Source organism: Delphinapterus leucas, chromosome 19 (genome assembly GCF_059928025.1).
Source record: "Delphinapterus leucas isolate spDelLeu-1000000601 "Yukka" chromosome 19, BTC_Dleu_Yukka2, whole genome shotgun sequence".
Classification (NCBI taxonomy): domain Eukaryota; kingdom Metazoa; phylum Chordata; class Mammalia; order Artiodactyla; family Monodontidae; genus Delphinapterus; species Delphinapterus leucas.
In genome coordinates this window covers 46,023,066-46,091,342 of record NC_143147.1, presented here as the reverse complement: position 1 = coordinate 46,091,342, position 68,277 = coordinate 46,023,066, and the positions used below count along the sequence as shown (strand labels likewise).

Below are 68,277 nucleotides of genomic sequence, written 5' to 3'. Positions count from 1 at the left end.
TGTTTACCTTATTTTTTTTAAATCAGCCACCCCAATAAAAAGCCATGATCCCTTGTCCAGCTCCCAACTTAAGCTAAGACCTAGAAGCTGTTGAACAAAGAAGGACCCTCATCTCCTGGCAAATGTGCAGAGTGAGGTTCCCCTAGCCCCTCCCCAGGAAGACCTTGGGTGATTACTTTAGTGATCATGCACTGGGGAAAGAGGACGACCTGGACCTTTTTTCAGAACTGTTGGACACAAAGTCCAAGTTGACATTGACACCCAGGGATCTGAAGCATCATCATGGCCCCTTGTTGGAGTGGAGACATATGGGGTCAGGTAATAAGTGTGGTCCTCACCCATGGCCAGCTTTACAGTGGGTCCTCCAGGTCCATAGACCCACCTGTAGTCATTTTCCTGGTCTCTTAATCTATAATTGAGACAGGCACAGCTGAGAGTTGGCAGAATCCTCGAATTGGTTCCTTGCCCTGTGGGTTAAGGGCCATGATAATGAGGCAGAAGAAAGAGAAACCTCTCAAACTGCCTCCACCCAGCCACCAGCTGATGGAGGAAGAAAAAGACCAAGTTTGGTTCGTGGATGAGTTGGCTTGTTATGTGGGTGAATGGGCCACTGCTGCCCTATAGCGGCAGGCAGGAGTGGCCCTGGAAGAGCAAGGGGGAGAAATCTCAGCTTCAGGGGTAAATCTAGTCGTCCACTTTGTGTACAAACAGAGTGACCTGAAGTAAGAATGTACATGGACTCAAGGGTAGTGGCAAGTGGTCAAGGGCCTAGAAGGAGAAACATTGTAAAATTAGAAAAAAAGGAAGTCTAGGGGAAAGACCTGTGGATGGACCCACGGAGGGGACACAAAGTGTGAAAATTTTGTATCACGTGTTAATGTGATCAGTGAGACCCCACCCCACCCCCGCCCCAGGGGTGGGATGCAGCCAATCCTGCCCAGGCCAGAGGGAGCTCAACAGCAGATGTCCACTAGAGTGACAAAGTTATTTTTGGAAACCAGTAGCCCAGAAAAATTTCCCTAGATTTGTACTTCTAAGACAGAGATGAGAGATCGTTTTGTTCAGGTTCTCACCAAAAAGGTAATTAACCAGCCTTCACTGAACACTTTCAAACAGGTTGCTCATTAACTCTCCGGGTGACCTGCCTCCCTTTAGGACAACGCAGTGCTCAGCAGTTTCTTCTTCTGTGACAGGTTGGGATTTTCTCCTCCTACCCTCCAAGGAAGGGCATCGTGCCTCCCCATCTTTGGCTCCATGCCAAGCTAGGATCTAAAAGAAAGTATTTTGGTAAAAGAGAAGTGACATACGCTTTGTTAGCAGAATAACCCAGGGAACTTATGCTGCAAGAAATGACCCATTTTAGGACTTCCCTGGTGGCGCAGTGGTTAAGAATCCTCGTGCCAATGCAGGGGACACGGGTTCGAGCCCTGGTCAGGGAAGATCTCACATGCCGCGGAGCAACTAAGCCCATGCGCCACAGCTAGTGAGCCTGCACTCTAGAGCCCGCAAGCCACAACTACCGAGCCCGCCTGCCACAACTACTGAAGCCCGCACGCCTAGAGTCTGTACTCTGCAACAAGAGAAGCCACCACAATGAGAAGCCTGCGCACCGCAACGACGAGTAGCCCCCGCTGTCCGCAACTAGAGAAAGCCTGCGCGCAGCAACGAAGACCCAACACAGCCAAAAATAAGTAGATAAATAAAAAATTTTTTAAAAAAGAAATGATCCATTTTAACAAGAGAAAGAATTGTTTGACTGGTCAATGTTTCCCTTGGAGGGAAGTAAAGCCCTCTCCCTTACACACAAAATACCTCCACTACCATTGAGAGAATAATCGGAAGCAAATGGATGAAATGACCCAGAGGCTGGCTGGAGACAGACTGTGGAGGGAGAGGAAGAAAACAAGGAGAAACCAGAGAGGGCGAGATTTCGGATGCCCACAGGGTTGGCTTCAATGAAAAAAGGAGTAAATTTTTCTATAACATTCTGGAGGTTCTGACCGTAGAGTTGATTGTCTAATGACAGTTTTACCTTCCCACCCTTTCAAATTTGAAGGGTTATACTTACCTTTAGCTTAAACCAGAATTAATTATTTCTGAGTATAACCCAAACATCTCTTGGTAGAGCCAGATTTAGAGGAAGGCCAGCACGGCAGTTGCCTGGGGTAAACCCTTGGCATTAATGAGAAAAGTGATACCAGTTAACTCAGTTTTCTGTAAGTGATGCCCTACATAAGAGGCAAGAGGTAAATTATCCCCACTCCTGCCGGAGTGGGCAATGCCCTTGGGTGCAAATTTTAAAATACTTTTCATCAGTCCCAAACAGTTTCTATTTGTCTCTTTTTTTTTGAATTTTATTTAATTTATTTTTTCATACAGCAGGTTCTTATTAGTAATCCATTTTATACATATTAGTGTATATATGTCAGTCTCAGTCTCCCAATTCATCCCACCACAACCACCACCCCTCCGCTGCTTTCCCCCCTTGGTGTCCATACGTTTGCTCTCTACATCTGTGTCTCTATTTCTTCCCTGCAAGCCGGTTCATCTGTACCATTTTTCCAGGTTCCACATCTATGCGTTAATATACGATATTTGTTTTTCTCTTTCTGACTTACTTCACTCTGTATGACAGTCTCTAGATCCATCCACGTCTCTACAAATGACCCAATTTCGTTCCTCTTTATGGCTAATATTCCACTGTATATATGTACCACATCTTCTTTATCCATTCATCTGTTGATGGGCATTTAGGTTGCTTCCATGACCCGGCTATTGTAAATACTCCTGCAGTGAACATTGGGATGCATGTGTCTTTTTGAATTATGGTTTTCTCTGGGTATATGCCCAGTAGTGGGAGTGCAGGGTCATGTGGTAATTCTACTTTTAGTTTTTTAAGGAACCTCCATACTGCTCTCCATAGTGGCTGTACCAATTTACATTCCCACCAACAGTGCAGCAGGGTTCCCCTTTTCTCCACACCCTCTCCCGCATTTGTGGTTTGTAGACCTTCTGATGATGCCCATTCTAACTGGTGTGAGGTGATACCTCATTGTAGTTTTGATTTGCATTTCTCTAATAATTAGTGATGTTGAGCAGATTTTCATGTGCTTCTTGGCCATCTGTATGTCTTCTTTGGAGAAATGTCTATTTAGGTCTTCTGCCTGTTTTTGGATTGGGTTGTTTGTTTTTTTAATATTGAGCTTCATGAGCTGTTTATATATTTTGGAGATTAATCCTTTGTCCGTTGATTTGTTTGCAAATATTTTCTCCCATTCTGAGGGTTGTTTTTTCATCTTGTTTGTAGTTTCCTTTGCTTTGCAAAAGCTTTTTAACTTTCATTAGGTCCCATTTGTTTATTTTTGTTTTTATTTCCATTACTCTAGGAGATGGATCAAAAAAGATCTTGCGGGCTTCCCTGGTGACGCAGTGGTTGAGAGTCTGCCTGCCGATGCAGGGGGCACAGGTTCATGCCCCGGTCCGGGAGGATCCCACATGCCATGGAGCGGCTAGGCCCGTGGACCATGGCCGCTGGAACTGCACGTCCGGAGCCTGTGCTCCGCAACGGGAGAGGCCGTGGCAGTGAGAGGCCCGCGTACTGCAAAAAAAAAAAAAAAAAGATCTTGCTTTTATTTATGTCAAAGAGTGTTCTTCCTGTGTTTTCCTCTAAGAGTTTTATAGTGTCCAGTCTTACATTTAGGTCTCTAATCCATTTTTAGTTTATTTTTGTGTATGGTGTTAGGGAGTGTTCTAATTTCATTCTTTTACATATAGCTGTCCAGTTTTCCCAGCACCACTTATTGAAGAGACGGTATTTTCTCCACTGTATATCCTTGCCTCCTTTGTCATAGATTAGTTGACCATAGGTGCGTGGGTTTATCCCTGGGCTTTCTATCCTGTTCCATTGATCTATATTTCTGTTTTTGTGCCAGTACCATATTGTCTTGATTACTGTAGCTTTGTAGTATAGTCTGAAGTCAGGGAGTCTGACTCCTCCAGCTCAGATTTTTCCCTCAAGGCTGCTTTGGCTCTTTGGGGTCTTTTGTGTCTCCATACAAATTTTAAGATTTTTTTGTTCTAGTTCTGTAAAAAATGCCATTGGTAATTTGATAGGGATTGCATTGAATCTGTAGATTGCTTTGGGTAGTATAGTCATTTTCACAATATTGATTCTTCCAATCCAAGAACATGGATTGGAAGAATCCAATCTCTCCGTCTATTTGTATCATCTTTAATTTCTTTCATCAGTGTCTTATAGTTTTCTGCATACAGGTCTTTTGTCTCCCTAGGTAGGTTTATTCCTAGGTATTTTGTTCTTTCTGTTGCAATGGTAAATGGGAGCGTTTCCTTAATTTCTCTTTCAGATTTTTCATCATTAGTGTATAGGCATGCAAGAGATTTCTGTGCATTAATTTTGTATCCTGCAACTTTACCAAATTCATTGATTAGCTCTAGTAGTTTTCTGGTGGCATCTTTAGGATTCTCTATGTATAGTATCATGTCATCTGCAAACAGTGACAATTTTACTTCTTTTCCAATTTGTATTCCTTTTATTTCTTTTTCTTCTCTGATTGCCATGGCTAGGACTTCCAAAACTATGTTGAATGATAGTGGTGAGAGTGGACATCCTTATTTTGTTCCTGATCTTAGAGGGAATGCTTTCAGTTTTTCACCATTGAGAATGATGTTTGCTGTGGGTTTGTAGTATATGGCTTTTATTATGTTGAGGTAGGTTCCCTCTATGCTCACTTTCTGGAGACTTTTTATCATAAATGGGTGTTGCATTTTGTCAAAAGCGTTTTCTGCATCTATTGAGATGATCATGTGGTTTTTCTTCTTCAATTTGTTAATATGGTATATCACATTGATTGATTTGCATATACTGAAGAATCCTTGCATCCCTGGGATTAATCCCACTTGATCATTGTGTATGATCCTTTTAATGTGTTGTTGGATTCTGTTTGCTAGTATTTTGTTGAGGATTTTTGCATCTATATTCGTCAGTGATATTGGTCTGTAATTTTCATTTTTTGTAGTATCCTTGTCTGGTTTTGGTATCAGGGTGATGGTGGCCTCATAGAATGAGTTTGGGAGTGTTCTCTCCTCTGCAATTTTTTGGAAGAGTTTGAGAAGGATGGGTGTTAGCTCTTCTCTAAATGTTTGACGGAATTCACTTGTGGAGCCATCTGGTCCTGGACTTTTGTTTGTGGGAAGCTTTTTAATCACAGTTTCAATTTCATTACTTGTGATTGGTCTGTTCATATTTTCTATTTCTTCCTGGTTCAGTCTTGGAAGGTTATACCTTTCTAAGAATTTGTCCATTTCTTCTAGGTTGTACATTTTATGGGCACAGAGTTGCTTGTAGTAGTCTCTTAGGATGCTTTGTATTTCTGTGGTGTCTGTTGTAACTTCTCCTTTTTCATATCTAATTTTATTGATCTGAGTCCTCTCCTTCTTTTTCTTGATGAGTCTGGTTAATGGTTTATCAATTTGGTTTATCTTCTCAAAGAATCAGCTTTTAGTTTTATTGATTTTTGCTATTGCTTTCTTTGTTTCTATTTCATTTATTTCTGCTCTGATCTTTATGATTTCTTTCCTTCTACTAACCTTGGGTTTTGTTTGTTCTTCTTCCTCTAGTTCCTTTAGGTGTAAGGTTAGATTGTTTGAGATTTTCCTTGTTTCTTGAGGTAGGCTTGTATTGCTATAAACTTCCCTCTTAGAACTGCTTTTGGTGCATCCAATAAGTTTTGGATTATTGTGTTTTCATTGTCATTTGTCTCTAGGTATTTTTTGATTTCCTCTTTGATTTCTTCAGTGATCTCTTGATTTAGTAACATATTGTTTAGCCTCCATGTGTTTGTGTTTTTTACATTTCTTTCCCTGTAATTGATTTCTAATCTCATAGGGTTGTGGTCAGAAAAGATGCTTGATATGATTTCAATTTTCTTAAATTTACTGAGGCTTGATTTGTGACCCAATATATGATCTATCCTGGAGAATGTTCCATGTGTACTTATGAAGAAAGTGTAATCTGCTGTTTTTGGATGGAATGTCCTATAAATATCAATTAAATCTATATGGTCTATTGTGTCATTGAAAGCTTGTGTTTCCTTATTAATTTTCTGTTTGGATGATCTGTCCATTGGTGTAAGTGAGGTGTTAAAGTCCCCTGCTATTATTGTGCTCCTATCGATTTCCTCTTTTATAGCTGTTAGCAGTTGCCTTATGTATTGAGGTGCTCCTATGTTGGGTGCATATGTATTTATAATCGTTATATGTTCTTCTTGGATTGATCCCTTGATCATTATGTAGTGTCCTTCCTTGTCTCTTGTAGCATTCTTTATTTTAAGGTCTATTTTATCTGATATAAATATTGCTACTCCAGCTTTCTTTTGATTTCCATTTACATAGAATATCTTTTTCCATCCCCTCACTTTCAGTCTGTATGTGTCCCTAGGTCTGAAGTGGGTCTCTTGTAGACAGCATATATATGGGTCTTGTTTTTGTATCCATTCAGTGAGCCTGTGTCTTTTGGTTGGAGCATTTAATCCATTCATGTTTAAGGTAATTATCATATGTATGTTCCTATTACCATTTTCTTAATTGTTATGGGTTTGTTTTTGTAGGTCCTTTTCTTCTCTTGTGTTTTCCACTTAGAGAAGTTCCTTTAGCTTTTGTTGTAGAGCTGGTTTGGTGGTGCTGAATTCTCTTAGCTTTTGCTTGTCTGTAAAGCTTTTGATTTCTCCATTGAATCTGTATGAGATCCTTGCTGGGTAGAGTAATCTTGGTTGTAGGTTCTTCCCTTTCATCACTTTAACTATATCATGCCACTCCCTTCTGGCTTGTAGAGTTTCTCCTGAGAAACCAGCTGTTAACCTTATGGGTTCCCTTGTATGTTATTTGTTGTTTTTCCCTTGTTGCATTCAATAATTTTTCCTTGTCTTTAATTTTTGTCAATTTGATTACTATGTGTCTCGGTGTGTTTCTCCTTGGGTTTATCCTGCCTGGGACTCTCTGAGCTTCCTGGACTTGGGTGGCTATTTCCTTTCCCATGTTAGGGAAGTTTTCGACTATAATCTCTTCAAATATTTTCTTGGGTCCTTTCTCTCTCTCTTCTCCTTCTGGGACCCCTATAATGCGAATGTTGTTGCATTTAATGTTGTCCCAGAGGTCTCTTAGGCTGTCTTAATTTCTTTTCATTCTTTTTTCTTTTCTGTTCTGTGACAGTGAATTCCACCATTCTGTCTTCCAGATCACTTATCCATTCTTCTGCCTCAGTTATTCTGCTATTGATTCCTTCTAGTGTATTTTTCATTTCACTTATTGTATTGTTCATCTCTGTTTGTTTGTTCTTTAATTCTTCTAAGTGTTTGTTCTTTAATGCTTCTAGGTCTTTGTTAAACATTTCTTGCATCTTCTGGATCTTTGCCTCCTTTCTTTTTCTGAGGTCCTGGATCATCTTCACTATCATTATTCTGAATTCTTTTTCTGGAAGGTTGCCTATCTCCACTTCATTTAGTTGTTTTTCTGGGGTTTTATCTTGTTCCTTCATCTGGTACAAAGTCCTCTGCCTTTTCATTTTGTCTATCTTTCTGTGAATCCAAACAGTTTCTATGGAGTATTTCTGCAAACATGTAAATCACAAGATGCAGCCACAGGCATGACACCAACTCAAAACCAGCTGGTAACTCTGATATGCTTCCCTGAAGTCAGCAGCTGCAGTCAGCTGAAATTGTGAAGCCACATCACAGCAGGGGAAGACTGCTTACCCAGAAGGAGAGATTTATTTTATTGTCTAATATTTAAACAGTTTAATATGCTTCCCAATAAATTGTTTGAATGCTTCAGAAAAGAGCATGTAACAAATACATGCAATAAATCCCTCATTTTAACATAAAGGAATATGTATAACAGAGCATCTGTTTCTCTCCATCTATAATTAGCAGGTGTTTAGAGGATCCTGGTTTGAAGGGGCATCCACATCTCTCAGTCCCCAGACACCTGGCCTCAATAGCCTGTGGGTACAAATGAGGCCACATTATCATTAATGCCCAAACCACAAAAGCTCTTTGCTCTTGCCAGCAGCACCTCAGAGGCTTGGCCACCCCTTCCCCAGAGTCTCTGAATGAGGGGCCTCTCTGTGCCCAAGGACAAGCCTCCCTCTCGGCCTCCTCCACAGCCAGCCACTGTCCACATGTCTCCTCATTGGGGGCCCAGAACTGCGCTACTTCTGGGCTCTGTGGTGACTGAGGCCTTTCCTGATGCCCTCAGCCAGGTGGTCTTTGCTGGGGGCCCCAGAGCCCTCAGGCGATGGCAGCTGGAAACCAGGGGATGGAGGAGTGGAGGGAGAATGCCCCCCTCCAGCTCCACACCATGTCCTGTCACCTGGACTTCAGAGGGGCAGAGAGGTGTCCAGAGTCTCCCCACATCCTTGAGCTTCTGGCCCTGCACCTATCTCCACCAAGATCCCAGACCAGTTCCTCCTGCTGGGCTGGGACACATGGCCACTCCATTCCTTCTCCTCTCCTCCTCTCTCACTTCCTCCCTCTCCTGAATTTTCGTGTGTGTGTGTGTGTGTGTGTGTGTGTGTGTGTGTGTTCCACAAGGGCAGGGATTTTTTTGCCTGTTTCATCCACCATTGTATCTTTATTGCCCAGAAGAGTACCCAGCAAATAATAGACGCTTAAGAAACTTTGTAGACTGAATGGGAAAAAAGTGAATCCAAGAAACCCTCCTCATGCCTAACACTGGCAGGGCAGCTGCGCTCAGGTGCATGGCCTGACCCTGGCCACCACTCCTGCCTCATTTCCTCTCTTTGCTCATCAACCTGTAGTCCCTTGAGCCTTCATTCTGTTCCAACAATGAATCAGGCTCATTCCCGCCGCAGAATTTTGCTCATCCTGGGACACTCAGGATCTTTGCTGCCTGGCTGGCTTCTTCTGATCTTTACTGCCTTTCCTAATGCTGCTCCAGGAGACCTTCTCTAAGCACACCATCTACAGGAGGCCCCAGCTCCTCACTGGCACCTCAGCCTGTTTTATGGTCCTTATAAGACCTATCACTATCTGAATTGCTCTTGTTCATTTAGTTTTGCTTGTGTATCATGTATCTCCTTCAGTAGACTGTAAGCCCCATGAGAACAAGGGCTTTGTTCCATTCACCACTGTATCCCAACTTTTAGAAATCTGGTGCTCAATTAAAATCCACTGGATGTTAAATGTTGAATATCCTCCCTACCTGGAGTCCAGGTACGACAACCACCAACCCCAGACAGGAGAGGTTTCCCTCCTCCCAGCTTTAGGCCTAACTCTGAGGCTCTGGTATTCTATGATGGGGTCTGGCTCTTCCCAGCCTGCCTGATGGTAGAACTGTTGACCTCCTCAGGGGAGACCCCCACAGGGGTATGGTCTGGCCCTTAGCCCCAGCCAACCCAGACAGAATTCTCCAACTTTAGGACATTTCCTAGTGATGGTCATTAGGGTTGAAGACTGCTCTGTGAGGGCATTAGCAGTCTGGTTAAAGTCAAGCCCTTCCAAATTCAGGCCAGTTTCTTTTCAGTCAGTCAGAGTGAAGACAGGGCCAGGCCTGTGAGCTTCCTCAGAGTGTCGGTGCCCTGATCTGTGGGCGTGTGAACCACACGCACGCATGCACACACACATACACACACATGCACAAGACACAGACCATCAAAATCCATTCTGAGAAACTGAGGTTCAGCTCTACGCAAACGTGCACCTCATTAACATTTGGAAGCAGACCACCTGCTTCACTCTGGGCATGGATTGGTCAGTGACTCACGGGGCCTCCCCTGGAAGGACAAGTGGAAATTTGCTGGTCATCCATGGTCATCCATGTAACTCAGGTCTCCTCTTGGTGTTTTGCCCAGAATATCAATCAGCCTTAGCACAAAAGTGAATTCAAGTGTCCAACTCAACTGCTTCTACTTTTCAAAAGGTGACGTTTTCAGGTCTGGCCATCAAGGTTTCACAAGGCCTCCAGGCCTCCACGACACCCCGTTACAGCCCTGCCCTGGGCCTTCCTGTTGTGAAATGCTGCATCATCTCCTCTGGTGCACAAACCCCGGGGACACTTGATGACCTGGGAATAATGCCTTTAGCTCTTTTAGCCTATCTATGATAATTATTAAAATGTTATCAATAAAAGCACAGAAGATGACTCTTTAAGTGTTTTCATAGTCAGAAATCAAAGGGGAGAAGGAAACCTTTTAAAATCAGAGCAGACCAAGAGTGGATCATGTGCCGACAAATGAGTGAGGAATGCAGGCTGGGTGCGGGGGGGCCGGCAGGTGGAGGGAGGACATACAATCACTTCTGCCTGCAGAGGGGAGGGCACGGGTAGTGTTCACCAGTTACCCAGGCCTGTGTCTCTTCCATCTGACACTATTTTCAGTGTCTTTAATCAACAGGAAATTGTATCACAGTCATTGGGGAAAAAGGGATCCAAAAAGCCTGGAATGTAGAATGAGTAGGAAAGAAATGAGTTTCCTTGTTTTCAAGTATTAAGGTAGACACAAGAACTGTGAATAAATGAGCAGAACTTAGCTGGAAATTCCTGCAGGAGGGTAACATACACAGTGCTATCTGGATAACATTCTTGGCCTCCCCTCCCTCCTGTGAACAGAACATCCCTGAAATGGCCATCAGCAAAGGCGAAAACTCGCCCCAGACATTAGCTGTCCACACCAAGGGAACTTGAGGACTTTCTGCCAGACTGTGCTCTGAGGGGCCAAACAGAAGGCGTCATTGAGAAAAGGCAGCCTGCTACCCCATCCATTAGGGACCATGGGTTTGGGACAAAGTAAGAGATGCTGGCTGCCCCGGGATTCCCCCCCCGCCCCCCGTTCAGCAGGCAAGGGCTGGAGGCCAGGGTGACCCAAGGGGATGATGGAGTGAGAGTGCTTCCCTGCAGTTTTCACACCACCCCAAGTGCACGCTGGGTACCTGGCTGGTCACACCTGGCTCGGCCACCCAGAAGCCCTGAGAAGCAGTTGGTGGTTCCATGAAGCAGAAAAGTATGCCAGCACCCTGCCAGGAATTCCCTAAAGCCTTTTATTAACTTATTTGCAGTGGTTATGTCTTCTTGAGAATTTAAAAGCAGTAAGACTCCATTTTTCCCCCTTTCTAAAAATCCATCAATGTAGGAGGCACTCAGTCTCCAGGAGTGGTAGCTCAGCTCCCGCTTTCTCCCACTCCTCCAGAGCTTCTGATGTCTGAAATGATCATTCCCACTGTATGCCCTGTCAATTTTCCTTCATTCCTTTGATCTGAGCCTGAATGACCCTCTGGGAAAGATTCAGGCAGGAACTCTTCCACATAACGTGATTCATTGTTGGACAGGCAAAAAACATGATATCCATTTCTTCCCCTCCTGAGTACAAGGTCATTTGAGGAAAAGGTCACAGGAATTAAGCAAGTGGATATGAAACGGTCATGTTTCTCAGTGACAAAGAGGACCGGAGAATGTGGCATTAGCTCCTTAGGCAAACGGGCTCCCCAGTCATTCACATCCAAGCTAGACTTTGCCATCAGGCCCTGACACACTGCTCCCTGCAGGGCCAAACCAATTATTGCCAGGCAAAGAGCAGCCCAGAAAACACGCTGAGAAGGAGCCGAGCCACATTCACCCATCAGATTCCTCTGAGAATGAGTGGCAGACACTGCCCCCGCCACCTCCTAATATCATCCCACATGGAAAAATGAAACAAAGGAAATCAAGATTCCACCTTCACAGCCACACTGGGCAAACAGACTTTCCTCTGTAAGGATGAGGCAAAGAAACCTCGTAGGATCTGGGAAGATTCTGCAGCTCAAAAGCTAAATATTCCCCGAAGGTTCTGAGGAAGCTGCCTCCCCTGGGGGAAAAAAAATAAGATTTACTGCAGAGCAAGGTTTTTTTTTTTTTTTTTTTTTGCGGTACGTGGGTCTCACTGCTGTGGCCTCTCCCGTTGCGGAGCACAGACTCCGGACCGGACCGGGGCATGAACCCGTGTCCCCTGCCTCGGCAGGCGGACTCTCAACCACTGCGCCACCAGGGAAGCCCCAGAGCAAGTTTTTTAAAAAACATCTGAATATCTGTTTCAACTTCTCAATAAGATTCCAGAGAACTCTGGAAAAGATCTAGAAAGTAGAAAATATCAGAATAAAGAGGCATAAATCTGAGAACAGGAAGTACAGCAGGGAGACAGAAACCACAATAGCTGGGTTAAAACCCACGATGAAGGCTGTAAGTAGCAGACAAGACACTGGAGAAAATAAAATTAACATGGTCAAGGGTAAAATGGTAAAGAGATGAAAAGGAAAGAGGAAGGCAGTCAGACACAGGAGATATAACCTGGGGGTAATAGGAATTCTGGAGAGAAAAGAATAGATATAGCAAAAACAGTAATCAAAGACATGGGAAGAGGAAACTTTTCTGGTACACAGAAAGAACTCAGTTGAAAATGAGAGTATGTTCTGAGTCCTGAGGAAAGTTTATGAAAAGAGGACCACATTTAGACACACCATGGTGGAATTCTCAAAGTAAAAAAAGTTAAGAAAATTTCTGGAACACACACACACACACACACATACAAACACACCCTTGGAACAGGAAATTTCTGAAGGGGGAGAGAGATTTTACTTTTCTTTTCATATCCTTAGCTCTGTTGTTTGTTTGGTTGGTTGGTTTTTAAAACAGTATGTCTATTTAAAAATATTTTTTAAAAGAAGTTTCAATTGGGGCGAGGGGTGGTAAATAAGGATCTTATAGACAAATGGGAAATAAAAACAAAGAGCCTAAATTAAAATGATCTCAGATTTCTCACAACATCCAGAGAAGTATTGATAAATGTCAATTTTTTAACCTCAACTTGTTAGAAAAACATTTTACTTTGTTAATATATATAAATATTATATATAATATTTTAACAGGATAAAGGATATAAAACATTTAAATTTTCTTAGATCTTCGGACATTCACGATGCATGATAATTACCTTTACTACATTCAATGCACTTTAATGTTTTCTATCCTTGTCTATATCATTTTATATATTTTTTAAAATGCACTCACAATCTATTAAATGGAGTGGGTTGTGACCTATAGTTTGAAATACACTGATCTAGAAAAACCTAAAGGAAAAGCCATGTTGTCATTCATGACGAAGACAACAAAAAGACCTTCTCAGGTGTGGAAGTTGTTAAAAAAATAATCGCTCCAAGTACTCTTCTTGAATAAATCACATACTCTTCTTGAAAATGTATGCTAGGACACAGGAAAAAAATCAGATGCAAAAACTTATAAATGAGAAAAAAAAATCCAACTTGAAGCACCCGCTTAGAGGTTCAGGGAAAAAACTTTCATATATTCTCCAAAACAATGTGAATCTACCATCTTTTTTGGCAATATCTTAAAAAAATTAAAATGTGCATACTCACCTCAATCTTGGAAATCCAAAAACAAAGACACCAGTATATAAAGATATATGAACTATGATGTTTCTTGTAGCAATATGTATAGTGGCAAAAATAACTAACAATGACTGACATGTCCAACAACAAGTTAATGGTTTAATAAGTTATGGTGTATCTATGCTAAAGAAATAACCATCATGTTGCTATTTCTAATAAATTAGCTATCATCCCATTTCTGCAAAGCATAGAGGGGGAACTTATTAAAGGGTTTACATCTGCATGTATTTATGTGAGCAGAGAGAAAGATGTGGAAGGAAAAAAGCAAATTGTGAAGGCTGGTTAATTCTAAAGGGTGGGAGCAGTAAGGAAAGAAAGGGAGATCACTGGCTGCTCTGAAACACTTTTCAACTGACTTGTTGCAGTAAATATGCCTTACTTTGAAATTTTTAATCCAATTAAAAAAATTATCCTCTTGTTCAAGGGCATTAAACTTAACTTAAAACTTAACGTTATAAGTTTAGTTATATAACTTAAAGTTAAGACATATGCATTACTCTAAATAATGATATTTTTAATAGTTTCAAATTGAAGATTCAAAAAAGGTATTTTTCCTTCAAAGATATTAGCTATTATAAATAAAAATGATGAAGTTTACAATCTCAGAAAAAATTAAGAAAAAGTGGGACTGGGTGGGGGCAAATTTATTTTCCACAACAGGGAGCAAAAAATATAGTTCTATAAGGACTATGATCAATGACTATCGTATCAAAAACCTCTGAAAACCTTTACGGTAAATAAGAGTAGAATTAATAAAGAATTCTAATTCTTGCTTTCTAAATTATTAAGGATTACAGGCTAAAAAGAAAATTAAGAGCAAAATGTGTTAGGCTTAAAACTAAGGCCCAATATACTTTTTAATTAATTAATTTATTTATTTTTTGGCTGTGTTGGGTCTTCGTTGCTGTGCGCGGGCTTTCTCTAGTTGCAGCAAGCAGGGGCTACTCTTTGCTGCAGTGTGTGAGCTTCTCATTGCGGTAGCTTCTCTTTATTGCAGAGCACAGGCTCTAGGCTCGCGGGCTCTAGAGCTCAGGCTCAGTAGTTGTGGTGCATGCGCTTTGTTGCTCCACGGCATGTGGGATCTTCCCAGACCAGGGCTTGAACCTGTGTCCCCTGCATTGGCAGGCAGATTCTTAACGACTGCACCACCAGAGAAGTTGTAAGACCCAATATTAAGTGTTGCTTTGATACGTGGTGAAACTGGGAGGGCCTTGAATGGCCTAACTATAAGTTCTCTTCCCTACTCTCCTCCCTCCAGTAAGGTCCCCTGGCCGAATAACCCTCCTTATCAAGGGGACCAGGAGAAGGTCCTTGGGTTTCAGTTCCCTCTAACCTGCACAATTATTCAAATAAGCCAATAACATCCTCCCATGAAAACCAGGGTTTATCTCACCCTTTTGATACTATAACGCTTGCCTCCCACAGCCCCTGGTTGTTCACTCTGTTTCTGAGTGTAACCCCCATATGGCCCTGCATAGCGTGCTGTGCCCTCCTCCCCTGGACAGTAAGCATATGTGACTAATAAAACTGCCCAGAATTGGGTGCCACGTGTTCAGCCATGAATGGTAACCCTTCCCTCACCAATGGGGTGAACAGGAGGCGATTAAAACACAAGAAGATATAAAAAAGCAGAAGGCATCAAAGAAGTTGACAAAAGCTGTGCCAACCCTGGTACTGCAGAGAGAAACAGAAAATAGAAGATTTTATCAGCTCAACAGAAGGTAGGAAAGGAGAAAAGAAGTGGAGCAAAAGGATGACGAGCAGAAAATATAGCATAATAGTAAAAGAAAGTCCAAATAAATAATTAATAGCAATAAATGTGAACTGCTTAAACAGACTTAGGAAGACACACATTATCACACTGGGTAAAAAATAAAAATTCTATCGTATGTTAATAATTTTTTCTATAATTCTGGAATAATCTCAGCTATCATATCTTCAGTGTTACTTCCCTGACATTTTCTTTATTCTTTTCTTCTGCAAGTCCTATTGGACATATTTCGGGGTCTCTCAAGCTATTCTCCTGCCCTTTGAACTGCTTTCTCTTATTTTTAATCTCTTTATTTCTCCTTGCTGCATTCTGTGTAGATTCTTTAGAACTATCTTCCAATTCACTACTTTTATCTTCAACTATATCCAGTATAAAATTCATCCCATCTTTTGAGATATTTTTTATTTCATGACTATACTTTTATTTCTGAGATTTATAATTGCTTATATTTTGTATCTATATGTTCATTTCATCTGCATTGACTCATATTTTCTTGTCAAATATTGTCTTCATTTATCTCTTTGAGCATCCTTATTTTCAAATCTTTGCTAGGTTAGTCCAAAAAATCAATTTCATCTGTGAGCTCATATTTCACTTGTTGAGTTGGTTGTCTTTTATGGTATTTGATTTCTTCATTTGCTCATATGCTTTGGGATTTTGGTTTACAGGCTCATTATGGCTCGGAGCTTTTGATTTTGCTTTGTGCTTTGTTTTTCTTTCTTCTTTCTTGTCTGGTGGATTTAATTTTATGGTCATACCCACAAGATTAGTCCAGAACTGGTCTTTTGATGGCCACTGTGAACTTGTGCTCTTCATTGATTTGGGGGTCTTGCAGACTCAGTCACAGGGTTGACTCACTTCTTGGTTGTGAGGCTGTCATTCCTCTGCTGCCTCCTTAGGCTTACAGTTTTGTCCATAGCTCCTTAGAGCTGGTCAGTTGTCCTTTTTTTCAGCCTCCTTTCACAAGTAAGGTGGCCTCACTCCAGTCCCTGGTTTCAGCCAGAGAGTCTGGCTCTATCCTCTCTTCCATGTGCAACATTTTAGCTCCCACTACCCCACAGGCTTTTGGCTTTGGCCTTACTCAACACCAGTTAGTTTTCCTTCTTGTCTGCTGAGATGTTTATCCTGTTTTTTGGCCTGTTTATGTCTTGTTAATGTCTTTTGAAACTTTTTCTCTCATTGTTATATGTTTGGAGCATACAGAGGGTATGTCAAAACATGAACTTTCCAGCCTTCTTCTTGGAGATGGAGCTTCTACTTACAATGGAAACATACCCACAGATACATTTCGGGATGAAAAAGCAGAGCACTGAGACTGCAACCCTGGGAGTCCAAGTAATGGGCATTTTGTCTGGGCTTAGGGGACTGGGCAGGGATGTGGACCAGACCAGTAAAACCGCATCTGGACAACTTCTATTTACAAACCAGCTTCCTACAGAGACCCCATGTGGCAGTAAGATGATTTGTAGGAGCAGAATGTTCTACCCAAAGTGCTTTCCTACTCCCCTGCTTGGAGCTGGGAGCCTAACTGACACCTCCTTTGTGAACTGCATGTGTCCACCACAGGCTTTTTAGACAACTCAGAGGACCAAAGAGAAAGATAATACTGCATATGGGCTCTCAGCTGGCTAAATAGAAAAATGAAAGAGCTATGGCTTTTTCATTTTGGAATAATCCATACTGTTGACACGCAATATATACAAAACAATGGAGAAAGAAAAATAACAAAGATATAGTGGAGCATTTAAATTCTTCTCCAGAAAAAGATTCATAAATTTCAATATTGACCCAAAAAAGAAGCACAAAATTCTGAATAGATCAATAACCAAAAAGAAAAGGAAAAAAAAAAAAAAGAAGTTACTGAAGAAAGCTCCCTAAAGGACTCTTGGGTTCTGTGCTTTTGTTGACAAGACTTTTCTAATGGTTAAGGAACAGGAGTGTCTATTGTTGTTATGTACAACAATTCCTATTGTTGTATAAATTATTTCAAAACACAGAATAAAGAAATAATGCTCCGGGCTTCCCTGGTGGTGCAGTGGTTGAGAGTCCGCCTGCCGATGCAGGGGACACGGGTTCGTGCCCCGGTCCGAGAAGATCCCACATGTCGCGGAGCGGCTAGGCCCGTGAGCCATGGCCACTGAGCATGCGCGTCCGGAGCCTGTGCTCCGCAACGGGAGAGGCCACGACAGTGAGAGGCCTGCGTACCCCCCCAACAAAAAAAAGAAATAATGCTCCTCAATTTGTGATGTAAACTCAGATTCTTAAGTCTACAAAAAAAAAAAAGTAAAGAAAGCCATAGACCAGGGATTGCAAACTCAAGTGTCTGTAAGCTCCAGAAACTATAAATGGGTGAAGTCGACTGGTGTGTGAAATGACTGGGGAAAGTGGGAGCTACAGGAACTGAAAAGTGTGCACCTCTTATTCAAGAATTCAAAACCAAATGCTTCAAAATCCTGTGCTGGTCACATAAACAAGTCCCATGAGTCACCAGTTTGCAGCCTCTGGTACAGGTTCATCTCTGTTATAAAACAGATGTAAAAATCCTAAATAAAATACTAGCAAGTTAAATTCAACCTACACTACAACTTTTTAAAAACCTACTAAGACCAAGTTACATTTACTCTAAGGGATGCAAAAACGTTTTAATATGTGGAAATTATTTAAAAAATAATCCATCATCTCACATTGAAAAAACCTATATGATCATTTCAATAGATGTTGGAACTTAATACCTGACAAAGGGAGGCCCAGGAATCCAGAGCCGGGTTGGGTGTGAGCTGGCAAAGGATGTCCCAAATGCTGCACGTAGGGGTAAAGCCAGGCCCAGGCCCAGAAGACAGACAGCCCAGTGAAGTGTCGATCCAAAGAACTGGACACAGAAGCAGAAATTAGATAAAGGCAAGAAGACAGGGCCTGCGGAGATGCTTGGGGAGCACAGCCTGGGGACTTGACTGCAGGACCCTCGCTGTCATCTGTTCCTGAGCCAAGTTTGGACTCTAGCTGCTGAAAGCACTGGAGACCTTTGAAAACATTCAGCACTCACATATCATAATATTTCTCCCAAAACTAAGGTCCAAGGATAATGTCGTCACATGAGAAAGGCCACATCACAGAAGCAGCCCACTTAAAACTACAAAATGCTTTCCCGCTCTGATTTTCTGAGGAGCCATTTTGTAGTTTCAAGACTTCCTACAATAAAAGAAAATGAAGTACAGTGGAAGTTATAGGGGAACCTGAGGGAAGAGGAGACAGTGGGGAGCAATGAGCCTTGCATTTTATATGGTCAAATCTAAATCAATCAAGGCATGTTATACCTCAATAACCAATTTATTCTATTTTTTAAATTTTTTTTAAATTTTTTAATTTTTGGCTGCGTTGGGTCTTCACTGCTGCGTGCTGGCTTTCTCTAGTTGCAGTGAGCGGGTGCTACTCTTTGTTGTGGTGCGCGGGCTTTTCATTATGGTGGCTTCTCTTGTTGTGGAGCACAGGCTCTAGGCACGCGGGCTTTAGTGGTTGTGGCACGCGGGCTTCAGTAGTTGTGGCTTGCGGGCTCTAGAGCGCAGGCTCAGTAGTTGTGGCACACGGGCTTAGTTGCTCCGCGGCACGTGGGATCTTCCCAGACCAGGGCTCGAACCCGTGTCTCCTGCATTGACAGGCGGACTCTTAATCACTGTGCCACCAGGGAAGTCCTAATTTTTAATTTTTAAATTTTTTTGGCTGCACCGCATGGCTTGTGGAATCCTAGTTCCCTGGGCCCCCCGCAGTGAAAGCATGGAGTCCTAACCACTGGACCACCAGGGAATTCCCAATAACCAATTCATTTTTAAAAATAGTAAAATCTAAGTGGGTACTGATAGAGTGACAGGGAATAAGTACTAAGTCAGGACTCCACACCTCTACCTCGTACCATACACACAGAAAATTTCAGATGGATTACAGACTTAAATGTAAGATGTAAAATAAATATTGTAGGAGAAAATATATGAGACCATATACCTCATCAAGGATCAGGGAGATCTACCTAACCAGAAGAGAAAATGAGAAGACATAAAACAAGAGGAACATAATTGATTCCAAAAAAAGTTAAAAATGTTTAAAAGACCTTAAAAAGTCAAAATGCAGTGATAAATTGAAGAAAACTTTCAATTTCAAAAGGATGAAAAAAAGTCTTAAAATTGACAAGAAAAAGACAAATAATGCAATAGCAATAGATAAACTCATGAAGAGGCAATTCTGGGAAAAGAAAACCCAGTCAGGAAACCAACTGAGACACTCCCCAGCAGAAAATCACAAATTAAAAACCAAGGCATTCACTTCTCACCTATCAGATCAGCAGAAATTCAACGGTGATAACAACTGCTGTTGGAAGGGATGCAGGAAAACCATACTCTCATACATTGCTGTCAGCAAATTTGAATTGTCTTTGAAAACACAATCTGGCAATAGCTATTACCATGTAAAATTCCCCTTTCCCCAGTAATCCCATTCCTGGGAAACTCTACCACAGAAACGAACACATTAGTGCATAGGGATAAGTGTAGAACCACGTTATGATAGCCTTGTGGTAGTCACAAAAACTGGAAACCAAGTGAATGCCCATTCAAGAAAGGAGTGGCATACTATGCAGCCATTAAAAAAGAATGGGTTTAAAAAAAAAAAAAAAAAAAAAAGAATGGGTTAGACCTGTCCCATCTGTTCTGGGGGAATTTCTACTATGTGTTTATGGTCAAGGGAGAAAAGCAAGATACAGAGTGTATGTAAATAAAAAACCCATGTGTGTGTGTGTGTGTGTGTGAGAATTGTTACAAAGGTGGAAGGAAGAAAGGAAAGAAGGAAGGTAGGAAGGAAGCCAGACTGTTAACATGGAAGGGAAGGGGAGAGAAATACTTAAAAGTAAGTTTGTATATTTAAAAACCATGTGTGTAATGTGATGCCGTCCATGCAAAATCTATACACATAAAGAGATGGGGAAAGGATCATCACCAAAATATTAATGATGATTATCTCAGGGAGTGGGATTGCAGGTGACTTTTGCTTTTTTCCTTATTTTTCCCCTATGTTTTAAATGTTATATAATGAGTATATATTATTTATACAATCAGTGGAAAATCAAGTTATTTTCATTGTTGGGTGCAGGGGAGTATGGGCAGGTAGACAGCCCCTGGGGGACCTGATTTAATGAGCACACAAGATCAATATTTAATTAACATATCAATCGCTGGCATGCCAACCGATGTTTTTCCAAAATCTTGAAGTGTAGTTTCTCTTAAGTAGCCAAACTGTCATCTGAAACATTGTTTACAATTCTCCCACTTAACTAACGCTGAAGAACACAATGATTACAAATACAAAGGGGCAGGAGATGATTAAAGGAGGTTTTATTTAAGTGCCATCAAATAACTGCATCTCCTGTACTCATCACAGCTTAGAATTTCCTCATTAAGCTTATCTCCAGGCACCTTCCAAACCCTTTTATCATCACTTTCAAGCTTTTTCTTTTCTTTTTTCTTTTTTAACCATTTTTTTCCAGACGTCTGTGTAGTGATTCTTAAAATCTTCATTATAAATTTTCAACCTTCGCTTTGCTCTTTTTATTGCTTCCTTCTCACGGAGCTTGGCTTCACTGCTGGGGATGCACCTGGCTATGCTGGGCACTGCTCTCCCTCTTCTCCCCTTCCCTCTCTCAGTAGGCCTGCCAGGTTCGGGGGAGGGCTGCAGAGGTTCAGGCCTTGTCTATGGCGGTGCCTGAACACAGCAGCCTCTCCAAAAATGTTAGGATCAGCTCATGGAACAGGAAGTTGGGCTTCATTTGATCTTTCTTTCGCAACATTTACTGAGCATTGCTGGGTGTCCATTACCGGGCCAAGGATGCGAAGGTGAAGAAGGCATGATTCCAGAGAAATCACAACCAGATATGCAGACAGTGCTGGGTAAGCACTTTGGAGGATGCCACCGATGGGAAGGGGGAGAGGAGCAGGGGAGCAACTGCTAGGGCTGGGCACAGCCAACGGCACGCGCAAAAGTCTGGTGGTTCTCCAAGTGTGTTCCCAGACTAGTAGCATCAGCATTACCTGGGCACTTGTTGAAAATTCTAATTCTCGGGCCCCACTCTTGACCTACCAAGCAGAAACTCTGGGAGTAGGGACCAGCAATCTGTTTTATTAAGTCATGCGGGTGATTCTGACATGCCCTAGAGTTCGGTAACCACGGCTCTAGTTGAGGTCTGAGGATGCCTAGGATACGAGGGAGAACAGAGAGGAACCAAGGCTTTGTGAAGGGCCTCAGATGCCAGTCAAAGGAGTTAGACTTTGCCCCGTAGGTGCGGCCTCCATGGTTTTTAAGCAGTGCTTGTGGCACTTAGACAATCTCTCCCAACTCGGCGTTTCTGGGAGCTCTAGCATTCCCTGCTTGCACGAGGGCGGAGAGCCAGCTGATTTCTGCGGGGCTGAGTCCCCCACCCCCACCCCCGACCCCAGGCGGCGAGCCAGAGAGAGGTCGGCTGCAGACCTCTCTGCCCCCTGGTTCCATGGGCTTGCCGTCCAGGAGGAGGTAAGCACACGCAGAAGCTGGGGCACTGACCAAGACGGGGAAGGGACAACCCGGGAAGCGGACCCGGCGCGAGAGGCCAGCAAACCTCACGACGCACTGCGCAGCGGGGACCAACAGCTCTGTAGGCCCAGGCTCCGCCCCTGGCCCACCGGGCGCGGCGTTTTGGGCCTGCGGGCCCCGCCCCCCGCCCCGCCCCGGCGCGCGCCAGGCGCTCCTCCCTTGAGGGAAGCCGTCTCTGCCCGCGCCCGTGCGCGCGCCCGCGGCCGGGTTGCAGGGCTGGGCGCGCGCCCCTCGTCCCGGGCAGGAAGATGGTGGCGAGCGTGCGGGTGCAGAAGCTTGTGCGGCGCTACAAGCTGGCGATTGCCACGGCGCTGGCCATTCTACTGCTGCAGGGCCTGGTGGTGTGGAGCTTCAGCGTCCTGGAGGACGACGAGCCGGGCGAGGTGCTCCGACGGCCGGGCGGGCAGGCGGGCAGGCCGGGCGCGGGGGCGCGCGGGGTCCTGGCGGGGATGCGGGCGGCCCTGGCCGGGGAAGTGGGGCACTGGCCGTTTGCGTGTCGCGCGCGGGCGGCCGCCTGGCTCGGGGCCTCGGACCCCTGTGGCCCGGTTCACAGGCGGGCCCGGGGGCCTACGCGCGGGGGCTGTGCGTGACCCGGAGGACCGGGCCGCGGGCCGGCAGGGGCGCGGGGCGGGAGGAGGGGGTCGTGGTGGGGTGGTCTGCACCCCGGGGAGCAGTGAAGGTCAGGCGCGGGTGCGGGGGAAGCGGGGCCGGGAGGCGGGGCAGGGCCCGAGCCTGCTCGGAGGTGGGGAACCCCAGGCCAAACTTTCTGAAGTTGGGAGGGGGCGGGAGTGTGCGCGCCGTGGGCGGAGGACTGGGGCCGAGGGACCCCGAGCAACCGCGCCCAGCCGCCCCTCAGGGGCAGTAGCCAGTGAAGAAGTGGAGCCTGGGGGTGGAACTCAGTGTGGCAACTGAGGAGAGGGAGAGTGACCCCGAGGGAGAGAACTGGAGTGTCCCTGAGACGTGGCTTCCTCAGCCAAGGGTCTGAAGAACCTGCATGGGTCTTCAGGAGAGGATGGCAGGGGAATTGAGCTGCTGAGGGGGCCCCAGGACATTAGGGAATTGGGGACTCGCCCCCTCTGACTCTAAGGGAATGGGGACAGCAGCAGCTGGTTTAGCAGAACCCCAGGCCCTGGAGCAGGGGCAAACCCTGCTTAATCCCCAGGTCCTTGCTCTGAGGGTCTCACTCACTCATGGCTGATGTGGTTTCAGCTGGAGGCCCAGACATGCCTTCCCCAGTGTGGTCAGGAGGGTCCAGTGGTGTCTGAGACCATCGTGGAAGGTTGGCGAGGATAGGCCAAACCCTGGCCCTAAGCTGTGGGCCAGATGACAGGGCTTCCCTGCCCCCACCCCTTGGTTCTCGAGCCTCTAGGGCTTTGAGTCAGACACTCTGCTTGCCCCGTCCTCTTGGGCCTCTCCACCTGGCAGGGTGAAGGCCAAGGGAGCCCTGATGTCCTCTTCCCCTTCCTGCTGTGGGCAGTCTGGAAGGCCTGGTGTGGAGACTGGGAGAATTGCTGCTTTCGCCTGTTTTGGGGAGAACAAGAGACTAGGATGGTGAAGGGAGCTGGGACAGAGTCACATGAGACCATAACTCCAAAAGGAGCTGAGGTTGGGGTTGGGGGAGGCTGGCTCTGTGACATCCGAAGGGTGTGAGCTTGTTCTTTGTGGTCCAGTAAGTAGCAGGAAGGGGAAGAGAGTGTATGAAGATTTTTTGGGCAGATGAGACATTCTAAGATGGAAAGGGCTGCCAAGGAGTTAGGGACCCTCTGACCCTGGAATATGTGAGCAGAGGCCAGTGAGCGCTCTGGCGAGGGGCATGGCAGAGCGTCAGAGGCTTCCCAGAGACAAATCTCTGGATGGGATGAGAGATTGTCCAGGCCTCAAGGCCCTTGCTGCCCTACCTCCAGCCTGGGGTGGAGAACTGGTGCAGTAGAGTGCTTGGGATCCTGCCTCCCCACCTCCTCCTCCAGCTTCCTAGCAGAATCTGATAGGGGAATCCCTGGACTAGAATGGGGAAAAGATCCTTGATGACCTAAAGGCTGTGTAGTCCAAGCAGCCCTTGGGGCTCGGACCCCTTCAGCAGCCACCTCAGTTGGACCATGCCACTTCGCCATCCTGTGTCCTATTCCAGCCCTGCTACTGGTAAGTGGTGTGACCCCTGGCAAATCGCCTAACCTCTTTTTCATCCTCATCAGTGTCTGCGCCCCAAGGATGGGGGCAATAATAGCACCTCCCTCGTTGGGTGATACCTGTGAAGTATTTGCAGGAGTTGCTGGCCGTGCTAAATCATCAGTAAATAACTCTTATTATTATTTCAATACTGCACAGTGGTAACAAGGATTCATTCAGTCAGTCAGTCATTCAACAAATATTTATTAAGTCCTCCTTCATACCAGGCACTGTGCTAATACTGGGGATACAGAAAGAAATATAACAGACGAGGTCTCAGCCCTCGTGGGCAGACAGGGAGAGACTGACAGTGAAAAGGAAACAATAACAAGAGGGCTGGTTTAGATAGGTGGTTGGGGAAGGCTTCTGCAGGAATTGGCCTGTGAGCTGAAAGACCCAGTCAGCCTGGGGAAGAGGTAGGCAGAGTTCAGGAAGAAGGCCCTGAGGAGAATGGGCTTAGCTGGGTGCCTTCAAGGAATGGAAAGGAGGGTGTGGTGCGATCCCTGGAAGAAGGTTCAAGAGTTAGTCCAGGGCACATCCTAGAGACCACAGTGAGGGGCTGGGGTTTTATTCTAAGTGGCTCTAAACTAAAGGGGTCTAAGCAGCGATGGGTGAGATGTGCATTTAAGAGGCACACTCTGCCCATCTGTGAGGGCTAGACTGGAGACCAGAGATGGCCGTTAACATCCAAAGAGCCATTTTACGGTTTTCAAAGCTTTTACAAACATTGTCTCACCGCTTACTTTATGTACACATTTAGGTTTATTGTAACAAAGCAACTTGTACACTTTTTTTTTTTTAATTTATTTTTGGCTGTGTTGGGTCTTCGTTTCTGTGCGAGGGCTTTCTCTAGTTGCGGCAAGCGGGGGCCACTCTTCATGGTGGTGCGCGGGCCTCTCACTATCGCAGCCTCTCTTGTTGCGGAGCACAGGCTCCAGACGCGCAGGCTCAGTAGTTGTGGCTCACGGGCCCGGTTGCTCCGCGGCATGTGGGATCTTCCCAGACCACGGCTCAAACCCGTGTCCCCTGCATTGGCAGGCGGATTCTCAACCACTGTGCCACCAAGAAAGCCCGCGACCTGTACACTTTTAACGTTTAAAACCGAGCATCATCTTTCCTTTCCAGTGAAACAAAAAGAAAAATTTTAAAATAAACAGGAACAGGGTTTCCCTGGTGGCGCAGTGGTTGGGGGTCCGCCTGCCGATGCGGGGGACGCGGGTTCGTGCCCCGGTCCGGGAGGATCCCGCATGCCGTGGAGCGGCTGGGCCCGTGAGCCATGGCCGCTGAGCCTGCGCGTCCGGAGCCTGTGCTCCGCGACGGGAGAGGCCGCGGCGGTGGAGAGGCCCGCGTACCAAAAATAAATAAATAAATAAACAGGAACAAAATTACAATAGAGAATGTCAATTGCAAATAAGATCCTACAGGTTCGGCTGATTCTCCCATCCGGTGGCAGGGCTCAAGTCATCATTAGGAGAGAATTTTATTTTAAAAGTGTCATCTTAAACTGCAAGGATGTCCGTTAAACATCACAATTAAACATGCCAAAGGAGAAGCCATGTTGTCAAAATGCCCACTTAACCCACCCAAACATCTCAAACCCACCCTTTGCTGACCTTCTATAACCCCATTTTTTAAAGTTTTTTTTTCCTTTTTTTAAACAAGAGAAAGTAGACAGATACATGTTGGTAAATGCTAACTGTCCATATTCACATAGAGACACAGTGTAATCTCTGAGCCCAATATACAGAGAAAGGAGGAAAAAAGCTAGAATTCTATGCACGACTACACAGGGGCCTCGCACCCTCCAGCTTCCAGCAGAGCTAAGGGAGCAGAAGGTTTTTCTTTTTTCCCACAGAGCATGGTAGTGTTGATTCCATAAAGTTTTTGTTGAGACAGGAAGGGATAAAAATGAATTTGGAACAGAAAGGGGTAGAGATTCTTTTCCCACTGAATTCTGCTCAAGGTATTTCCCCCCAAAATAAGGTGTGAGCCATGGTATAAAGGAGAAAAGAGACCTCAGAAACAGGGCAACTGAGCACAAGAGGAGAAGGAGGAAAAAAAAAAAAAAAAAAGACTGCCGCTTGCTCCCAGGGACTGGAGAAAATTAAAAAAGGAGGGTTGGAATCCACCAGTGTTCCATTAGTCACCTTCTCCTTCATCTTCCTCTCCTTCCTCCCCCTCATCTTCATCTTCTTCACCTTCATCCTCATCCCCTTCTTCATCAATATCTTCCAGTCCTTCTTCCTCCTCCTCCTCCTCATCTTCTCCTTCCCCTTCCTCGTCATCCGGGTCCGGAACCAAGCAGTACTGTGATGGATTTGGCCAAATATCATCTTTGATGACCTCTCCTAACTCATCTGTACCTTTTGGGATTTCCATTTGATTTCAGTGGACTTTGAAGATGGATCACCACCCTCATTCAGATGAAATTCTTTGGAGAGAACTTTCTTTTCAAAGTAAGGGTTTTCATCAAAATAAAAATCTATTCTGTAACCTGATTTAATATCTTCAAATTCTGTCCCTTCGACTCTTGTCAAATAATGCAGCGCCTCTTCGTCCTCCTCCCCGAGCAGTGCAGACACTTGTGGGTGGTTGACAAATGTTGTTACCCCCAAATTTGGGATTTGGGCGATCAATTCCGACCTTTTCTGAAAAAATGGTTGGCGGAGTTTGTTATATTTCTGTTCTACGTTCAAAATCTCCTCACTGGCTTGTTCGTTAAGTCTGTCTATTTCATTTTGTACTTCATCAATCTGTTCAGTTGCTTCTTGCTGTTCTTTTTGGAGGGGAGGCGGCGGCGGCGGGCGGGCAGGCCGCTCAGCTCCCTCACTCATGCTCCGCGCTCCAGCTCGCTGCTCCGTCCCTCACCGCTTACTTTAAACGCTCTGAGAAGTCCAAGGTGGTGGGGTGTGGGGTAAGCATTGCTGTATTCTCTGTCTCCGTGGCCCAGAGAAGGATTCCAAGGAGAAGCTGCAGAGCTAGGAAATGTCAGAGGACTTTGAATTCCTCCTCAGTGGGGAGAGGGGGCCTCGGAGGCCAGACTGCCTCCAGGCAGGTGTCTCAGGGCCAGTCCCCATCCTCAGTAATTAGAGGGGACTCTGACCTCAGGGGCGACCGGGGTCAGCTCCTCTAGGGGCACAAATATGGGCCCTGCTGCTGCGCATATAGACATTCTTGGGGTGTTTATATGTGGTGGGGGCTGGCTGCCCACCAGGAGCCCCCCTCCCAGTTCTCACTGCGGCCTTCTGGTCTCCCAGCCCCCTCTGGGATCGTTCTTCTCAGGGTCAGCCAGCTCCCTGCTGCAGTGCAGGGCGCCAACATGCCCATCTCCTCCCACATCCTATCCCCCACCACAGCGAGCCTGGCCCTGTGCCCTGCCGCCCCGACCAGCTTCCTCACTCGCTGATACTGACTTCCGTCTTGAGACCCCACAGCTCCTCTGCCATCTCCACCCACCTAAGCTTGAGAATGTCTTCCTCTGACCGCTGTGTGGCCAGGTCCGACATCACCAGGTTGATGTATGCTCAGTTCAGTGGGGCTGCAGCCACCTTTCCTGAGGGCTTTCCAGTCCAGGGTGCCCTCCCCAATGTGGGTAACAGATTGGGATCTGCTGCCTCCCCCCCACCTGCCCTCCCCTTTGCAGATATCTCTTCTCAGATGGAGGTAGACACCCCTGGCTCTCACTGGGCACCTCCCAGGAGGGCTGGTTGGGGTGCCAGGGTAGGGGTGGGGCCCTGGCCCTAAGGCAGTCGCTGTGCTCTGACAGAGGAGGAGAGGGAGGTCCTAGGGAGGGGAGGGACAGGGAAAACTCAAACCGATGGTCCAAAGTATCTGAAGGCCTTTGCTTCTCTCCTAACTTCACTTTTGTCTCTTTCCTGTTCTCCTTCCATTAATAATAATAGTAAGGATGACAGCATTTACTGAATGCTGAGCCTATGCCAAGAGCTTTTCATTCATTCACTCATTCATAAATTCATTCATTCAACAAATATTTATTGAGGGAATTCCCTGGTGGTCCATTGGTTAGGACTCTGCACTTCCACTGCTGAGGGCACGGGTTTGATCCCTGGTGGGGGAGCTAGGATCCCACAAGCTGCACGGCACGGCCAAAAACTTTTTAAAAAGAAAATATACATATATATATATCGTGTCTCCCATTGCCAGACATTCTTCTGGGCTCTAGGAATACATCACTGAACAAAACAACAAACAGCTTTGTCCTCATGGACATTACATTCTTGTAAGGGGAGAGACACAGAATAACACAATATACATTTATACATGTAAATACATTATAGGATGAGAGAAGGTAATAAGTGCTATGGGAGCAACAAAGTGGAGGCTGAGGGAGAGCTGGAGTTAAATACAGTGGACAGGGTGGCCTTCCTGAGAAGATGCCACCTGAGCAAGGAATTGGAGGCAGGGGCTGTGGGGACATCTAGGGGAGAGCGTTCCAGGCACAGGGGACAGTGAATCCAGGTGGGACGGAAGGACGCTGAGAAGGCCATCAAGGCTGGAGCATGAGAGGGTGGTGGGTGAGGTCAGGAAGGGTGGAGCAGAGGTGGGGGAGCCAGAGACAGCTCGCGTAGCCTTCGTAGGTTCACGGGCTTTGTCCTCAGAGGGGGAACCATGGGTGGTTTCAAGCAGAGGAGTGGGGACCTGGGACCTGTTTTAAAGGAAACATTGGCTGCTGTGATGAGAGTGGACTATAGGAGGCCGGAGTAAGAGCAGGGGGCTTCCAGGCAGGGGTGGTAGCGATGGAGGCAGTGAGAAGCGGTCCAATTCTGGATGTACTTTGAAGGGAGCCCCGACAGGAGGTACTGATGATGGAGTGTGAGGGAAACAAGAGTGGAAGTGACGCCCCTAAGTTTTTGGCCTGAGAGACTTGAAGGATGGAGAGGTCATTAACTGATATGGGGAAGACTGAAGAAGGAGCCTACTGGGGGAAGATCAGAAGTTCACTTTTGGATTTGTGGGTTGACAGGTCTAGCAAGCTCCCAAGGGAGGCATCAAGGAGGCCGACAGTTAGACATTTGAAGGTTCAAGGGAGCGCTCCAGACCAGAGAGAGAAGTCTGGGAGTGGATGGAGTTAGGAGACTGAATGAGGTCACCTGGGGACCTAGGACAAGGCAAGGCCCCAGGGTGGCCTTGGGAGATAAGGAAGGGTCGGCCAAGAAGACTGATAAGGAGCGGCCACGGAGGCCCACCAGGGAAACACTAGGAGGGCATCCCGGAAGTGGAGGGAGGGGGGCTTCCGAGGCTGTGGTCCAGTGAGTCACGCCGCTGGAAGGCCAGGCCGGAAGAGGACTCGTACAGAGTGTTGAGAGAGGAAGGGGACAGCTGGTGGCGCCACCTTTCTAGCTGCACTGCCTCATGCTCTATCTCATTGGACACTCACACTTCCCTCCTGTATTTTAAAGCTGAGGGAACCTGCTCAGAGAAGGTAGGTAACTGTGGGGGAGTGGCAGAGCTGGGCAGGGAGCTCTGGTGACTTCAGAGTAGTCACGCAGTGCCTTTCCCTCCTCCATCCTTTCCGTGTTTCATCCGCCTGACACCAGCGAGACATCCTATGTGCCAGCTACTCCCCCGGGAACTGGGGTAATGGGGCTGAAATGACAGCCTCTCCCCAAGGGGTTGGTTGGGTAGAAGAACGTCCCACCCCGGGGCAAACGGGATGGCTTCACACAAGGAGACTCAGGGCTGGATCTTGAAGGATGGATGGGATTTGGTCAGGCAGGGAAGTGGGGGGGGGGGGTGCGTCACAAAAGGGGGACAGGGAGAGCTGGGAAGAGGGTGGGTATACGCACTTTCGAGTGTGACCGGACCATTAGGGAAGTGCCTGGGTTTGAGAAGAGGCTGTAGGAGCCAGGAAGCGGGGGTGGAGATATTGAGGCCAGCATTCAGCTTTCCCTTCGAGAGAGACCCTGCCACAAGGAGCAGTGAGTTGCCAGCCTGCAGCTGCAGGGGCCTTCAGGCTCTGCCTCAGCCGTCCAGCCATGGCCAGGCACCTCCTGGGCCACCCCCAGCAGTGGTACCGCGGCTCCCATCTCTGGGCCGTCTTTGCCCTGGAGCTTCCCACTAGGTGGTCGAGGCCCTCTCCAAGCCGAGCTGTCGTCTGAAGCTCTTCCTTCCCCCTCTTTGCACAGGTGTGAGGCCGGCTTGGCTATCTGAAGGCTTTCCCTGCTGCTTCCTGCTCCTGCTTCCTCATCTTCCAGAGTGTGACCCCCCCACCCCCCAGTGAATCCCTTGCACTCTGACTCTCTCTTGGTCTCTGCTTCCCAGAGAACCTGACCAGTAACGGGGTCTCAGATTTCACCTCTGTCCTCCCCACCAGGCAAGACCCCTTTGCCCTGTTATGGCCTCAGCACTCCCACGCGGAAATACTGTAGTCAGTAGAATGCTCTCCTGAAGAGCACCGTCTCCTCCCAGTCGGGCCCGGGTGGGAGTGCTAGGTGGACACTCCTGTCTGCAGGGTCTTTGCATGTTTCTCTTAGGATATATGTGGATATTCGTTTTCATAGTTGCCGAAAAAGAAAGTGTTGTCTGAATCCAAAGCACAAGAGAGATTCAGTGCCCTGTGATCTGTGTGATCGTGGGGACGCGGGCGCGACGGTGCCTTCGGGGAGGGCGACATTTCCTCCGCTGGCTGGTCAGGGAGGCCTCCCAGCAGAAGTGCTCTTTGTGCAGAGTCCTCAGGCAAGCAGTACTTTTCTAGATCAAGGGTGGCAGGGGCTTCCAGGCCTGAGGCCCAGCAGGAAGCTGAAGGAGCTGGAGGAGAGTGACTGTCCCAGTGACTTGTGTCCGCCTATCTTTTACAGAAAGGAAGGCAGAAGAAGCCACGGCCGCTAGACCCCGGTGAGGGCTCCAAGGACACAGACAGTTCAGCTGGGCGGCGGGGCGGCGCGGGCAGAAAGCATGGGCGCTGGCGGGGCCGTGCTGAGAGCCCCGGCATGCCCGTGGCCAAGGTGGTACGGGCAGTAACCAGCCGGCACAGAACCAGCCGGCGGATCCCCCCCACCCCGCCCCCAGAGGCCCCAGGCCGCCAGAACCTGAGTGGGGCAGCGGCCGGGGAGGCGCTGGCTGGGGCGGCTGGCTTCCCACATGGAGACACAGGGAGTGTGGAGGGCGCCCCCCAGCCCACAGACAACAGCTTCACGCCCAAGTGCGAGATCGTGGGCAAGGATGCTCTGTCTGCACTGGCCCGGGCCAGCTCCAAGCAGTGCCAGCAGGAGATTGCCAACGTGGTGTGCCTGCACCAGGCCGGGAGCCTCATGCCCAAGGCTGTGCCCCGGCACTGCCAGCGGGCTGGTAAGAGACAGGCATGGGCAGAGAGGTGGCAGCCCGGGAGGGGGCATGGCAGGGATCCTCACCTCCGTTTCTCAGGGATGAAAGCTCAGAGGGGCGCACCTTGCTGCCCGGGTTGGGTGACGAGCGTACTAAGTGGCAGAGGTGGAGCTGGGGCCTAGGAGCAGTGGGCTCTAAGTGCAGGCCTCCTCCTTCGGAGGGCAGGCAGCCCCCTCTTCCCGTCTTGTCTCCACCCTGTGACCTGGGGCCAGACCTCACCGATGCCCCTGTTCTCTACTCTCAGGGAAGATGAGCCCCGGCATCCAGTGGGACGACGTTCGGGCCCAGCAGCCTGTGGATGGCCCCCCAGTACGAATCGCCTACATGCTGGTGGTCCACGGCCGCGCCATCCGCCAGCTGAAGCGTCTCCTCAAGGCTGTCTACCACGAGCAGCACTTCTTCTACATCCACGTGGACAAGGTACGTACTGTGGCCGGGGAGACCAAGGGCATCTGCGTAAGTAGAGCAGAGACTCAGCAGGTCATAGACAGACAGTGTCTCTGACCTGCTCGGGTGGCCCAGAGATAGGGGAACAGGAAATGGGGGAGCAGCCAGCACCAGGTGACATGGCTGCTTCAGAGCTGGAGCCCTGGCCTGTGCCCTCTCCATTCTGTGACACTTGTACTCTGCTCTGGGGTGGGGCGGAGTGGGAAGGTTGTAATGCTGGGGATCCATCTTCCACTGCTGAGTTTCCACCGCCACCTCCCCACTTCCCACAGCGCTCCAACTACCTGCACCGAGAGGTGGTAGAGCTGGCCCGGCAGTATGATAACGTGCGGGTGACGCCCTGGCGCATGGTCACCATCTGGGGCGGGGCCAGCCTGCTGAGGATGTACCTGCGGAGCATGCAGGACCTGCTGGAGGTGCCTGACTGGGCCTGGGACTTCTTCATCAACCTCAGTGCCACTGACTACCCGACCAGGTGTGGGGTGGTGCTATGAGCCCTGCAGATGGGAGGGGGGCACGTCGAGGCACTCGGGGTTCAAGGGTCCTGATGGACTCCTTCCCTCCCCCAAGCCTCATTCTGGGATCTGCATAGCTCAGACATGGTCCCTTGGCCCCAGCAATATTTTAGAGGAGGAGCTGGTGAAAGATGATGTGAGGATTGAGAGTGACAAGAGGTGGGAAGGAGGAGGACCCAGAGGTCTGTACCGGGGGTCATGGGTCAGACAGCAAGGGGTGGAAGAAGGATGGGGTGGTCTTCCTCAGGGGCCTCAGATGCCCACCACCCCAGAGCATCAACCTGGAGTAGGTCACTTGGTCAGGACGACTCTCAGTGAGAAAGGAAGGGGCCAAGGAGTAAAGTCACTCTGGGCCAGTGACTGAGCCACTCTCACACACGCTCCCCACATCCCATTTCCTCTCCAGGACCAACGAGGAGCTGGTAGCTTTCCTGTCCAAGAACCGGGACAAGAATTTCCTCAAGTCGCATGGCCGGGACAACTCCAGGTGAGGGGCCGGGGGAGGAGGCCCTGGTCCTGGGGTCTTGCCACAAGCCCTCCCACACAGGGGGGCTCTGCAGCCCCAGCCTTGGGTTGCAAAACCTCCAAACCAATCACAGATTAAGGAGCGCTAGTTCCTGGAAGGATGACGGCCTGGATCCCACCCTGCAAAACCCTCAGCCACGGGCCCATCTGCCTCCCACAGGTTCATCAAGAAACAGGGCCTGGACCGGCTCTTCCACGAGTGCGATTCGCACATGTGGCGTCTGGGCGAGCGGCAGATCCCAGCGGGCATCGTGGTGGATGGCGGCTCTGACTGGTTCGTGCTAACGCGCAGCTTTGTGGAGTATGTGGTGTACACGGACGACCCACTTGTGGCCCAGCTACGTCAGTTCTACACGTACACGCTGCTCCCAGCCGAGGTGGGTGGCCGGGCCCGCACCCAGGCCAAGAGGGCGCGCGGTGGGTGCCCCAGCTCACCCTCCACCCTGCCTTGTCACCCGCAGTCCTTCTTTCACACGGTGCTGGAGAACAGCCCAGCCTGCGAGAGCCTCGTGGACAACAACCTGCGGGTCACCAACTGGAACCGCAAGCTGGGCTGCAAGTGCCAGTACAAGCACATCGTGGACTGGTGCGGCTGCTCCCCCAACGACTTCAAGCCGCAGGACTTCCTACGGCTGCAGGTGCTTTCCTGTGGCCCCCGAGCTCTGCCCCTTGATAGGGCCTCACCCCAGCTTTCGCCAGGTGCTTTCCAGCCAGAAATGATCCACGGTGGTCCAACCAGAGAATCTGGGGGCCCCTCGCTGGGAGCAGCCCTCAGGGGTCGGGGGCTACACTGGCAGCAGGAAAGGCCCTGGGAGGCTGATCTCCAGGCAGTGCCGGGAAGGGCGGCTCCCCTGCTGTGCTCTCTGGGACCTCCAGACCCCTTCACCCTCCTTGCCTCTCTCGCTCCAGCAAGTCTCCAGACCCACCTTCTTCGCCCGGAAGTTTGAGTCGACTGTGAACCAGGAGGTATTGGAAATCCTGGACTTCCACCTATATGGCAGCTACCCGCCCGGCACTCCAGCCCTCAAGGCCTACTGGGAGAACACCTATGACGTGGCCGATGGCCCCAGTGGGCTCAGCGATGTCATGCTCACTGCTTACACCGCTTTCGCCCGCCTCAGCCTGCGCCACGCCGCCACCGCTGCGTCCCCACTGGCCAACCCACTCTGCAGGTGAGACCTCCTTCTGACATTTTGCAGACCCCCAGTGTGTAGTGCCCTACGAGGAGGCCAATCAGAAAGAGACAGCCCCTGCCGCCAGGGAGCCCCCAGTCTGAGGCAGGGAAAAATGCAAACGAAACAAAGGGGGCAAAAGCCAGGCGCATAGGATCTGTGGGTATGAGATCTGGGGCAAAGAAAGCACCTGGGGATGGGACACCCCCAGAGCCCCCTCCCTGGGACTCCAGGCCAAGCCAGGTGTGCTGATGGCATCTCCCTTTCTCCCTGCTGGAACCTTCTTAGGTTTGAGCCCAGGGGCTTGCCGTCCAGCGTGCACCTGTATTTCTATGACGACCATTTCCAGGGCTACTTGGTGATGCAGGCGGTGCAGCCCTCAGCCCAGGGCCCGGCAGAGACGCTTGAGATGTGGCTGATGCCCCAGGGGTCGCTGAAGCTGTTGGGGCGCAGTGACCAGGCCAGCCGGCTCCAGAGTTTGGAGGTGGGACAGGTCCTCCCCTTGCCTTCTCCTGTCCCCCAGCAAGACTCGGGGTAGTGGGGAGAGAGGGACAGACACTAAGGGAGGGCTAAGGACTGGGTTAGGCCTTTCAGAAATGGATTCACGGGTCTTCTTTCCCAGTGATGGCAGCCTTGGGGTGCACAGAGGACATGCAGTCAGCAAGGAGGGGCTTTGGTTCCACTACAATGCAAGCCCAGTCTTCTAAACTCCAGGGATTTTCTGCTAAAGGGACTTGGACATTCCAGTCGGGCCAGAAGATTAGGCTTTTGAGGGTCTCCTTAGCGTGGGGGTGGTCTCTGGGCAGGGCTTCGAACCTCATCTCTGTCTTACTGCCCCCAAAACTTCAGAGCAGGTCAGAACAGGAGCCTAGAATGAATCTCAGAGCTTAGTAAAGAAATCCTAGTCTGAGCCCATCGTTTTGCAGATAGGGAAACAGGACCAGAAAGAGACAGTGACTGGCCTGAGGTCACATAGGAATTAGAGGTAGCAGCAGGTAGAGAGGACTTTACCCCGGCTCCTGCCCAGCTGCCTCCTTTCCTACAGGTTGGCACCGAGTGGGACCCCAAAGAGCGTCTTTTCCGGAATTTTGGGGGGTTGCTGGGGCCGCTGGACGAGCCTGTGGCCATGCAGCGCTGGGCCCGAGGCCCCAACCTCACAGCCACTGTGGTGTGGATCGATCCCACCTATGTGGTGGCTACATCTTATGACATCGTGGTAGACGCGGAAACCGAGGTCACGCAGTACAAGCCCCCACTGAGCCGGCCCCTGCGGCCAGGGGCCTGGACTGTTCGACTGCTTCAGTTCTGGGAACCCCTGGGTGAGACCCGCTTCCTCGTGCTGCCCTTGACCTTCAACCGCAAACTACCTCTCAGGAAAGGTAAGGATCTAGTTCCCAAATGATGCCCAGGAGCCAGGCCGAATAGGATTTGCCAGACAGGTGACCCCAAGAAGCTGACCATCAGAGTAGGGGAAGGGGACATGTTGTGGCCTTGATCATTCATCCGTAAGCATCCCAGGGCCTTGCACTATGGTATGGTGCTTCGGAGGCAGACTTGGCTCTAGAACACAGCTCTGACACTTTAATTGGGCTTTTATCCTTGGCAAATTACTTGGCCTTTCTGAGCCTCAGTCTTATTACATGTAGAGTAAGAGTAATACAACTGTTAGAGACCTCCTGGGTGCATGGAACACAGATCCACTGAAACTAGCTTCAGTGAAAAAGGGGAAATTATTGGAAAAATGCAGAGCTCTCCCCCACGGAACCTAGGAAATGACTCAGGTCCCACTGGGACCTAGAGGTGCTTTCTGTCTCTCTGGGGCCACCTTGTCCCTCATCCTGTGCTCTGTGTATCAGCCTCAGGCTCTGGTTTCTCAGTATATTGATACATGGCCTCTCAGTGCAACGGAGACTGACCAGGGCCTCTTGGTCTACAAGTTCCACATTCTTAGGACAGCAAATCTGATTGGCCATCCTCCCAGTCCATTGGTAGCCAGGTGGGCAGGGTCACATGGCCCTCCACCCACTTGGCTAAGGATAAGAGAGCAGACTCTGAACACAGGCATAGGCTGCAGCTTCCTGCAAGGGGGCCCTAATACAAGTAACTACCCCCTGGGAGATATTAGGAATGAGTATGTGGGTAAAAGTGGCTGTTATATAGTAGGCGCTCAATAAGTAGGTAGATGTTTCCTTCTTCCAGCCACATCCTATCACAGAGAAGGTGGGTCAGAGCAGAGGTAATCCAGAGGAGGACGGGGTGCTGGGGTGGGGTAGCGGCTGAGGCGGATCAGAACAGGCAAGCTGCGCCCTGCTCTCCTAGGACTCATAGCCTGATGGAGGAGACGGGGCAGGGGAGGCACGCTTGACAGCAGGAGGGCACTGGAGCTGAGCCTCGAAGGGGCTGGATTTTTATAGACAGAGAAGGGTATTCTAAACTGAGGGGACAAAGTTAGCAGGTGTCTGGTGCGTGAGGGGAACAGAGGGTGGAGGGGAGTAGGATGCCAGGGGGTGGTGGGAAGGAAGGCTGGCAAAGTAAGAAGGGCGCCACAGCTGGGGGGCCTGAGTACTAGGCTTCTGAGGGCTCTGGGAACCACTAGAGGTGGTTGAGAAGGGGCATGGGTGACACAAACCAGACCATTACCAGAAAGTAACCTTACTTTCTAAGGTGCCTTGAACCCACTGTTTTATTTAACCCTCAAGTCAGGAATTCAGGGATTACTGTCTTGATTTTATAAAACTAAGTTTTACAGGCACAGAAAATTCTGTGGATTAGCCCAAAGTCACTCAGCAAGATGCAACTCAGTGGTAGAGTTGGGACAGGAACTGGGGTGCCCAGACCTGACTCCCAGGGTCTGGCCTTCATGGAATCATTTGGGTGGGGCATGCTTACTCCTGCTCTGTACCCCCAGATGATGCCAGCTGGCTGCACGCTGGGCCACCCCACAACGAGTATATGGAGCAGAGTTTCCAGGGACTCAGCGGCATCCTGAACCTGCCTCAGCCAGAGCCCGCAGAGGAGGCTGCCCGGCTGCATGCGGAGCTCACAGGCCCTGCGCTGGAGGCCTGGACAGATGGGGAGCTAGGTGGCTTCTGGTCTGTGGCCGGACTGTGTGCCATGGGCCCCTCTACCTGTTCCTCCCTGGAGCTCTGCAGACTGACCAGCTGGAGCTCTCTGTTTCCCGACCCCAAATCAGAGCTGGGGCCTGTCAAAGCAGATGGACGACTCAGGTAGCAGGGTCCCAGCCAGCGCCTCCGGAGGACCCGGGGAATTGCACCTTACAGACGATGGAGGGATGTCCCCTTCATATGCAAGAACGAGAGGCCCAGGCAGTAGACCCGTGTCAGCCATCAAGAACTGTAGATGGCAGGGAAGGTGGGCTTAGTATTTACCACCGCAAATGGCTCTGCTGGGGACCAGGATGTTGGCAGGAACATGGGATGAAGGGCTTCAGCTTCCACAGCCCACTCTTCCTCACCTTCCCCTCTAATTTTTTTTTTTTTTTTTTTTTTAAGAAAAATGGGTAGTGGGGGGATGAACTGGAAACAAAAGATGTGCAATAGGGCTCAGAGCAGCCCCAGGAAGTGGGCCATGGCTCTGGGGAGCAGGGGCCTGACGAGCCCATCTGCTGCTGCTCTGGAGGGGGCTGGGCCTGCCTCGCTCTCCAGGGCTTCATCCCCCAGCCTTGGCCTGTGCTGCTAACTGCTGAGGCTCTGCAGGGGTCCAAGTGCTATGCCAGGCTCTGAGGCCTGGAGAACAGGTGATTTAGGGGAGCACTGCAGAGCTGGAATCTAATGGGTCAGCCTCTCCTCTTATAGCCAGGGGACCATAGGAGAGGGGGTGGGGTTGGCTCTAGGGCTTTCCAGCATCCCCTGCCCCTTGATGGGAAAGCAGGGCACCAGGGCCTACTGAGACCATTGCGGAGTCTCCCAGGTACCCAGAACTGCAAGCAGGGCCTGGGGCGAGCCCTCATGAGCAGCATGGGAAGAAGACTCTGCCAAGGCTCTCAGAAGAACCTGGAGTAGCATTGTGCCTGAAGCTCAGTGTGAAGTCTGAAATATGCAACAGAAGAAATATATCTCTATCTCTCTCAACTGAGCCTCTGTGTTTTTCCTGCTGGGTGTCAGACAGCCATCACTGTTGGGCCCTCTTCTCCTAAAAGTCTTGGCTGGTACTTTAGCAGAAGGCGGAGGTCTCATTCCCCCAGAGCGGGAACAGTTTAGAATCCATCAAAGAGCTAGAAGGGACACAAGAACCCATCTAATCCAGATCCCTCTTTTTCTGAGGGGTAAACAGGCCCAGAGAGGCTCAGAGACTTCCTCATTGTCACCCAGTGGGCCCACAGGAGACAGTTCTTCAGAGTCCTGACACGGCACTTCCTCCCTTGCTGCCAGGCCAAGGCAGAGGCTTGCTTCTCCGTCTTTGGAGTCACCAGCACCCATCCCAGAAGCCCTCGCTGTTTCCTGCCCAGTTCTGAGTTACGGGGCAGCCCCAAGAACGGAGGCAGTCCCAGCCAGGGCCTGGTAGTTACCATTGCCCCATTTACGAACAGGAGCAGTGGCGGCATGGGTTCCTAGCCGCTGCCTTAGGACCTGGGAGGGCCATGTTGGAAAGGTTTGTCCAGCCTCCCTCCATTTCTCAAGCCCTTTCTCCCCTCCCACTTTTCTGCCGTTGTCAGCCATGGCTCAGTATCAGTCCTTCACACCTTAGTGTGGGAGCAAAGGTGAAGGCTTCTTAGACCTTTAAAATCACCCTATCAGCCAGTCACGCTGACCCGGTCAGCTCAGCTTGGGAAACAAAGGGCTGAGATCCAGCCCAGGCTGCCATGTGTCAAGTTTTTCAAGTTGCCAGGAGAGGGCACCCCTGACCACCAGTGGCAGCGTTGGCGTTTCGGTTTGTCCAGCCACTGTGCTGACCTTGCGTGGAGTATCTCATTTCATCCTCACAGCCCTTTGAGGCAGGCAATTTTATTATTTTCCTTTAGCACACCAGGAAACTGAAATGATGAACCCAAAGTCAAAGCTGTTGGTTGGTGGCTGCAGGCTTCAGGTGGAGGCAGGAGGACTCCACGCCACTCTGTCACTGCATTCTCCTGCTGTCCTAAGGCAGGTAACGAGGAAGGCGCTAACTGCAAGCACTCCAAGGAAATACTGTTAGGGTTCAAGGGCTGAGATGATTGCTTTTTTCTGGCTCCTATTTTATAGAACATCTGCAGTTCTAATCTGGTTCTCTAAGAGTTTTTTGTTTTGTTTTACATCAGCCTTTAGATCGATTAAAAAAAATTAATAACTGTGTTTAGCGTTATCAGGCACAGGCAGTAAATATCAGAGCATTTAGACTCTGCTGACTAAGGATTCACAGACCAGCCAGCAGGTTTAACCCAGGCTGTGGCTATGCAGTTGTTGGGCTAGCACAACTGTTTCCAAAGTCTTATTTTTGGAACTTAGGTGGGACATGCCTTCTGTTTCAGCCCTGCCACTCCCATCTTACTACACCAGGTCCCAGTCACCTGCTGTGACCATTTTGAGCTTAGCCCAGTGGATGGGGATCCAGACTGAGGGCTCTGAGTTAATTGCTCTGAGGTGGCAACCCAACACTGGTGTGGGTTCAGAGGTCCCTCAGGCAATTCTAATTTGCAGGCTGGCAGGAAAACTAAAGTCCAGCCCCAGCCCCACTGCTCTGGCCGGTTTGTCTTGGCCCCATGAGTCAGAAGCAATGTGGGACAAGGAGTAGGCTTCATGACTCCATCCTCTCCCCTGTCCAGGTCACTGAGGCAAGTGTGAGTGCAGCTCCTTGGACTGAATTCCTGGCCAACAGTGTCCCCCACCCTCATCTCTCTGTAGGGTTAGCTCAACCCAGAGGCTTGAGCGTTTTGAGGCTTTGAAATCCTCCCCTGGCTGGGCCCCTGGGGTCAAAATCGGAATAACAGCCAGGCGGAAGTGGGGTGGGGGCATGCGGCCTGGGCCCCCAGAGCTGCCCAAGAATTCCTTTGAAGGGAGGGGAAGAGCCTGGGGAGAGAGGCTTTTGTATTTTGTGCCTGGTTTCCAGGACAACCAGGGGCACCTCAGTTCCCTTAGAGATGGGAGCAAAGACCAGAGGACAGTTGGCATTTGGAGCCCTGTCACCTGAGCTGATGGGAAGTGGCGTGGGAGCGGGGGTGCAGAGTAGGGCTGGGAGGGGATCGGGACTGAGAGGTGCAGAGATCTGGGCGAGGTGGAGCTCTCCTGGCTGTCTTCTGGGTTTAGCAGAAGCCTAGCCTGTTCCCGCCAACCCCTTCTCCTGCAGGTTGTTGAGGGACCCTCGTGGCTGCCAGGCCTGCAGAGTGGAGTGCCATCTGTGGGACACTAGGTCCTGGCACGGTACTGACCAGGACAAGCAGGGGCAGAAGCTGAGAATCTGGAGAGCTGCTCACAGATACCATGGCTCTGAATGAAGCTGCTCCTCTGGGCCAGGGATCCTGGGTTGAGGGTTGGCCCTGTGGGGATGGTGGGTGGGGCCGGCAGAGGGGGGAGCCCATCCTGTGGCTGTCTTCAAGGTCATTTAAGGCCAGTGCCCTTTCTTGGCACCGCTCTGCCACTGCTGTTCCCTGTGCAGAGATCACCGTGGAGAACAGCCTCCTAGGCATAGTTGTGGCCACTGGTGAGTACCCATTGCTGTCCCAAGTTCAGAGTTGGGGCAGATGCACACTTGGCCCCTCACCAGAGGCCAGAAGTCCAGCTTCTTCATCTATAGGGTCACCTAAAGCAAGCCCCTTGGGGAGAATGCTGTGTTTGGCTAGTACCTGAACCCTGAGGTCCCTTCCCTGCTGTGCTCTATGATGCTACAGTCTACGACAGCGGAAGAGTCGGCACCAGGAGTTTGACTTCCCACTCGAGCCCTCCCTCTCCTGCCTCCTCAGATCCAGTTTCGAAGGGTGTCTGCCCCGCCACAAGCCGCTTCTCCTCCCCGAGTGTGTCCCTCTGTAAAATCCCTTACACACATCACTCATCCCCTGGGCTGAAGGAAGACAGGATATAGCTGCTCGGTCCTCCCTCACAAATCTCTGCCACAGGGAATTGATGCCGCAGCAGAACGGGAGCCGCCTGCCCCTGCTCCCCCTGCACGTCGAGCTGGTACTAGTCCCGGCCAGGTCATTCCTGCTCAACTTCCGGAGTGCAATTTCAATCTGGGGAGGTGAGATGGGTCCGTGCCTGCCAGGCCCAGGCTGAGCCTCTGACGCCTGGTGCCTCTGGTGGGGAGGAGCGTTTCATGCCGGTTTTTATCATGGCCATCCCGTTGTGCTGCTGTACCAGCGAAGCCCCAGGGCTGCCATGTCCTCTGCTCTCTGCTCAGTATGGAAGGGGCCTTCGGATCTACTCTGTGGACCCGCATCTTCCAGTGTGGGTTCCCTCTGGACCAAGGAAGTAGTGTGGAAAGGGTTAGCAACATCCTGGCCAGCCTCCTCTCTGGCCATTGTGAAACAGGACCCAGTACTGGGAGCTGCTGGTGACGACAGTGGTCTTCCCAGCTCTCCAAGCAAGGCCCACAGGCTCCTAGCTCTCAGGGGAAAGCCCAGAGCCAACTTCTGTGGGTGGTGACTGCCATACTGTCAGTCCTCTTCCCAGGGACGGGGCACCACATGGGATGCTGGGTACAAAAATCAAAAGAAATCTTCAGACCTGCAGCCTCCCTAGGCTCCAACCCCAACTCTGAGCACCAGACAGAGGATGGAGAGGTGGGGACAGAAGGTGTTCTTTGACTCTCCCACAAGGGTCATCAGAGCCGGCTGCCAGATTGTGAAAGAATGAGCTAGTGGCCAGAAAGGGGTGGAATTTCTTTATACCCGAGTGCATTTCAGAAATGCTAAGGGTCTGGGCTTTGTGCCTTGGACTGGCGGAGGGAGAGAACAAGATGGGGAGAGGACATGGGGACAAGAAAGGGTTTGGGCTCTGCTCTCTTGCTCGCTGACCCTAAACCCTGAGCTTCATTCTGAGTCATCCTTCATGATCCCCAGGACTGCCCCTCTCCCTGCTTCAGCACCATGGGATGCCCCACCGAGGTCCAGGCAGTGGAAAGGTGCTGCGAGTCGCAGGGGATGCAGGTGAGGGAGGACAGTGGGGGGAGAGGTGTGTGCCAGGGCCTAGTGTGGCTAGGGGAAGAAGGCGAGGAAGCCTAGAGACTCCTTGGAGAGAAGCGTGTGTTACCCTGATCTTAGGCTCATCCTGGTGGAAAGGGTCCAGATGGCAGCTGGAGAACGGCTGCGCAAGCCTGCCAGGCTCCCGTAGTCACAGGGCCGTCCCCAGGGGGGTGAGGTACTGTGTGGCGCTGTGCAGCAGCTACCAGCTATCCCTATGGGAGCCAGCTTGCCTGCCCAGCTATGAGTGTTCAAACGGCCCGGCGGCCGCAGATGCGCCAGCTGACTGCAAAGTGCTTCTGGCTCTGGGCCTGCAGAGAGGTAGGTCAATGTTCAGCCCTCCGAGCCTTGAGTGGGAGAACTGAGTTTTTTTCCTTATTACTTTTTTTACTGTATGTAAATGCCTAATCAGAGCCTCTGGGACAAGGAAAGGACCACGGATGGCGAGCCCCAGGATTCGGCTAGAGGCCTCACTTCACCTCTTTGGGTAGAAGAAAGGATGGCAGACCCCAGTCCAGGGAAGCGATTTAGGCTGGGCAGAAGAGCTTCCATGGGGGTGAATGGGTAATGTCTTTGCTCTACCTCCCCCAGCTGCCATCCAGCTATGAGGAGGCCCTAAGGTCACTGCCTGCACTACCACCCAACCATGGCTCTGCTCACCCACCCCAGGAAGCAGCCACCTGCCTTCAGGGAAACACTATAGGAGGGAACACGCTCTTCCATCTTGCCCCTTCCCACTTCTCCAGGGGACTGGCGGGGACTGGCAGGGACAGCGCTGAGCCTATGGAGACGCTTCCAACAATCTCCCCGAGCTGGGCCTTGGTACAAAACCCTACGGGAAGGAAGCTAAAGTGAACCTCAACAAACCCTGGGCCACCTTTGCAGGAGGTGGGAAATCTGGGGTCACGCCCTGAGAATCAAGGTGACAAATTCAAGGCAGACCTCCAGAATTAGACTTCTCTGCCCTCAACCCCTGGAGCTCCTGCCTTCAGGACAAAGAAGAGTGCTTGGGAGGAAGGCACTAACTCTGCAAGCCCTCTCTGGGGCTGCAGCCAGCATCGCCTGCCTCCAACAGCCAGGACGTCTGTCCACCCCTGCTGAGACTTCCTTCCTCGCCCTTGCACTCGAAGCCAAGCTTCTAAAGGTCTTGGGTTGACAATGAAGGCCTGCCCCCAGCCCACTCTAGGCCCAGACTGAGTACTCCTAAAGCCAGATTCTTTGCTGCAGTTTACAATTTGAGATAAACTAAGAATCAGGAAAGAATGAGAGCTAGGTGTCTCTCTGGGTAACAGGAAGAAGCCCATCTGTCACCCATTCTGCCTCATCACTGGAAGGACCCTGGTATTCCAGGCCAGATGGGGCCTCTCCGCTCTGGACCCACAGAGGCAGGAAGGGGTCTGCCATGTGGCCATTTCTGGGGCTGCCGCCCCAGCTCCCTCTGAATGTGGCTCCAGGAGAGGAACATGACCACACTGGCTTCCTCTGTTGGCCCCTTGGTCGCCCCCCGCCCACTCTTCCCCAGTGACTTCTGTGGGATCCAGGAGGGGAAGGCGCAGGAACACCCTCAAGCACAAGCACTCCTCTTCCTTACCCTTCGGGGGATGGTGCTAAAGGGATCCCCTCCTCAAAATGAAGTCCCCTCTTCTCATTTCCTCACTGACAGGCCTCTTTCCTGCTTTGAGGCTCCCCCTTGTGTGCACTTGAGAACACGGATAACAGATCAGTAAGCCACTCCATCCAGGTTTGTCCCCAAATAGCAGAGACTCACGACTCCGGCTAACTTTATTTTTGGCCCCAGGTCAGGTCTCCCAAAGGGCTTCCCAGCCAGTCACTTCACAGTCTCCTGCAGTCACCACCAAGCAGACTTCTTCCTTGAGAGACCTGTCGTCACTCCAACCCTTGATGACGTCTGGTACCACCCTCTCCTGTCACCTGGGCTCCAGTCTCTGTCCAAAGGCCTCAACCAGGAGGTCAAAGCATAGCTACCAGTTTGAAGGTGCCCTCAGGCTTGGCAGGAACCACGTGGACAAAAGTCTTGTAGAGCACAGCCCCCTCGGGCAGCCTGGTGACCAGATCCACAGCCTCCGAGTTGCTGGGACTGGGCACGTAGACCTCCTTAGTGTAGCGGACTATCCCCTCCTCCAGAGCATACAGGTACTTCTTCTTCCCCAGCCCCACCTGCAACACACAGACCTGGTCAGCTGGACAGTCAGGGGGTCCATCCCAGAGTTCTAGGATAGACTCTTCACAAAGATTCAGGCCCTGGGGCCAAAGGGGAGGATTCAGAAAGCTCCATCTCAGGTTCCCTTTCCCACTGCTTGGTAATTACTCCATCACAAAGGCGGGAAAAGAAAACTCCAACAGCCAATCCTGGTGGTTACTCAGGGCTGATACCTGGACCCGTATCTGTGCAGCTGGCCAGAAGCCACGCTGGACAGATGCCCAAACCAGGCCTGGGAAAATGCCTCTAATCACCGCTCCTGGGAGTTTGCTTCACTGAGGCCTAACACAACACTAGTCTGATATGCATTTTCGTCTACATGGTGATCTATAACGTTTAGGCTCAACGCTATATGGATAATGCATACGCTAATTAAACAAAATGACATCGGCTAATACTTATGTCACGCTTACTGTGTGTAAGCACTGTTCCAAGCCCTATTATATACGTTAACTCACTTGATTCTCACCTTGTGAAGCAGGTACTATCGCTAACCCTGATGTTCAGGTGAGAAATATGAGCAAAGAGATTAAATAAACTGTGTATTACATATTTATTTTCTTTATTTTTTAACTATACATGTCATAGCTTTTTTCTTTTAGAACTTGAGATTGCATGTGGGGCAATTTTTACCCAGTATTATTCAATATCTCTCTGATTAAACGAACAGACTGGTTCAAATCCCAGCCCTACTACTTACTACTGTGTGATCTGGGCAAGTTAATTTACTTCACTGTATCTCACTTTTTTCATCTGCAAAATGGAGATAAATATGAACTATTTCATAGGGTCATCTTGAGGATTAAATGAGTTAATAATCAGAAAGAGCTTAGAATACTGCCCAGGTCACAACATATTAGTTTTTATTATTGTTGTCATTATTTTATTAAGTGTGAAGAATTAACACAGCCACATACTGCATGTCTCGAGTTCTAAAAAAATAAAGCTACTACACATACAATCAATTCACATACAAATTAGCATTTCTGAAATAATTATAGGTTACTATCAGTCTTTCTGTGCCTACTAAAATTGCCAAAAAAGAGGTAAGAAGGCAGGAGGAAATTGATTACAGAGGAAACTAATATTTTAAATAATGTAAAGAATATAGTACAGATCTGTGTTAAAGAACTTTCCTACCTCAGCAAGTACTACCAACTTGCTGAAACTGAAATCCCTGCCTGGTATGGACCTAATTTCTGGCCCACAAACTGAATTCTATTTTATTAAATTCAAGTTATCTTTCAGCCATCTAATAATAACTTTAATCAAAGGAGGAATTCTTAAAAATAAAAAATGAATAAATTGAAATTAGTTTCCCAAGATTAAAAAAATATCTTAAATCATGAGAAATATCCTCTTCCAAGAACTGGGGGTTAGAAAGGGGACCCCAGAGAACCAAGCTAATGCTATTACCAAAGCAAAAAAGTGATTTGGGAGTCAAGCAGACCTGGTTCAAATCCTAGCTCTGTCACTACCCACCCCCCCCTTCTAAGTTTCTGGCATCCTACCTGTAAAACAGAGATGACACCTACCTACCCTAGCGATGGGGTAAGGATGAAATGAGATAATGCAGGCCCAGGAATCAGCATGACACTTGGCATTTGGTAAGCACCCAATAATTGCAACTGTTACAATTACTATGCTCAGGAGCACGGAGAGGTGAAGAAAAAACGGGAGGGGGGACAGAGCAACTCACATGGGCACCTGGGTGCCAGCGGAAGTGGCGCTGAGTCGCAAGGATGTTGCCAGCATGAACATAGTGACCTAGAAGAGAAGTCCACATGTGTGCTACCTTTGGGCCCCCATAATGAGGCAACACAGCGAACTGCTAAGAAACCATGGCAGCCCTCGCCTTCCTGGCCCAAATGCTACATACTAACTTCTACGCCTGCCCCTGGATAAGACCAACTCCCAGTCTGACACAAGGAGCCCCTGTCTCCCACCCGGCAGCCTCCTCTCCAGTCGCATGGCCAAAGTTCCCACCTATCTGCTCTTCCTCAGCCCCTCCACCCCGCCTCAGGTCTTATCTGTTTCTTCCATTTGGAACTAAATGTTCTGGTGAGCAAAATGGAGAGTACAGGACAGGGCACTTGTGTGGTTTGCCCGCTCTTCAAAGGAACGCCAGGACAGCAGGGTAGGGTGCTAAGTGGAAAGTGGAAGCCAGGTCAGACCCTTACCCTCCATTTTCTTGATGCCAAAGCGTTTGCCTGGTGACTTTCCACCGAGGTTCTTAGAGCTGCCGCCTGTCTTTTTGGATGCATATCTGACGGCAAGAGCTGTAGCCTGAGGGGGGCTCAGCAGGGCGGTAACTGCAGAGAGAACAGAAATGTTGTTCAAACAGAGCGGCTCCCCATCAGACTCTTTCTCTGCCTCAATGGGTCATTTGCTAAGCTGAGAGGTGGCAGGGGGCAGTGTCAGGTGGGGTGAGGAAGATGTGTGAGCAGAACTTGACTTTGTGGGTTTTCCGGGAGTGTCTGAGGTCCTTGGCCTTCCCCCACGACAGGGGATAAGTCATTCTTGTATTGTCCACGGTGTAAGCAAGCACTACATGAGCTGTCTGTGTGTGGCCTAGGGTTGAGGGGAGGGAGTAAAATATTATTGGAAAAAAAATAAACACCATGTGCCCTTGGTCCTTACACATCCAGTCCTATTAAAGAGAAACAAAACCACAGAAACAGAAGCCAGCAAGAGGACACCACAGAGCTGCCTGTTTCAGCCTCACTCACCATTATGCCCTCAAGGCTCAATGCACTGTGGAGGGGCCAGACCACAGCGCCCAGCAACAGGACACCCAGAGAGAGGCTCCTGCTTTGACCTCACCCACCACTTTCTTAGCCATCACCCATCCACTGCACATCAGATACTTGTAAACAAAAAGGGCAGCCTCTGTGAGGGTGACTCCCACAGGCTTCTGTCCATTTCAGAAGGCTGGACCCTTTCTCTGTTCGGCAAGTCCATCAAGCACAGGTCCAACCAAGAAGACTGACACCCTGCCCTTGTTAATCTGACCTCTCCATACTCATTCCAAAGTGCTCAATGGTATTTATTTTAAAAGGGAAAGTGAACTAAAATTCATAATGACCAGGATGGAAGCCCTGTGCTATATGACAAGCCCAGGAATGGCAGTCCCAGCATTCAGGTCTCCAGATACAGCTATGGTTAATCAGGGTCATGCCAGAGTCTTTACAGAAGGCTTGTGGGTCCTGGAATCTATAAGTTCAGGGTTCCTAAAACCTAGGTTTCTGAAGTTTTAATGAGAACAGAGACTACCTGCGGCAAAGGACCAGAGACGAGGACTTACAGAGACAACATGTGAAATGACCAGCACCAGGATCTACCTACCTTTAAACACCTATTCATTTATTCACTCAATTTCAGGAACTGGACTTTGCTTTACCTAACTTAGCTCGCTCACGAATCTTTGCCCTTCACCCTATTCCCCATCCTCCTCAAAGTAAATGATGCTACCACTTACACAGCTGCTCAGGCAGAAATCAAAGAGTCACTGCAGATTCCTTCCCTTTGCTGATCTCACATATCCAGTTCACCAGCAAGCTCTGTGGATCCTATTTCCAAAACGGATTTCAAATCCACCCATTTCCCTCCAAGTTCACTGACACTAACACCCTGACTAAATCATCTCTCCTCAGGGCTACTGTTACTGCTTCCCGTCTGGTTTCCTCATTTCCACTCCTACTCCCTTTAAATTCACATAAGAGCAATAGTTTGCTTCTCAAAATGGAAAATTGGGTCGAGTCATTCTCTTGCCCCTCACTCTCTTACAGAGCCAGGCCTCCGGTCATCCTTTAGGTCTTAACTTACATGTTACCTCCTCAGAGGGCTTCCCTGACCACCCAACCTAAAAAAAAGACACAGACACATTTTTCCCTTTCTGTCACAGTAGTTGCAACAATTCACAACTATTTTATTTACGTGCTTATCTATTAGAAGTAACCATCCTGCGGGTAGAGACTATGTCTTCATCTTCTCTGCTGAGATCCTCAACACCTACCACAGTGTCTGGCACAAAGACCTCAATCTGCTGAATGAACAGATTAACTTTTCGCGCGCCTATGTGCCAAAAGCAGTAACCCATTTTTGTAGATAATGGGACCCAAACAAACCGAGACAGGGGAAGCGGAGAACCGTCACCCACCCCTAGGGAAGCTGTATTTGCACGCCTGGCAGGGAAAGGTCACGTGCTCCGCGCCCTAGCGGTCACACGACCAGTGGCTACCGCCCCTCAAACCTCGTGGGCCCCGCACACTCCCCCCAGTCCCCTCCCGCCCCCAGGGTCATCCGTGGGGAACGACCTCCAAGCCCCCAGATCCCTGCAAGGTCTCCACTCCGCCTCCACCCCTCGCCCCGCGACCGCCACGGCGGCCGTTTACCAGCTGTCCGCGTCCTCTGCGACAGCACAGCTAACGCCATGTTGGCCCTACACTCGCTTCCGGTCTGAGAGATCTGCTTCCGCTACCGGAGATCTATTTCCGGGTCCTGCGTGGCGGATGAAAGAGTGACGCGAGAAGTTGCTGGTGAGCGCTGCCGGGCGGGCGGACCGGGTAGGGCTTACTTCCTGAGCTCAGCTCTGCAGAGGCTCGGTGGCCGGGGCGTCCGGCGCTTCTGCCGCGGTGCGTGGGCGAGCCGCCCGCCGTGGTGTCAGCGGGAGAGGCTTGGAGCCCGCTCAGAAGGGGCCCGCTTGTCCGACCCCCGCATTTTGCCAGAATCTACCAAGGCCCTTGCGGGTCTCTCCCTAGTCATTCAGCTTACTTTACTGAGCGCTTCCTGCGTGCCAGATACTGTACTAAGCTCTGTAGATGTATGCTTTTTATTTTTTTTTTAAACTTCTTACAATCTGGTAAAGTAGGTAATGTTATTATCCCTATTTTACTAAAAAAGAAAGCGAGGCCCAGAGAGGTTACCTGGCTCATCTCGGGTCACACCTACAATGTTAGTGAATATTTGTTCAAAGAACGACTCTTGTGCACGACCCAGCAACTGGCAATCCTAGGTCTGTCTGCAAGAGAATTGAAAACATCCCCACAAAAACTAGGACATGAATGTTCATGGCAGCATTATTCATTCAAAATGGCCAAAAATGGAGTCAAACAGAATGTCCACTAGATGATGAATGGACAAACAAAATGTGGCATATCTATACGGTGAGGTGTTATTCAATCATAAAAAGCAATGAAGTACTGACACATGCTACAACATAAATGGACCTTGAAAATATTATGCTTAAGAAGCCAGTCACAAAAGTTCATATACTCAGCTAAAAAAGGGTGACTCTTGGTATCTCCATTTTACATGCAGAGATCAGCAAAGAGGTTGTGTCGAGTGCGTCTTGTTCGTACCTCATTAACATTTTTTAATAGTAACCTCCACTTTGTTTACACCTCACCTTGACCTAGAAAGGATTTGAGAAGGTTTCCTGTTAGACTACAGACATAGCTGTTCTGAGTTCCAGATTGACCGTGTTGGGACCATATCCTCTCTCTCTGTGTATCATTTATTTCCTTAAAGCTTGGCCATAGAACGCATCAAGTGGAGTGAATTCAGTGCTACAGTCTGTGTCTCATCTCTCTTTTCTTTTTAGGGAATTAATCTGATAGCACATATTGATGGCTGTAGAGAAGTCATTACTCGCACTGGATTCCAGCGAGAGTGAGTCTGAGGAGCTGCCAACATTTGCCTTTCTGAAGAAGGAGCCGTCTTCAACCAAGAGGAGGCAGCCTCAGAAGGAGGAGAAGATTGTAGTGGTTGACATCTCAGATTCTGAGGCCTCCTGTCCTCCGTCACCAAAACTGAGAGATCCACCACCTGTTCCAGAGACAGCTGAAACTGTCACACCAACAGAGCCAGTCAGGGTGCTAAGCAGTGGAAGTGAGGATGAGGGAGAATTTGCTCCCCTGGCTGAGAGGCTTACTTGTAAGTTTTTGACCCACAGGCAGCTGAGCCCTGAGGACTCCAGCTCCCCAGTTAAAAGGGTTTTAGATCATCAAAATAATGAAGGAGCATCACGTGACTGGCAAAAGCAGCCCTTCACAAAGATCCGTGATATTCCTCTCTGTGACACCTCAGAGAGGTGTGCGTCGAGTAACAAGGACCCTGTGGTAGACAGTCCATGCCATCAGCTGCCAGCCTACCAAACTACCTGCTCTGTCCAGAGCAACAGCGTGACAGTAGCTAAAACAAATGCTGGGGTGCCCCCACCTCAGAAGAGAACCAAGCATAATCAGAAGGTCCAGAGGAGAGGCTCACAGGGATGCCAGCAGCGGGGACAAGCAGGCCAAAAGGAAAGCACCCAGAGGCAACAGGAAAGGAAGAAGAAGGCAGCCCTGGCTAACAGGCTGAAAGCTCAGAGGCCAGAGGAATGCTTGAAGCACACCGTTGTGCTGCTGGATCCAGGTCCTGCAGGCATCTTTCTTTACCTCATGCCGGGTGAACTGCTTTCTGGGCCCCACTGACAGCCCCTTTCCCATCTCTTGCAGTGCTCTTACAGATGGAAGGTGGGGGCCAGCTCCTCGGAGCACTACAGTCCATGGAGTGCTGCTGTGTGATTGAGGCGCCGGCCGTGCCTTGCAGCATCACGTGGAGGAGAAGGGCTGGGTCCACTGAGGTAAGGGTTTTCTGGCTGCTGTCGCTCCTCTGTAGAGTTACAGGATAAATATGCTTTTACTCTAAAGGATATATTATCAGTGAGGGCTCCAGCAGGAAAGCAGATAGCACACTCAGCTGAGTATAATTTGAGGAGGATTTAGTAAAGGGGCTGTTTCCCAAGGTGTGGGCAGGGTGCAAGGAAACTACAAGGGACAGCGCCGTACCTCAGGACGATAACGGCTTTAACTTGGTTTCTCCACCTCGGGTACGGCTGCCATTTTGGATTGGTTAATTCCCTGTTGTGCTGGGCTGTCCTGTGCCTTGTAGGATGTTTAGCATCTACCCGGTAGCTGCCAACAGTACCTGTCCCAGTTGTGACAACTGAAAATGTCTCCAGATATTGCCAAACGCCCCTTGGGGGGTGGGGGGGAATCGCCCGTTTCTGTCGCAGTCATCCTATAAGGAAGAAATTCTTATCCCCCACATCACAGGTGGGGAAACTGAGGCCCTGAGAAGTTGAAAGCCTTGTTAAGGATCACAGCTGAGTAGTGGCTGGGGGGGTGGGAGGGACTAGAACCCAGAGCTCCTCCCACCTGTGCTTTGCAATATTATGGGTCTTGGCTCTTGCTTATAGGGACCTAATCAGAAAACTCCGCACAAGCCCTGCTCACGGCTGTTCTGTAATGCTGTACTGCTGTAGGATTGTGGGCCGTGACGCGGCCTCGGCTGTGTTTGATTATGCCCTAGTATGGCGACGAAGAGGTGCTCTCACAGACTGAAGTTTCCTCGGTGATCCTTATCTTTGTCACACAAAACCTATGTGTAAGGGTCACTCAGCTTAGCATCTACCCTCAAAGCCCAAGTTACTTATTTGTTCCAAATCCTTCGGAAGAGTTTCCTTCCCTCCATTCCCCTATTCAGAATGCATAGAAATATTGGCAGTTACTTCTCAGTCCGCTTCAACTCACTAATGCTCCTTTCTTACTCACTGCCTCAGAGGTGCAGTGCACTGAGGCTGAACAGTTGAGGACTGGGAAGGACAGGATTATGGGTTACTATTTCTTGCCACCATGACTTCATTCCAGAAGAGAAATGATAATGCAAAGTGGACTAGGCTGGGCTTCCCTGGTGGCGCAGTGGTTGAGTCCGCCTGCCGATGCAGGGGACACGGGTTCGTGCCCCGGTCCGGGAAGATCCCACATGCCGTGGAGCGGCTGGGCCCGTGAGGCATGGCCGCTGAGCCTGCGCGTCTGGAGCCTGTGCTCCGCAACGGGAGAGGCCACAGCAGTGAGAGGCCCGCGTACCGCAAAAAAAAAAAAAAAAAGTGGACTAGGCTGATGGGGATGAAGTCATTCACCCAGAAGGCCTGGGTCTCTCTCGCAGGTGCTAAGCACCTGCTGACCTGCCTCCCTCTGCCGGATTCCACGCCCTTTGACAGGATGGAGAGGAGGACTGGGTGGAGGAGCCGATGGTTCTGGTGCTGCTCCTGGCAGAGGCGTTTGTGTCCATGATCTACAACTTCAAGCAGGTGGGCACAGCCAGAGGGTAGGCGCTGAGGCTGGGGCGGAGGGCTGGCTGCAGGGAGCAGGCGTGCTTGCATTTCTGCCCCTTCACGCAGGGGAGTCTGGGCAGCACCGAGGAAGGGAAGAAAACGCTTCGGAGCTTTGTAACTGACATCACAGCAAGGACAGCTGGGAAAGCTCTGTCACTGGTGATTGTGGATCCGGAGAAATGCTTCAGGTTTGGATTTGTCCTTGAGACTTAGCATTAAAAGGGGCAGCTCTTAGGCCAACGGGGGTGAATTTATTCATCCCAGATCTGGGTCCCTCTGCAAAATAGCATCCGTCCTAGCCCTGTGGGACTCTCTGGTCCGGTCTTCTCACACCTCTTCTGCCCGAGCTCGGCCTGGAGCTGCCACTCTTTGATTTCCTTCCCTGCTCCAGGGCTCCGAATCCCCCAAGGAGAAGGAAACAGGGGGTGGCAAACGGAGAACAGGCCAAGGAGAAGGAGAAGCAGAGACAACCGGAGGCCAACACAGCGGCTGTGGTGACCAGGGTAGACATGGAAGAGGTAAGAACTTCTGTTGCCTGAGTCATCGTGGCTGCCCGCTCTCATCTAACCCGATTCACCATGATGAAGAGTAAAATGCCTGCTGGACACTACTTTCTACCTTGGCACTGAGTAGGCGAGAAGGGGCCAAACGGGGAGCCAAGGGGCTGGGGTGCAGCTTCAGTGAACGGTGAGAGAACAGTTTCAAACTAACCTCTGCATACCCATCTGCTTTGGGGTTTCTAGGCATTGGTAGATCTGCAGCTACACACAGAAGCCCAGGCTCGAATTGTGCAGAGCTGGAAAGAGCTGGCCGACTTGGCCTGCACATTCACCAAGGCAGTGGCTGAGGCGCCCTTCAAGTGAGTGCCCCCGTCAAGTCCTGGCTCGGTTGCTTGGCCTTGTCTTTTACAGTAGTTCTGGTACCCAAAGATGATGTCCCTTTCCCCTAAACTCTGCTGCTAGCCTGTTGTCACTCAAGTTTGAGGCAGAAGGAGTTGACCTAACCCTGGGAATTCTTGGAAAGAGCCCCCAAGCTCAGTCCCTTTAAAATGTTCTCCTGTAGCTTATGTGTAAGTTTGTGTTCTACAGGTTGGTACTGGGTTATCAGTGGGCCAGCTTACCAGAATTCATTGCAGGTCAGGTCACAATGAAACAAGCCCTTGTAAAACAATTTTTTAGCCTACTTAGCTCAAGGGCTGTTCATAGTCAGAATTTAAAATCAGTGATTCCTCAGAGACAATCCAATCCAAGTCCCTCATTTTATACCTGAGGGAACTGAGGCCTAAAGAGACCGACTTGTCAAAGTTCCTAGCAGATCAGAAGAACCAAAACTAGACTCCAAATTGCCAGATACCCAGTGCTGTGCACTAACCCCCATGCACACTGCCTCCCCGATCAAGATACCCCAATCTCAATGCAAGCAAGAGCCTCGTACTTTTCTGGTAACTTCTTTTTTGATGAAAAGGAATAGATGTCATTTTTATGGGAATCGGCAACTAGCACTGCTAGGGGACAGAATGAGCATTCAAATTGGCCAGGTAGAACGTCGTTCCCACCTCTTCCCCTGTCAGTGGAGGGTTTTTAAGTTCCTAGTTAAGGGGACAGGTGCAGCACAGTAACACGCGACTTGCAGCTCAACTGTGCTGTTTGCAGGAAGCTCCGAGATCAAGCTAGTTTCTCCTTCTGCCCGGAGAGTGACTGGGCTGGAGGGGCAAAGGTGGACCGCTCTGGCAGGGGGCTTGCAGTGGTCTGGAGGAGACAGATTCAGCAGCTGAACCGAGTCAGCCTGGAAATGGCCAGTGCCGTTGTGGACGCCTACCCCTCCCCACAGCTCCTGATCCAGGTATGCCGTTCCAGGGGTCACTGCCCAGTGCACTGTGGCCTTAGTGGACTCCCAGTTTCCATGGACAGCACTGGTGAGGGCCCAGGAATGCCTTGTAAGTCAACAGTGCGGGTCTGAGATCAGAGTCAGCACTGACCAGGGAGGGAGGATGGTTCTCATCCCCCAACCCAAGCTTCCCGTCCCTTATTCACAGATGAGGAATGACCGTGGGTGGTATGGTATTAACAGGTCATTTACCACTTTCAGGCTTATAAGCGGTGTTTTTCTGAGCAAGAACGCCAGAATTTGCTTGCAGACATACAGGTGCGCCGTGGGGAAGGTGTGACAGCCACCTCCCGCCGTCTTGGACCAGAGCTCTCCAGGCGTATCTACCTTCAGATGACCGCTTTGCAGCCAGATCTCTCTTTAGACAGTGCAGACTGATGCCAGCCCTCAGGGACAGGGATGAAAAGCTGATTTCCACCCCAGCCCCCCGACCTCAGAGCATGACTACAGTGCAGGGATCAGAAGCACCTCCTGCAGCACAGCCTGGGTCCTGCCCACAACAGGCTTTCCTGGGCGTCGCTGTTTGCGATAGTGTCCCTACCTGTCAGCTTGGGGCAGAGGCTGAGATGCTCACATTTGCCTTCCCCTCCCAGCAAGTCAACTGCCACGTACAAACCACCCCGACCCCTGCCCCAGCCAGCCCTCAAAATACAAAGGAACAAAGACAGACCACTCAGACACGTATTTAATAACTGTAAAAATCCAAAAGAACCTCAGCGTCAAATCTTGAGGTCACAAGTGAACTGCCCTCGGCGGGCTGCTTGACAAGGCTGGACGTGCTCCCGCCTTCCTCCCGTCCACGGAAGCTGCCTCAAGCAGCCAAGGAACGGGGGGAGGTCTGATCACTATGCTGACTTCTGTATTCTCTTAATCTCATTTTATGTACTATGTGTTTAGTTTCAATAAAGCATTTGTACCAATGGCTCTGGAGCTTGGAGGAAGACTAAAGGAATGTGTAGTGATTCTGAGTAAGGTGTGGGCCTACGCAGCAGAGCTCTCCCTGAGGGAGAAAAGAACAAGTCTTTTCTTCCACTGTCAGGACGGTCACAAGTGTCAGTGAGAAGACGAACCCCACTCTGTCTCTGGACATGACAGGTTCTTGCTCTCCCTGGGGAATCGGGAGTCTTCTGTGAATTGAGCACCGTGACGGCCATTTCTGATCCCTTCATCCAACTGTTGTGAAAGGAGGCAAAAGGAGGCCACAGAGCAAGAAAATGCTGAGTCTGGCAGACAAGAGAATGGACAGTTCTGCCCTTATTCATGCAAGTCGTTAGTGTACCACTTTTAAACTCCATGATGCTACTTATTTCCCTTCATTGTGTAGTTATATCTAGAATCAATTCTAAACCTCAGTCTCTTATGAAGCTTTAGTTTTCAGGTTGCCTGTGAGGTATTTAGTCACACCGATTATGTAAGAGAGCTGTCACAGACAATGTGGCTTTGCAAGGGTCCACCTTCTTGTTTATTGGCAATCAGGGAATTAATGCTCTCAAATTGACGCAAGGAGCCTGGACCATCCCCATTTTACAGAAGCCACATGAAGTGCCGCAGGACTCTACAAGAGCTGCCCAAGACCCTCATGGCTATGAGATTTCTATCTGTGGGTCATGAATCTGTTTCCCGTGAAAGATTCTATACTCCAGCCAAGAGACAATTCTGGTGTAAGTTGTGTTCTCTCAGTACACTATAAAGGAGGCAAAATGATGGGAAGAAAGGATACCAGGGTGGGAATCCAGTTCTGCCTCAAACCAGCTAGGAGACCATAGGCAAGTCATGGAAGGCCTCAGTTTCCCTGTCTACAAGTGTTACATTGGACTGGATGGTCTGGAAGTCCTGTCACAGCCTGAGATTTTGTATGACTGTTAAAATATCTGAATGTCTGAGGTCCTTAAAAAATAGGTACGCCCCTCCCCCCCAATTTAGACTAGATTTGCTGAGTATGGTGTTCCCCTAGTCCCCAATAACACACTGCCTCCTGATCTGCCCTGGCTCCCCAGGGAGGAATGAAAGAAAGGGTTTGTGACACACAAAAGTATAAATGTAGTGACAGCTGACCTTTAGTAGAAATGAGTCTTGCCTTTATACAGCTTTGTATAACAACTAGAAAAGGCTATGTTTTGTCCTCTCCCCACCCCAAGCCTATTCTTTTAAGCATGCAGGTAACTGGCCCCACCTCCTATTTCTCCTTATTCCACCAGGGAACCCTGACTAAGGAACAAAGAAGTCTTACAAAGAGGAGGTCTCAAGTACCAAACGGCAGCCATGTGATGATGGCAGGTAGGTCTGACACTAAAAAGAGGTTGTGTCCAACAGAACCCAATTCCATAGGAATCCAAGCTCCAAGGCTGGGAGGCAGCAGGTGTGGAGGACAAGCTCACTGCTGAGAATCGGTCTGCAGGACCCACCGGAGGATGTCGTGGCTGCGCAGGCCCCGGAGCGCGCTGTCGTAGATGGTGTTCACGCTGGTGCAGAGGGGCTGCTGCTGCAGCTCCGTCACCCGACAGGCGACCAGCCCGCCAGCCACACACAGCAGCAGCAGCAGCAGCAGCAGCCTCAGCACAGCCCAGGAGCGAGTGTGTTTCCGGGGTGGTGGCTTCCGGGGCCGAGAGCCGGACTTAGATTCTGGAGGGACAAAGTCACAGTAGGCAAAAAGTCCAGTCAGTTTAAGGACGCACACCCTGCAGTCGATGCCAGTCTCCGTGCGCGTCCACTCACACCCCTCTGCTCTGATGAAAACTCCCCCGGCCCTGAGGAGAACACGTTTTCTAGACCATCTGAGCTCTTGAAAACTTTGCTATGCAGAGGCTGAAACATGAACTCTTTCTCCCTTGGATCTCAGGGAGTAGATTCAAAACCGGATCTCATTCTGGATGTTTCACTTAGCACACAGTCCCCAGGGTCCTAAGTTCTCCATAACATGCTGGTGATCCGGGCCCCTTAGCACCAAGGGGAGGGGCTCATCAGGAGGCATCAAGCGTGGGTAGAGTGCTGCCCATTTGGGGAAACAGGTTCAAAATTTATGAATATTGTTAATGTTTTTATTATAAAAAGAAAGCCTGAAAGAAAGTATACCATATTGGTAACAGTGATTAATGCTGGGAACAGGGGATTACAGGTGATTGCCATTTTCCGATATATATAAAGAAATTGTCTGCAGTGAATATAATTATTGAAGAAAAAACGGTTTTGAGATTTTTAGGCAAATTTTTAAAAAACCTGACTGAACACCCACATTCCAAGAACTACATGATCCTGTCATAGGTTTTTCTCACTTAATCCTATCAGTAATCTGTAAGGAGGTATGATCCTCATTTACACAAGGCAACAGAAAGGTGGTGAGGTTGGGCGACTTGCTCAAGGCTAGCAGGGGCAAGCAGGGACAGGCCCTGCAGGCCTCCCTCCCCACAGAGCTTCCCTGCTCAGGTTCCTCTCCCTCAGGTGTCCCTTCTGGCCCAGAGGATATACGGTCCTCCCTTATACATCGAGTCACATTGCTACACAAATCCAACGGGACATATTCAGGCAAAACACCAACGTGTTTTATATACGACATGGCTCCCCAAATGCAGGCCAAGTGATTCCCCTGGTGTTCACCAAACAGAGTGATCGGGTCCAACTGGGGAAGAAAATCACAGGCAGTGCTGGCACCACTGAGACGGCACCACACACTCAAAAGCTCAGTCCACTTCCTGGATGACGCCAGGGACTTTTAAGAGTAATGTGACCATATGCAATCTTCACCTTTCTGGGTGATTTTAGAATCTAACCCTTACAAAAAGTGCAACTCCCTGTTCTGGAAACGTTCTAAGCTACATCTGACCCAAATACCTGCACATAAGCATGTGACACTGGGGAAACAAACCACTCGGGGCAGTAGGAGGGTCTCCATTCCCCGTAAGTGGACCCTCTGAGTTACTCCCAGGCCTTAGAGTATGCTGTACCTGACAAGGTCTGCAAGCCTGTTCGCTCACTCGCTCGCTCACTCACTCAGCCATGCCTGGAAACCTAAGCCATGTCCCCACCACACCCCTCCTGGAACCCTGCAACTGAGAGAAAAACCTACTCGGGGCCTGATTTGCTTCCTTCTTAGGTTTCTTCTCCTGTTCCCGCTTGGCTGCTTTGAGGGCGTCATACTCCTTCCTCCGGCGCTCCTTCTCTTCCGCCTTCTCCCGCTTCCGCAGTTCCCGCTCCTGAGCCTCCTTAGCTCGCTGCTTGGCCTCCCACTTCTTCTCGGCCTCTATGAGAAAGTATACCCAAAAGTGGCTTCTCTCCCACAAACCTCCAGTGTGCTTTCTCAAGTGATTATGGAGTCAGGCTCCCTTCCCTTATGCTGTGGATCACATAAGATACGTCAAAAAGCAGCAGCTGTCTTTCTGCTCTCTGGAAGTAAGCCCTCCCTAAAATACACTAAGCTGCTCTCAGGGTTTGCTCGGTGGATTCTTACTCAGGGACTCCCAGCCACAAGCAGCAGAGACTAGGGTGACGTAACAAGGGTGGGGGGCATAAGAAAGGCATGGGTGATGAGTCTGGTGCTCCTTTAGAATTAGGTACTAATTCAGAAGACACAGCCACTGACAGCCTTGCACAACTCAACTATGAGGAGAGGAAACAAGGGAGGTGTTGATTCTATGGGAGTCCCATCTTCCCAAGCTTCGGAAAGGAATGTGGCATGGGGAGGGCAGGAAGAAAAAGGGAGCGCTCAGGTTCAAGGTTAGAGAAGATGGAAATGTTTTCCTGAAAAAACAAGACTACTAGTTTGTCAGAGGGTACCCTAGACTTCAACTCAGGAGTCTATGTAACATTCCGATTTATTCCACAGCTCAAGTATGTTCACATACAGCACCCAGCTTACAAATTACTGGTTTCTAAAAATGCATTCCCAAATTATTTGGAAGACTGAAGCACATTTTTCCAAAGCCAGAATGCCACAAATGGTGGTTGAATGTCCTTTTAGGGCTCAAAAGCCTATTTGAACTATCATGGAGCTGAATAGTACTATTCTTATCACTGTAGCTTTCCACTGCTTTTCTACATACAAACAAGCTCCAAGTTCCAGCTGAGCACCAAGAATGCCAAGAACACACTCTGCCCAGCCTCAAGAGAACATGTGCCATCCAGAGGCGAAAGCAGCAGTGGTCACAGTAAACATGGGCAGTACAGCGGCCATGCGTGTACAAGGAACGGTCACAACTCAGGGGTTCCAATCTCAGGGGCCGCCTGTAACCAGTACTACACATGTCCCTCTAACCACGGGAGTCCTCCAGCAAGCGGGCTCAGAAGTCAGCCGGCTCGTCAACAGAGCACCTACTGTGTGCCGGGCCTTGTTCCAAGTGCTCGGGTACAGCAGTGAAGAAAAGTCAAGCTCTACTGCCTAAGTCATCTGCTTTCTACAGAAGGAGACAAACAATAAACAAGTGAACATATAGGGGAAAAAACAGTGATATGTGCCATAAAGGAAATAACTGAGGATGTGACAGAGAGTGGCAGGTGGGTTGGCTCTTCTCGTTTGAGTGGTTCTGAAACGGTTAAGGTTAACCTAGGGCAACAGATGAGGACCACATGAAGCCAGTAGGCAGCCAGTAGGCAGCCACGTAAAGACCTGAGGGAAAAGGAAACCAACAAAGCCCTTAAGATGAGACTGTTCTTGGTGTGTCCAAGCAACAGCAGAGGATTGTGTGGCTGACGGTAACTGCACTCTCTCCCTGGTGTGTGGAACGAGGCCGGAGAAGCAAGCAGGCCTGGGTCATGGCGGGCTTTGTTGGCCATGTTACTGAGTTTGAATTTCATTCTAAGTTCAGTTGGAAGCCGTGAGAGGGTTTTAAGCAAATAGCAGCAGAAGTGATTTGTGTTTTGAAAAGATCTCCCTGGCTGCTGTGTGGAGAAGGCACAAGTATGGAGCCAGGACATGGTGCTAGGAGGTACTGTGGCAGTCCACCGGCTGCAGGCTTGACTGCGGTGGTGGCACTGGAGTTGCCACTGCTGATAGACTAGATGTGGGAGTAACAGAAGAAAGCAATCACGGACATCTTCCCAATTTCAGGCTTGAATAACTAAAGGGATGGTGATTTCCCATTATGGGGGGACACCACAAGGTGCTGAAGGGGATCTGGTTAGGCATGTTTAATTTGAGATACTTATTAACCCTCCAAGCAGACAGAAAGATAAGCAGTTGACTATGACTGTGGGGCTCAGTGGAGAAGCCAGGACTGGAGAGATGCTGCCATCTACCACCACGCTGTTCCCCACTGCTCTGCACGGCTCCTATCCTGGATCCTAGCTCCTCAAGCATGAGGCGGGTGGCCACCTACCTCGGTCTATTTCCAGCCGCCGCTGCCTCTCTCGCTCCTGATCCACCTGCACAGCCTTCATGTGCTGTAACACCTGCAAAGGGAGAGGAGGGTGCTGAAGTACTCCCCGCAGTTGTCTTCACTGCGGAGAGTCTCAGAAAAGAGACTGTTCTTTCCAGAGGCCCTGGAAGCTGTGCATAGCTAACGGAGTTAACCTTATCCCGTGTCTTCACTGCACCGACCTTAGCCAGAGAAGAGCCATATAAGCCCAGTTCACTAAAGCGGTCAGGAAAGAAGTCTGTGAAACACAATGCCAACTGGGATCTAAAAAGTCCTGCCATTCACAATCGCTTCATGTAATTCTCCCAGCAACTTTTGTGTTAAACAGGGACAGCACTTCCTCTAAGACACTTTCCTGACCTCTTTTGGCTGCCTCAGGCTCCCCTCCTCCCACTGGTGGGAGTTTTCTTATCCATCTCAACCCTAGACTGTAAGCTCCCTAAGTGTCAGGGACTACTGTCCTTAGCTCTGCAGGTGAGCACAGCGTTTAGCTAGTTATAGCACTCGATACAGGTGTGATGAGCAACTGACCGGATGCCCATTGTAAAAATAAGGAAGAAAACCCAGGCTCTGATGTCACACGGCTAGAAAGTAGCATAGCTGAGAGTGTACGTCTGCTGAGTTCCTAGGCCAGAGCTTGTCCCTCTTACGTATAGTGCACAGAGGCAGGAGAGCTGTAAGAGAAAGGCATTTTATGAGCTCAATGAACACTGTTGCTTGACTGCATTAATAAGAGAAGAAAAGCTCAAGTATTCTAAATGAAGACAGCAAATTGTCTTAATTTTCTGTTTCGCTACTGCACTAGACAACCTGCAGGACAGACATGTATTCAAATGTAATTATTTTACTTCATGGCAACTTCAGACATGCCCACATCTATCATAAGAGGGACACAGGAGCAGGTCTGCAAAAGCCACTCCCTCCAAGAGCCTGGCTTAAAGCCACAAGGAACCCTGTCCCGAGTAACCCAGGACCTGCACCAGCTGGCACCTCTCCAGAGGAGTCAAGCTTACTGAAAAATGGCCGCTCAACAAGGGGCTGCAGGATCTGGAGGAAGGTCAGGCATGATGTGGAGAGGGGGCCCGAGTTCAAAGTCTCTGTCTCACCCTGAACTCTGAATTTTATATAAGCACCAACCATTCAGTTGTCTTTAGGGGGTAAAAACCGGCTAAATAAAGAACCTGGACGTTTAAGGGCCGCCCCTTTTACCTTGGCTACAATACGTCAGGAGTTAGTTACCTGACAACACAGCCCAGTCCGAGATGGGAGAGGCTCTGCTAGAGCCTCTGCAGGGTTGCTGTTGTCTACCTATCCCCGCCCACGGCAGGTAGGAAGCACCCGATGACTACCGTTGAACTAACAAGTTAGTTTTAAAAGGTGCCTCACTATGTGCCAAGCTCACTAGTTACTATGCACCCACAAGGTCAGAACTGACGAGACCTAAAATAACTCCTGGAGACAAGCGACCTCCTTCTGACGCCACTCCTGTACGTGCCTAAAGGTGTGAGCAGGAGAGGGCAGCGGTGCCGGAGCATGGCTTCTCACCACGTCCCCAACGCACCGTGCTCCCCAGAGCCTTGTCTGGAAAGTATCTGTGAATACTAAAGATCTTTACACTCAACAAAAGTTATTTTTGTAGGTCAAAAACTGGAATATCAGCAACTTTGGTTTAATATAGTATTAGTTGAATGAATAAATGGATAAATGAAAGGTGTTGCATACTGAGGGTTTCTCGGGTCAGACATACAGAAGTAACACCTACTTCCCAGGTTCATGAGGGTTATGAGATGAAACATGCAAAGCAGGCACAACAGAGGAAGAGCAGTCAATGGTAGCTATTGTTAGTCTTCAGAACAGACAACATTCTTAAAGCACCAAGTTTTTAGAACAGGATTCACAGATCACTTGTACTGCTCCCAGCTGAGGGCAAGCTGTTGCCTTGGCTTCTTGGATGCACTGATGTTGTGCTTGGTTTCTTGTAACAATGGGTGACACAGAGGATGAGACTATCTGAGAAGCCCTGAGCTAATGATACGAAAAGAAAGGCCATTACTCCCGAGATTCACAGAGACCCATCATACACACATTTCGCTTACATTAATCTAGCATTTAAAGTTAACTCTTTTGTGTTCACAACGCCCCCTAAACATAGCCAGGTAAGTCATCTGGTGCTCAGCTGAAGCAGCAGCAATCTGTTCTAAAGCTGGAGGGAAAAAATGACTGTAGCTAGAGTTTTTGAGAGATGCGCACAGTGCTGTTCTTAAGAAACAATGCAAAGCACCTTCAAGGTTATTGGCAATATTTGCCTTCCGGGCTGACAGTTAGTTCCTTCCTCCTGTCAGATGACTCAACTGAAGTCAAATGCCAGATGTGCCCAGGATGTGCCTGTTTACAGGTATAAACTTACAAATACTAACAACACCTTTATTATCAAAATTCAATAACTGACTCAGAAAGGCTACAGTGCCTAACCCTCTTGTTCCATATAAACAACTGTCAACAGTGCAGTGTTGGATCATGCAAGGTCCTGATTTCTAGGAACAGAAGTACTGCAGTAGAGCAGAAGACAGTATTGTTCTACTGCTTGTAAAGAGAGAGACAAAGGTGCCTTTGCCTGTCAGGTTCAGAGTAGACATTTTCAGAGACCTTCATGCTTTAAAAGACACAGCTATTTGGGGCTTCCCTGGTGGCGCAGTGGTTGAGAATCTGCCTGCTAATGCAGGAGACACGGGTTCAAGCCGTGGTCTGGGAGGATCCCACATGCCACAGAGCAACTAGGCCCGTGAGCCACAACTACTGAGCCTGCGCGTCTGGAGCCTGTGCTCCGCAACAAGAGAGGCCACGATAGTGAGAGGCCTGCGCACCGCGATGAAGAGTGGCCCTCGCTTGCCACAACTAGAGAAAGCCCACGCACAGAAACGAAGACCCAACACAGCAAAACTAAATTAATTAATTAATAAACTCGTACCCCCAACATCTTCTTTAAAAAAAAACAAAACACAGAGCTATGGGTGCCCTGGGAGGGGAAAACAGGAGGCGACAGAGGCAAGTCCCAGGGGAATGTATGAAGGAGCCACTGGGGAGCCTCGTGCTTACCTTGTTGGCACACTGCTTACACTGCTTCTCATCCAAGCAATCCCCTGCCACCTTGGCCAGGACAGGATCCAGGGGGTTATCCTTCAGGTCCAGCCACTTCAGACTCTAAACAGATGGGGCAGAGAGTCTGGTAAGCCCGAGTTCACATAAAGAGCCCCTCAAAGTGGAACGAAATGAGCAGAAAGAAAGCCCTTCTCTGTTCCGGCCGCAGGGAAAGCCGTCTGAGGCTGTGACAACAAGGTGGTATTCCTCTCGGCCTCTCTCACAGCCACACTCCCTCAGTCCCCGAGGCCCCTGCCGCACCTGGCCATGAAACATTGCGTTATGAATTGTTACCTTGAGCTGAGCAAAGCTGACAGGCAGGGTGACCAGCCTGTTGTTGAGGAGGTCCAGGTGCTGGAGGTTGACCAGGCGGCCAAAGTCTGCTGGTAGCTGCCGCAGTTTGTTCTTACTCAGGTCCAGCTTCACCAGGTGTGTGAGGCCACAGAAATCCGACTAGGACCCAAAGAGAGAAGACCTTGGCCTCGGGCTCACACACTGTGACGTAACAGTCCAGGAGGCCCTGAGTCAGAGGCACCTATGCGCAAATCCTGACTCTACCTTTTACTAGCTGCTCCAGCTCGAATGAAAATGGAGATAGCAGGCATAGCTCCTGGTGGTGAGCCGTGAGCCATGTGTGCAAAAGGGCTTAGCCCTTTTTAGTGGTAGCCTGCCTGCAGGCCTACCCTGAAATTATGCCTTATGACACAACTCCCCCAGACAGGAAGGAGAAGCAGCAGGGCTCTAGAAGGAATCATGCTTGCTTGCCAGTCTTACCGGTAGAGCAGTCAGTTTATTGCAGGACAGATCCAGTATGGTGGCCTTTGGGAGGGCAGCCTAGGAAAGGGAATGAGAACAAAATGTCAGATCAACACATGGAACAATTCAGTGACATCTGCTAATGAAGCATTTTCCACAGAAAGTTCCCATGATTAGAAAAGGCCTTTAACATGGACATATATACACTACCAAATGTAAAATAGCTAGCTAGTGGGAAGCAGCTGCATAGCACAGGGAGATCAATTCGGTGCTTTGTGACCACCTAGAGGGGTGGGATAGGGAGGATGGCAGGGAGATGCAAGAGGGAGGAGATATGGGGATATATGTATACGTATAGCTGATTCACTTTGTTATAAAGCAGAAACTAACACACCATTGTAAAGCAATTATACTCCAATAAAGATGTTAAAAATTTTTTTTTCAACAAAGGAAAAAAAAAAGGCCTTTAAAAACAAAAAATAGCACTGAAGTATAATGTTCCTGGAGACACGAAAGGAAAAATGAGCCAGTCACCCACGACCTAGAGAAGAATGCACAGTAGGGATTTGGCTGGGGAACATCCAAGGAAAAAAGACCAGATTCTCAGAAATTCTCCATAGCACTTTTAAGATTCTCTCTAGCACTGCTCCTTATTAGGTTTCAGGGCAGGGACTGTGTCTAATATAGCTCTGTGATTTCCATATTCTCCAGTTCAGGGTCTTCCAGGCACTCAATATACCCGTTGGCTGATTCGTACCTGAATGAATGAGTGAATGCAGAGTGAAATCAAGGCCCTCACAACCCAGCTCCGTTTTCCCATGGGGTTTGGGATGGACAGGCTCAGCAAAACTGACCCTTCCATTCTCCCAGGGGCAATGCTGCACCAACCGGAGGCCTGGAGTAAAAGGTTTCGGACAGCAGTTCTAGGGCCAGGCTGAAACATGGGGCGGGGAAGAAGGCAAATATTCAGTTAAGGACACTGGGCCAACGTGGACTTTCCAAATGTCAAAGTCCCAAGCATGAAGTTTGACCACCTAAAGAAGTTTGAGATATCACAGTGGGAAGCACACCGTGGTAATAGTTACATGCATCAACATTTGCTACCTGCCAAGTATTTTACATTACAGTCTTATTTAATTCTCCCAACAACCCTATGCGATGGGAATAATTATCACCATTTTATACATGAGGAAATCTAGGCTTAAAGGAGAACTAAGCTTGCCAAGGGCACTCAGCTATTAAGCAATGAAGCTGATATATGAACTGGGACTCCCATTCTAACCTCCATACTACACAGCCAAGGCAGAGGGAAGGCTGGGCCAAGTGCCAAACGCAAATATAATTTGTTAAAGGCAGTGAGGAAAGTGCAGGTCATCCAAAGGGAGGCTACTGTGGGGGATGCGGGTGGGGAACCAGGTGGGCAAAGCAGGGATGTACCATCTAACTCCACTTTGGCAACAAACTAGTCTTGTAACGTCCCTGGGGCCTCAGGCTTGTTTCCCCGGTTGGGGGTACGGGAGTAGGCGGGTGGAGGGGTGGGCCACGATGGTGCGGATTCCCACCAGTTTCAGAGTTGGGAAGAGATTTTGCCAACCAAGCAGTGAGATGTCACATTCTTCAAGGAAGCATGCCTCAGGGCTGGGGCAGCCAGCTGGGATTTCTGGCTTCCAAGAAAAGCCAGGTCTGGGCCACACCCAGGTCTAACCGGAGGCCTACTTGCACCAAGTCATTCATTCATCTGTTCATTCATTCTCCGAATACATCCAGCAATCGCGCTCTGAGGGCTCCTACTTTAGGTCGGGCAAGGAGCTGAGCGCTGCGAAAGCCCCTGAAATGGGGGCGGGGGGGGGGAGATTCACTCCTGACCCGTAAAAAGCCCATAGCCAGACAAGCAGCTCCTTCCCATCTTCTGGAACTGTGCCAAAGTGACACGTGTACATCCCAGGAAGAAAACTGGGGCCGGACGCAGCCTCCCCCGGGGAGTTAGTCCCACTCCCCCCACCTCATTTTAAGCCATGGAGACTGAGACATGCGAAAGAAGGCGACCAACGCAGGGGCCAGCGCCAGTCGCGGGTGGGCGCCTGGGCCTCGCGGGACTGTACTGACCAACTCCTTGACCGGGACCTCATTCAGGTCGCTGAGGCTCAGATCCAGCTCGTGGCCGTCCAGCTTGTCGCGGAGGTTCCCGCCCTTGCTACCGGCCTTGGTCATGGTGACGCCGGCTAAACGAGTCCCGGCTCCGACGGGCAAGAGAAGGGCTGAGAAGCCGCTCGTCGGCTCAGCGGACTCGCACCCAACCTACAAAGCCTGCGTCCCCGGCCGCCGCAGGTGCGAGACCGCCGCCGCCCGTCCGCCCGCCCTCTGAGCCCTGCGCCCCGTTCCCACCGGTGCAGCCACGACGACGACCACTTCCGTGTCCACGTCACCTTCCGCGGCCACTGAGACGGGCTGGGCCAGAGCGGCCTGAGCGTGTGCGGGAGCGCCCTCTGTCGCCCGCCACCGCCGGGAGCGTGAGGTTCCGGCTCCGAGTTCAGTCGCCAGCCGAGCAGCTGTGTTCCCTGGTGCTGGGAGAGCACGCCCGCGGGCAGTCGTCGCTGGCAGCGCCAGGAGGCGAAAAGACTGGGGGCCAGAAGACCTGGGCTCCATCCAAAACTGACCTCATCAGATCTCCCCCATCCCCCTGGATTAGCAGCCGAAACTGGGTGTCCTTCAAAATTGCTCTCTGTCCTCTAACAATCCCCAAACCATCACGATCCGGAAAACTTTGCCTCTCTCTCTCATCTCCTCCTCACTGCCCCAAGCCCTGGTCCAGGCGACCATCAGCTTGAGCTTGGATTACTATTCTGAGTCTCTCTCCCTTCCATCCACCTCCACCCAGCTGCCCAGATGATCTTTCTAAAAATCTAGCCAAGTCTCTCCTCTGCTTAAAACCCTTCAAATAACTACCTGTAGGATATGGACCACTCTCTTTTCTACACTGAGCCCTGCGTGCTCCTGCAGCCTCCTGACCAGCCCCTGCCTGGGATGCTGTGGAGGCTTCCAGTAGGTGGCCTCCAAACCTTTCCCTCTCCTGAAATGGCCCTGCCTTCTCCACTCACCTTCTCTGCCTAGCTAATTACTAGTCCTTCAGGAAAATTTCCCTGAGGTTTATGAATCCTTAAGCAATCACCATGCTTCATCTATGGATACAGGAGAAACGCGCATAACAATGGTACCTGGCTGATAGAGTTTGGGGAGGATGGAAGGAGTAAAACACATGTAGAGCTTACAGCAGTGTCTGGCACTTAGTAAGTACCCAATAAATACTAGCTGTCACTTATAATCCACCTTGTGTTATACTTACCTTTATGTCTCTTTCCTCCATTCTACGTTGTGATGGCAGAGATTTCGTTTTTGTATCCTCAGAATCTGATGCAGGGTAGTTGCTCATTCAGGGGTCTGTTGAATGAATGAATGAGGCACTTTACCCACTCCAAGCTTCAGTTTGCTTATCTTTGAAATGGGGATATTAAAACTTCTCTCAGAGGGGAATTATGAAGACCAAAAGAAGTCAGTGCCCTGGCCTACTCATTTAACAAATCATTGTGTGCACCCCTCCCCATCCCCAGCAAGGCACTGTGCTCCAGGCTTCTGGGAAATAGA

General features: G+C 49.6%; 4 protein-coding genes and 1 pseudogene across 10 annotated transcripts; 2 read left to right on the top strand and 3 right to left on the bottom strand.

The window, feature by feature from the left end:
- The first annotated feature begins 22,029 nt into the window (after positions 1 to 22,029).
- XYLT2 (xylosyltransferase 2) lies at positions 22,030 to 38,109 on the top strand. Of its 4 annotated transcripts, none has more exons than XM_022557813.3 (12): positions 22,580 to 23,988; positions 26,405 to 26,471; positions 30,834 to 31,323; positions 31,604 to 31,779; positions 32,079 to 32,281; positions 32,728 to 32,808; positions 33,007 to 33,223; positions 33,308 to 33,484; positions 33,756 to 34,018; positions 34,307 to 34,502; positions 35,064 to 35,397; positions 36,927 to 38,109. In XM_022557813.3, exons 2-12 carry the CDS (start codon positions 26,439 to 26,441, stop codon positions 37,247 to 37,249), a joined length of 2,493 nt encoding a protein of 830 aa, XP_022413521.1. In that variant the 5' UTR covers positions 22,580 to 23,988; positions 26,405 to 26,438; the 3' UTR covers positions 37,250 to 38,109. The 4 variants fall into 4 exon arrangements, with proteins under 4 accessions (XP_022413518.1, XP_022413521.1, XP_030617917.1 ...); XM_030762057.2 differs by having other exon boundaries at positions 26,251 to 26,471; XM_022557810.2 differs by lacking the exons at positions 22,580 to 23,988; positions 26,405 to 26,471 and adding an exon at positions 22,030 to 22,232.
- On the bottom strand, positions 26,065 to 37,793 carry LOC149746751 (protein SET-like; annotated as a pseudogene).
- Positions 38,110 to 43,870: 5,761 nt separating the features above from the next.
- MRPL27 (mitochondrial ribosomal protein L27) lies at positions 43,871 to 48,832 on the bottom strand. The gene is made up of 4 exons (XM_022557818.2): positions 48,744 to 48,832; positions 46,530 to 46,661; positions 46,049 to 46,116; positions 43,871 to 44,306 (listed from the first exon to the last, which is right to left on the bottom strand). The coding sequence occupies exons 1-4, from the start codon at positions 48,781 to 48,783 to the stop codon at positions 44,100 to 44,102; spliced, it is 447 nt and encodes a 148-aa protein (XP_022413526.2). The 5' UTR covers positions 48,784 to 48,832; the 3' UTR covers positions 43,871 to 44,099.
- A 3-nt stretch (positions 48,833 to 48,835) lies between these two features.
- EME1 (essential meiotic structure-specific endonuclease 1) lies at positions 48,836 to 55,316 on the top strand. 2 transcript variants are annotated; one of them, XM_022558162.3, is made up of 9 exons: positions 48,836 to 48,887; positions 49,952 to 50,763; positions 50,847 to 50,974; positions 52,394 to 52,483; positions 52,574 to 52,695; positions 52,899 to 53,025; positions 53,251 to 53,366; positions 54,160 to 54,349; positions 54,645 to 55,316. In XM_022558162.3, exons 2-9 carry the CDS (start codon positions 49,977 to 49,979, stop codon positions 54,672 to 54,674), a joined length of 1,590 nt encoding a protein of 529 aa, XP_022413870.2. In that variant the 5' UTR covers positions 48,836 to 48,887; positions 49,952 to 49,976; the 3' UTR covers positions 54,675 to 55,316. The 2 variants fall into 2 exon arrangements, with proteins under 2 accessions (XP_022413870.2, XP_022413868.2); XM_022558160.3 differs by having other exon boundaries at positions 54,596 to 55,316.
- LRRC59 (leucine rich repeat containing 59) lies at positions 55,062 to 67,463 on the bottom strand. Of its 3 annotated transcripts, none has more exons than XM_089901100.1 (7): positions 67,021 to 67,463; positions 64,654 to 64,713; positions 64,174 to 64,332; positions 63,838 to 63,942; positions 60,703 to 60,775; positions 58,458 to 58,631; positions 55,062 to 57,016 (listed from the first exon to the last, which is right to left on the bottom strand). In XM_089901100.1, exons 1-7 carry the CDS (start codon positions 67,279 to 67,281, stop codon positions 56,769 to 56,771), a joined length of 1,080 nt encoding a protein of 359 aa, XP_089757226.1. In that variant the 5' UTR covers positions 67,282 to 67,463; the 3' UTR covers positions 55,062 to 56,768. The 3 variants fall into 3 exon arrangements, with proteins under 3 accessions (XP_089757226.1, XP_022413874.1, XP_022413873.1); XM_022558166.2 differs by lacking the exon at positions 67,021 to 67,463 and adding an exon at positions 66,742 to 67,014; XM_022558165.3 differs by lacking the exon at positions 67,021 to 67,463 and adding an exon at positions 65,393 to 66,635.
- Between the last annotated feature and the right edge of the window lie 814 nt (positions 67,464 to 68,277).

Excerpts from the sequence above, each read along its gene's own strand:
- MRPL27 (XM_022557818.2), bottom strand. The coding sequence starts at position 48,783 with ATGGCGTTAGCTGTGCTGTCGCAGAGGACGCGGACAGCTG. Across the intron at positions 46,117-46,529 it reads TGGCATCAAGAAAATGGAGG|GTCACTATGTTCATGCTGGC; the intron begins GTAAGGGTCTGA and ends CTTCTCTTCTAG. Across the intron at positions 44,307-46,048 it reads GCTGGCACCCAGGTGCCCAT|GTGGGGCTGGGGAAGAAGAA; the intron begins GTGAGTTGCTCT and ends TGTGTGTTGCAG.
- EME1 (XM_022558160.3), top strand. The coding sequence starts at position 49,977 with ATGGCTGTAGAGAAGTCATTACTCGCACTGGATTCCAGCGAGAGTGAG. Across the intron at positions 52,484-52,573 it reads TGATCTACAACTTCAAGCAG|GGGAGTCTGGGCAGCACCGA; the intron begins GTGGGCACAGCC and ends CCCTTCACGCAG. Across the intron at positions 53,367-54,159 it reads GTGGCTGAGGCGCCCTTCAA|GAAGCTCCGAGATCAAGCTA; the intron begins GTGAGTGCCCCC and ends TGCTGTTTGCAG.
- XYLT2 (XM_022557810.2), top strand. The coding sequence starts at position 22,098 with ATGGTGGCGAGCGTGCGGGTGCAGAAGCTTGTGCGGCGCTACAAGCTG. Across the intron at positions 32,282-32,727 it reads GCCACTGACTACCCGACCAG|GACCAACGAGGAGCTGGTAG; the intron begins GTGTGGGGTGGT and ends TTTCCTCTCCAG. Across the intron at positions 34,503-35,063 it reads GCCGGCTCCAGAGTTTGGAG|GTTGGCACCGAGTGGGACCC; the intron begins GTGGGACAGGTC and ends CCTTTCCTACAG.
- LRRC59 (XM_089901100.1), bottom strand. The coding sequence starts at position 67,281 with ATGGAGCCCAGGTCTTCTGGCCCCCAGTCTTTTCGCCTCCTGGCGCTG. Across the intron at positions 64,714-67,020 it reads TCGTCGTCGTGGCTGCACCG|GCTGCCCTCCCAAAGGCCAC; the intron begins GTGGGAACGGGG and ends TCCCTTTCCTAG. Across the intron at positions 60,776-63,837 it reads GTAAGCAGTGTGCCAACAAG|GTGTTACAGCACATGAAGGC; the intron begins GTAAGCACGAGG and ends CTCCCTTTGCAG.